At 39.4% G+C, this 72,089-nt stretch overlaps 3 protein-coding genes and 1 pseudogene across 5 annotated transcripts; 1 reads left to right on the plus strand and 3 right to left on the minus strand.

Moving 5' to 3' along the window:
- Positions 1-11,618: 11,618 nt before the first annotated feature.
- Positions 11,619-20,850, minus strand: LOC105047440 (protein SAWADEE HOMEODOMAIN HOMOLOG 1). 2 transcript variants are annotated; one of them, XM_073259043.1, is made up of 9 exons: positions 20,465-20,850; positions 18,921-19,003; positions 18,658-18,703; positions 18,442-18,583; positions 16,423-16,486; positions 13,287-13,338; positions 12,284-12,427; positions 12,083-12,202; positions 11,619-11,945 (listed from the first exon to the last, which is right to left on the minus strand). In XM_073259043.1, exons 1-9 carry the CDS (start codon positions 20,525-20,527, stop codon positions 11,901-11,903), a joined length of 759 nt encoding a protein of 252 aa, XP_073115144.1. In that variant the 5' UTR covers positions 20,528-20,850; the 3' UTR covers positions 11,619-11,900. The 2 variants fall into 2 exon arrangements, with proteins under 2 accessions (XP_073115144.1, XP_010924663.1); XM_010926361.4 differs by having other exon boundaries at positions 16,423-16,492; positions 20,465-20,847.
- A 7,885-nt stretch (positions 20,851-28,735) lies between these two features.
- On the plus strand, positions 28,736-30,345 carry LOC105047451 (uncharacterized; annotated as a pseudogene).
- Positions 30,346-35,786: 5,441 nt separating this feature from the next.
- LOC105047441 (pseudo histidine-containing phosphotransfer protein 2-like) lies at positions 35,787-40,594 on the minus strand. Of its 2 annotated transcripts, XM_010926363.4 has the most exons (6): positions 40,282-40,540; positions 38,740-38,870; positions 38,559-38,627; positions 36,659-36,730; positions 36,159-36,231; positions 35,787-36,063 (listed from the first exon to the last, which is right to left on the minus strand). In XM_010926363.4, exons 1-6 carry the CDS (start codon positions 40,339-40,341, stop codon positions 36,013-36,015), a joined length of 456 nt encoding a protein of 151 aa, XP_010924665.1. In that variant the 5' UTR covers positions 40,342-40,540; the 3' UTR covers positions 35,787-36,012. The 2 variants fall into 2 exon arrangements, with proteins under 2 accessions (XP_010924665.1, XP_073115145.1); XM_073259044.1 differs by lacking the exon at positions 38,559-38,627 and having other exon boundaries at positions 40,282-40,594.
- A 2,069-nt stretch (positions 40,595-42,663) lies between these two features.
- Positions 42,664-49,168, minus strand: LOC105047442 (B3 domain-containing protein Os01g0723500). Its single transcript, XM_010926364.2, has 4 exons — positions 48,792-49,168; positions 46,523-46,967; positions 43,953-44,194; positions 42,664-43,212 (listed from the first exon to the last, which is right to left on the minus strand). Exons 1-4 carry the CDS (start codon positions 48,879-48,881, stop codon positions 42,931-42,933), a joined length of 1,059 nt encoding a protein of 352 aa, XP_010924666.1. The 5' UTR covers positions 48,882-49,168; the 3' UTR covers positions 42,664-42,930.
- Positions 49,169-72,089: the final 22,921 nt, after the last annotated feature.

The raw sequence follows: 72,089 nt of genomic DNA on the forward strand, positions 1-72,089 counted from the left end.
CGTAATCTACCGAACCAAAATATATTCGTATCCGTGGGATGGAGGAAAGGGGCCATAAAATCGATTCTCCAAACATCAAAAACTTTCATGACTAAAATGGAGGATAGGGGTATCATTTTTTTCTAGTAATATTTTCGTCTGCTGACAGCGCAAGCACTCAAGGCAAAATTTATGTGCATCTTTAAACAATGTCGGCCAGTAAAACCCACTTTGTAATACTTTCGCGATCGTTCTCTTTCCACTGAATTGTCCCCTGCATGCATAAGAGTGACAAAATGTAAGTATACTTTGATACTCACTCTTAGAGACACAGTGTCGAATCACTTGGTCAGGACAATGTTTGAACAATTGAAGTTCCTCCCAATAATAATGTTTGACCTGTGAGAAGAATCGATCTTTCTCCTATTTTGTCCAATGAAAAGGAACTTGCTTTGTAGTCAAATATTTAATGATGTGGGCAAACCATAGGATTTGGTCAGAGGAGATTGCAAAAAGTTGTTCGTCAGAAAATTTCTCCTTGACTTCATTTGTACCCATCGTATGATCAACTAAGTTCTATAAATATGATCAGCGACCATATTTTCGGAACCCTTCTTGTCTCGAATTTTTAGATCAAATTTTTGAAGCAGAAGGATCCATTTGATTAATCGTGGTTTAGTATCTTTCTTTGAAAGTAGATATTTCAAAGCTGCGTGATCAGAATACACTAAAATCTTAGACCCTAACAGATATGAACAAAATTTATCAAGGGCGAATAATATCGCTAGTAGCTCTTTTTCTGTCGTGGTGTAGTTCAATTGGACATCGGATAGAGTTTTACTGACGTAATAGATCACATGTGGCTCCTTGTTGATTCTTTGACCTAAGGCGACCCCTGTTGTGAAATTGAAAGCGTCACACATGATTTCAAATGGGAAGGACCAATCAGGAGGTTTTATTATGGATGCTGTTGTCAGGACTATTCGTAATATGTAAAAGGCTTGTAGACATTCTTCATTAAAGAAAATTGTATGTTCTTGGCTAGCAGATTGCACAAGGGTCTTGATATTTTGCTAAAATCTTTGATGAAGTATCTGTAAAATCTAGCGTGACCTAGAAAGGATCGTAGTTATCGAATCGAAATAGAGGGTGGTAGTTTTGAAATGACCTCAATTTTGGTTTTGTCTACCTCAATCCTCCTTTTGGAAACAATATGTTCCAATACGATTTCTTTCCGAACCATGAAATGGCTCTTTTTTCAACTTAAAATCAAATTTATTTTCGTATAGCGCTTAAGGACTTTGGAAAGGTTACGAAGACAATCCTCAAAAGTGGTTCCAAATACAGAGAAATCATCCATGAATATTTTGAGATATTTATCCACCATATCCAAAAAAATGATCAAGATGTACCGTTAAAATGTAGTGGGTGCATTGCAGAGCCCAAACAGCATACGTTGAAAAGCGAAAGTACCATAAGGGCAAGTGAAGGTGGTCTTCTCTTAGTCATCCGAAAATATAGGTATCTGATTGTACCCCGAATAACCATCTAGAAAATAAAAAAAATATTGATCTGCTAGCCATTCTAGAATTTGATCTATAAAGGATAATGAAAAATGATCCTTTCTAGTTACGACGTTTAGTTTTTTATAATCAATGCACACTCGTCCACTAGATAGTGTGTGAGTAGAAAGCAATTTACCTTCTTCATTCTCCACCATAGTAATACCTGATTTTTTAGATATTACTTGGGTAGGGCTGACCCATTTACTGTCGGATATGGGGTAGATGATTCCAGCATCTAACTATTTTACCACCTCTTTCTTCACTACTTCCCATATGTTTGGGTTCAATCTCCTCTGCATGTCTCGATGGGGTTTGGCATCTGCTTCGCAATGAATGTAGTGCATACAGATGGAGGGGTCAATTCTTTTTGGATCAACAATGGACCAATCGATAGTCTCTTTATTTTTCTTCAGAATATCAACCAATTGTGCTTCTTGATCTGGGGTCAAGTCTGATGCAATGATCATCGAAGAGTGTCATTAGGTCCTAAGAATGCATACTTGAGTATGGTAGGAAGTGACTTTAATTCTAGTGCAGGTGGTGATTTTAATGATAGGGCTGTGGGTGTATTGACTAATGCCGGCAATGGCTCGTACTGGATTGTCCAAAGAGGAGTAGTTTCAGCATTTGGTGTATCAACTAAAATGCTTACTTCTTTGCTATCTACCTTCATATCACAGTTATCCACTCCAAAGTGCGTAAAGTGGGTGTTTCAAAAATCATTTACAAAAATCGTTGATGTTGACCTCGAATGTATCTATCTCGAAGCAACTATCCATTGATGGTCTCTGGAATGCACTAAACACATTCAATCTTAGTTTTTTATTCCCAAATGATACGTCCATGACTCTTGTCCTACAATTGATGCACGCATTTGCTGCAGCTAGGAAGAGCCTGCCTAAGATAATAAAAATTTATCTTGGATTATCACTCAGTTTCATGTCAAGGACTAGAAAATCAATTAAAAAATAGAACTCATCTACCTTGATCAAAATATTCTCGATCATCCAATGTGATGTCTTAATTGATCTATTAGCTAACTGTAAAGTGACTGACGTGGGTTTCAGTTCTTCGAACTTAATAGTTCATATACCGAGCTAGGTAAAAGATTCACACTGGCTCCTAGATCCAGGAGAGCTTATTCTATTTGTAAATCTCTTATAATACAAAAAATGGTAGGGGCACTTAGATCTTTAAGCTTTGGAGGGATAACATGCTAAAAGACAGAGCTAGCTTGTTCGGTTAGACATACTTTCTTCGAAAGTTGTGATCGAGATTTACATTTTTGGATATAAAATTCTTTCAAAAATTTTGCATAAGCTGGAACCTATTTGATTGCATCTAGAAGGGGAGATTTATTTGGATTTGCTTAAATAATTCCAATATCTCATCGAGTCTTCCTCCCTTCTTATCCGCAGGAGTGGAGCTTTTAGGATACTCGAAAATGGAGTTTTAGGCAAGTAAGATAATTTCAGTACAATTGGTTCATTCTCTACTTTTGGATCCTCCTTGTTCTTCGATGATTCGAGCTTGGTTCGACATCTAGGGTTGGTCTCATTGGTTTTACTCATGTGTTCAATGACCTTTCTACTTTTGAGAGTCATGATTAATTTGGTGTGTTCAAAAAAGATTTCTGGAGCATTGGAGCTCTCAGTTATGAATTGCCCTCTCGGGTTGCTCTCAAGTTGGCTAGATAATTTTTCTCCTTCCCTCATACTGAATGCGGTTGCTAATTGACCTATTTAGGTCTCTAGCTTAGCAATGGATTGCATGTGAAAATTAAGGGTCTGAGTGTTGACTTCTAATCATTCTAGCGCTTTTAAAACCTTCTCCTCAAAAGTTGAGCTGTGACCAATGGTAGATGGTTGAGGAGCATTTTGGAACTGATGGTATGGTCCATGCCTATATGTCAGGTCCTGATAGTTGGGTCTAGGTATAGTAGAGCCAACCACTGGCTGTGGTCTCCAAAAAAAAATTTGAATGATTTTTTCAGTCGGGGTTATAAGTATTCAAGTATGGATCATCTCCTAGTCTACGAGCTTGTTGGGTTTGAGCTTGCTGGACCTACTTGTGTACAAACTCAGGAAACTGAGCTGTGGTTGGATATTCACTAACAAAATGGGTCAGACTTGCACACAATACACAAACATCTTGGATCAGATTAGATAGAATCGAAGAGTGTTCAGTATTTAGAAGACGGTCTAATTTTTGGGACAACTCATCTATCTTACATGGATATCCATAATGTTTCCAATCTGATAGATTCTATCTCTTTTCTATTGAGATATGGATTGTTCTTTAGAGATGGCAGACATATGATATAGGAAGTTCTCACTAAGTATTTCAAAGAGCTGCCAAGCCTCATCCTCACTCTTTAGCATGAATGTCCCACCACACGATGCATCGATTATTTATCGATGTTTCTTCGATAGACCATCGTAGAAATACGGAACAAGTTATCATTTGGGGACAGCATGGTGGGGGCATTTACGAATAAGATCTCTTAACTTTTTTCATATCTCATGAAAAAGTTCACCATCCAATTAGAAAAAATTAATGATGGCTTTTCTAATTTGATTTATTTTTCTAACTGAAAAGTATTTTTTGAGAAATTCTCTCTGAAGATGGTCTCAAGTGGAAATGGTTATAGAATCTAGAGAGTTTAACCAATGCTTAGCTTTGTCTTTAAGTGAAAAAGAGAATAGTTTCAACCTGAGGGCATCATCGAAGAAGTTTTAATTTTTACTATTGAGCATATCTCAAAAAATTTATCCAAATATTTGTACGGATCCTCGTTCGTCAGTTCATAAAATGATGTTAGTATTTGAATAATGCTGGACTTGATTTCATATTGTGCCACCTCTACAGGAGGAGGCTGGATACATGGCGAGTAGGTGTAAGATAAGGGAGTAAAATACTTCCTCACTTGTCGTGATAGGTCAGTCTCTTATTTTGGATCCATGGTTTTGATTTGATTTATTCGAATCGTTCTTTCTAGCTCTTGGTCTAATGAGTGTAAATCATGTTGTAATGATCGGCATCCTAGCATGCACCCAAAAGATCTCATCGAGTTTTAATTTCAGTAATTTTTTTTTTGAAAGAGAAGAAGAGAAAAGGAGGAGAGAAAAGAGTTCTAAAGAAGAGAACCTAAGGAGTTCTAAGGCTAAGAAGAGAGAAGAATTAATTAGGTTTGATGTTTTTAGTTAACAATCAAGTAGTTCGGTTAATCCTGACTATGGATTATCTTAGATCTAGACAGCTCCTAACTACCAAGGTCACCTTCAAGTACTCTAAGTAGCAGACTAGCCTCTCAACTGGTTAGGTAAGTGTAAAATTGGTGGGAGTCCTCCCGTTGCTTTTCTTAGACATCAACTGCATCGGTCAGGTAAGCGAACGGAACCAATTAATAAACCATCTTCCTTCAGAACGTAATCTCTGAACCACTTTTCTAGATATCAGTTAAACTGACTAACCTGAATCTGATCCAACTTTTAAGATTTTTTGTCCTACTAAGCTCGAGGATTCTTAGGGGTCAACGTCTAATCGATTTTAAATTAGAAGTTTAGATCAATGCAATTGCAAGAGGGTGGTTTGTGGGTCAAGAAAGAGTGATGAAATCTTCACTTTATATTGATTAGGATTTTGCTTTTAAGATTTTTTATAAAAATATATAATGTAAAAAAAAAGTATCCAAACATGTTAAGTAGCTTTTAAGATTTAATTGGTTTATTTATATTAGTCAAGTGTTATATAGTGTCTTTGTATTCTTTTTATATTTGTTATCTTTAAGCAAGAAGGAATAAGAGGTAAGTTTTAAATTAGGTTAATTAGGTATAAGAAGATCTAGTGAATCTAACTAAATAAAAGTAAATAATGCTAAGATTAAAAGATAAGTAAGTAATCTACAAATAAAGCAACAAATCAAATCTATCTTTGGGATAATAAATTATTCTAAGCTATGGAAAGTAGTAAATCGCTAAGCTATAGAAAGCAAAAAATTTTTTTTATGCATGTAAATAAAAAAATCTAGATATAAAATAGTAAATCTACCATATACGAAAAATAATATGAGGCAAAAATTTAAAAAAAATATAAATAGAAGGTAATTAAATAATTTAAATAAATTAATTAATAATAAAAAGTAAATTACTAATCAGCAAAGTAAAATATGAAAAGCAAAGTACAAGAGAAGAAAATAATCAATTAAAAATATAAAGCAGTAAAGCATATAAGACAGTCAAATAATTTAAAGTAAAAAATAAAAATCTAAAAAATAGTAAAATATTTTTTTATTATTTTATAATTTTTTTGATTTTTTTCAAAATAATCATACCAAGATCTCCGACAATGGTGCCAAAATTTGATGCGTGTCATAACACACCAAAATTAATCCTACTCACTACTATATAGAGGGTGAGTCGAGATCGTATTCATAGAGAACTTAGATTAATTGTTTCAAAAATATAAATAAAAAATAATAGATTACAAGAAACTAAAAAAAATAAAAAAAATTGTAATAAAAATATTTTTCATTGATTAAATAAAAAAATATATAATAGAAAAAAATAAAAGTTCGATGCAAGAACAACGAAACCAAGTTGATCTTCTAGTTGCATCCGATAGTGGATATGTCTCCTTGAATCCTTCGTCTTCCTCCGTACAGACAGCGGCAAAATGGTTGAAAGACTTGATCTAAGAACTTTAAGAAAGAAAGGTAGATGAAAGAGGATATGTGAAAGAAAAATGATAGCGACACTAGAATTAAGACCTCTCTTAGTTTTTTGAGATGTGGAAAAGAGATCTGTGGAGGAATATGGTGTCGTGCTAGAGTTAGTACCTCCCTTAAATTTATGGAGAAGAGAAAGAGAGAGAAGTTTGAAGAGAACTTAGGGTTGGCTTGATTGGAGAAGATGGAGGCATTGGGGTTCTATTTATAGAGTGGAGAGGCTAGGGTTTCATGAAAAGAGAGGTGGAATGTGAATAAGGACCCTTGGATCTTCATGAAGAGTAATCTTTTAATCTGAGCCTTTGAGATTTAAGTCGTGTTCATACTTGATTTCATTTATCTTCTAATCTGGACTCTTGATTGGAGAGGTTGCTTCTTAACTCTTGATCTTTAAGTCGCGTTCATACTGGAATGGGAGCTGGTTGTCTGGTTCACTCAAATTTGATCCGATTTGAGTCCAATTTGAATCGTATGAATCCAAACTCTCTATCACTTGCAAAATAGACTAGAGAGCATCAAATTTTAATAAAATAACATCAATTATTATAATATTTAGTACCTCTAGTGATTTAAATTAAGTATTCATCAGCCCCCCTCTTGATCCTCCCTCAACTATAGCTTTACAATATCCACCTCTACCTACTTGATCCACCTAAGATGTCTCCAACCTCAAGATGGTTCCATCGGAGGAGTCTACATTTAGCAAACTCCAACCTCCAAATCATTCAATACCTCGCACTTATGGATCAGATCCTTCATACCTTCCGAACTAGATCCCATGATCTTGGGTAGATGGTCCAGAACTTCTCGAATCTAAAAGGACCCCTGGGCAAGTGCAGGCCATCACGATGATAAGGATCGGGCAATGATCTGACGTAATCCTCGGTGCCGAACCTAGTGCACCAAAAACCACTAGAGCTACTCAGTGGTGGCAAGCACCCGATCAATTCTCTCTCAAATCCTATCTATCACCTGTCAGTTATTGCACCAAGTGAATCTGGGATCAAAGTAGTTAAGATTAATCTGACCCACATTGCCGATAAACTATTTGAATTCTCTAAAGTCAATATTGTCCATATGCTACCTACTACCCCTCTTCTCATGAGAACCCATAATACAGTTGAAATCCTTAGTAATGGGCAAGCCCTGCGACACTATCCTAAAAATCTCGGATTAGAGCACCCTCCGCTCCTTATACTGAGTACTCGTGTACACTCTAGACAGAAAGTACTCCAATATGCTTCGAGATGACTAAGGCTATCTACCGCTTGCGTCTATAGAATGTATCCTTCCTGACCAAGCCATGACGCCACATCATTAGGATTCCCCCGATAAGCCTTTAGACTCCACCACGTAGGTGCTCCATGCCATTGGGATCTGCCATATGGCCTAGGCAAGACTCGCCCTCGAGAGCCAAGTCTTGAGTATGATACAAATGTTAGGGCCATACTACTAGATCAATCTACTAAAGGTCAACTGAAACGAGAGCTTCTTCACACCTTGAGTATTCCAAATCAGTAACCTCACTGAGATGATTCATAGGGAAGGGGATCTACACCAAAGCCCCCCTCAGCCTAAAATCTTACCTTAATCCCAACTACTATTGAGTCCATTGCTGATGGGCTCACACCCTCCCCCTAGATGGCCTATTTTAGATAGGTAACAACATCCTCATGGACTATATCCTGACCTCCCCACTGATGCATCCATGTGCACTTAGTCTACTCTCCTTAGAGGCACAGGGTCACTCTCCAGCCCATGCTCCATCCTCTATTTAGAACTTCCCCCCTCAACTAGGCCACCCGAGTCACCTGCCACTGCCTCTGTCTGAATCGATGCCTTCCCCTCCTCTTTTGAGGTCCTATCTATGGAAATGAAGACCCCAAGGCCTTCAGTGCCAACTGCCAGCTCCATATAAGCCTTTGGATTGGCCAAGGCTTTGCCTTTGGCCCTGTTCTTCCTCAAGGACCCTTTTCTAGGCCCCTCAAACCCAAATCACATCCATTAGGCCTCATAGGTGCCCAACCAGCATCAAAGTCAGAGGACCGGGTGTGCTTGGGCTAGGGCAAGCCCACCCCTGACTAAGCCACCAGCGCACCCTTTGAAAGGCCCGCGCCTGCATGCTAGCTCAGAGCCAACTAGCGCTCGGGCTCAGTCAGCAGCCCGAACTAATTTGTAGGCCAGTCCATGCCTAGGCCCCAACCGGTGCTTCACCCCGCACCAATCTCGACATCCCCAGCATCAAATCCAGCCATTGATTCAGGACTGGGTCTGATGGGAGATCGCCACTATGCGATCTTGGATGGCTTTCTCCAGCCGTCGAATCCGACTATTGAGTCAGTTCAGTCTAAGCCCATATGAGTCATATCCGGTCCAAGCTATCTCGCCCTTGACTCTGACTTAGAGGACTAAGTCAACTCGAACTCCTTCCTCAACCCCCCTAGTGCTTTCGGCCTAGGCTGCCACTGTCAAATGGTCACCAGCCACGGCCCCTCCGAAGCCACCCCCATGTCCTCTCCTTCAGCCCGGATGCCATTGTCTGAGCCCAGGCTGGCCATTGATACACCATCTCCCCTTTCGGCTGCGACACCTCCTCCGGCCAATGGAAACAGCCACACCGGAGGCAAAGGCTGTTGAGGTTTTCGTAGATGAACCTTTGCTAGAAGGGTTGTCCGGACTCTTGATTAGCACCATCGATCTCAACGGTCGAGAGAGATCCATCTTTATGCATGCTCGGGCGTAACTCAGCTGCCTCCACTCCACTGTGCACTCATCCACCAAAGATAGCTCCCCGCCAAGCGGAGCGCTTCCGTAATCATGGCCTCTCCCCAAAACTCCTCCAGGAGTCGTGGTAGTCGAATCCACAATAGGGCCGATCTAATAGCTCCATCCATCGAAAAAAATTTGAGCCTCCATGTCTCTACCGCCAACACCTGTCCAGTGACAATCCACGATCGATGGAGGATCAGATCCCTCTCCTTGGCCTCCTTAAAGTGAAAGAGTAGGAAGAGCTCTTCTCGAGCCTGTACCCGACCACCTTCCCTTTCAGACATGCCCGTAGCTGAAACTCCCTAGCCACCTCTTCCACCGCCACCCTCCAACCAAAGCTCCTCGCCACCACCGTCGAGGCTGTCCAGCACTCCAAATCCTCCCTCAGAATCTCCTCCAAGAGCTCGACCATCTCTAGGAACCACCTGATGAGTCCACCTCCTCTAGTGATAGCACTGTAAGACCCAAATGGTGCACCTTTGCACCAACCTTCTCCAGCTTGCTTCTAGTATATCTCCTGCCTTCAAGATCTTGGGGTGGTCCCCTAGGTTGCTCACCATCTCCTTGAGTTTTGACACATGCTACAAACTTGCAAAGGATATAATGGTCACAGTTCAAAAACCTTCTCTTTTTGACCATGTCCTCTTAAATGAATAAATATTACCTACCATGTTTGGTTGGTTCACTAAAACTAGTGCGTTGCACCATCTAATAACAAACTAGCACATCATCTAAAAAAATGAATTTTTTCCATTCATAATAGTAAAAGTAAATTTTTTTATTTAAAAATTTCAAAGAAGCATAGATAACAGTGCACTTTTTTATTTTTTTGAATGGTGTGTTGGTTTATTATTGGATGTAACACGCCGTAAGCTTGTTCTAACCAATAATTTCTCGACCTGAGAGCCTCTATCTCCAAGATGTAGCATTTTGAGGTTCCTTGATTTTTGGTTGGGATGAAAATGTAAATGTTAATAAAAATTGGGCTGCCCCTTGTTTTTTACTGGGATGTATCCGATTACACTGTTTTTATGTAATTAACTATCAACTAAAGATAGGTTAAATCTGAATTATGTAACAAAATGGAAATCACGAACATCTATTTTTTTTTAAATTGCTTGATGTTGATTAAGCCTGTCACTGGGACTCTGCAGGCCGGGTATTCTACCTGTACTTGGACTTAATACTATAATAAGATATATAGCATCCGGTTCTAAGGTTTTTGGACACGACAGAGTCTTGATTAAATATACTTTTATACGTGCATGCATGTATGTTGGTGTTGTGGATAATATTAATATTAAATGAGACCTTGTTATAAACTTGATCCCTATCATATATCTTTTATAATGCCGTTGAGGGCAATAAATAGGAATCAGATTCCTAATATCAATCAACCTCTTTTTCTCTCAAACTGAGTTGCTAATGTTGAACCGATGTCCAATCAAACTGATCCCAATCCAAATTCCAAATCATTTGATTTGATTGCTAGCCAAACAAATCATGTAATTATAAAGCTATGCACCTCTAAAAGTGCCAATCCAATTAGTTTTATTAAATTTTGATTGAATCCATTGTAAGCTTAGTTATTTGCAAACTTAGGTCCAGATGGTGCATATTCGAGTCAACATGGTTGTCAGTCTGACATTATTGGTTCGGCTTATGTTGAGTGCAATTTACAGTGAGTTGAATTGAGTTTTCATATATGAATAGTTAGATATAGTTTAAGCAAATCAAACAATGCAAGATTGAATGATCATTAGATTCTGACCTATATCAGGTTGTTGACAATATTATTAATCTAATTATCACTCTTATGAAGGTTACTTGTGACAATCGAAAAGAAAATGTCCAAAGTAATTTTTCTGCTACCGTACTATTTCATGCACTACGTTCATTAACTCCAATCCGCCCTTTTCGTTTCCTTTTGGGCTGAACTTGCTACTAAATTTAATGGGTTGTCCTAAGTGAACACCTATTTACCGGTCATATGGATTTATTTATGTTCACTTAATTTTTGTTAAACTAACTTGTGCATGGGAAACATCCCCAATGACGCTAGATTAGAGTTATATCTCAACCGACCAAGCCACTTGCACACTCATAACTTTGGTACTAAGTGGAACCCAGATTAGATCCAAACCTGCCGAGCCGGATACACTTGGCCAAAGCAAGGGTCTTACAATACCCGAACTCAACTTGGAGACTTATGGGCCTTTAAAAATTTTTCATAGTTTTTTACCAAAAAAATATTTTTCATATTTCGTCTTGGACCCAACCTGATCAATATGAACAAAAGCTAGACATAAACCTCAAATGGATGCAGGGTCCAGGATTAATGAAGGACGGATCCATACGCAACATTTGTGTTGATAAAATTATTTATTATACGGGAAAGGACATTTGCAAAAATTTCTTAGTTTAACGATTTCAAGAAATCTTGGACAAATAATACCCAGAGAGGAAAGATTCATGCATCCAACAGGCCCTACACGCAATTAAATATGTTTTAATCTACCAGTAACCTCCACTCATGAACAGGCTAGTCAGGTTCGCCACTTCAGCTGCAACTATCAAGATAGCATGACAAATCAAAGAATGAATTAGGTGATTGTTGAGTTTCATAAGAACTAAGAACATTATCAGCCATGGAGCTGCAACCATCTTGTAAGTTACCCTAAACTCGTAACATTGCCGGCAAATGATCATTGAAAGATAGCTTAATAAAATATGACCATTCTGTCACCGAAATGCAATCCCCTATGGTCTTGGGTGCCATCATGGCCCACCTCTGATACCGGAAAGATCAGTGGCTGGGAAATGATTGCCCTCATCAGTAATATGTAAGTGAAACCTTGAGATCAATTTGCTGGCCTCCGGCAGAGTCTTCTTAAATTAACTTTTTCCTGACATATGCAAAAACAATCAAACAGTGAAAAATACGATCTTATTAGATCCCTGTGTATGGTTTTAACTAATACTTAATGTCATGGTTATGGTAAAAAAGAGTGGCGTTAAAACATCCAGTTCAGATAACAATTACCTCAGTTTGATCATGATCGTATTGGATCAGGAAGAGACACCTGCAGCCCCTTATATCATGCAGTTTCCTCTGGATTTCTATGACATGCGCATCATAGTATGTAGCTTGTTCAGCACTTTCCTGAAGTGAAGTCCTCAGAGGAAATAAATGACTGGTTACAAGGTACAAGAAGGGAAATATATTTGTTCGTAAAAGACCTACCTGAAAACAGAGAACAAGATCCCCCACTGCGACCTTCCGACATTCAGAGGACTCGAGAGGAATCGAGCGCTCCCGTACTGCCCTCTTGACATTCACCCATTCATCCTCCTCGGCACCAAATCCTTGATATCTGACACGAACTTCCTAGAATAACATGAAGATAGATCACACATACCAATGAACGTTTGACAATCTGATTGCAACATTAAGGATGAGTCAGAACAATATTTTACAATTTTTCTATGTAACAATAAACCAATATTTCTCTAGAAGTTCCCCATACATATACCATAAAATAAGAGAGGACTGTCTGGGAATATGACTGCAAGAAAAAAGATACATTGGATAAACAGACGTTTTGGATTAGCACTAGGCTGTCACAATTGGGTTACATGTGACATCTGTTAACAATGTTCTAGAATTTCTTCAGTATTAATTATACATGCATCAAGCCATATACTTCATTTTTAAACACATTGTTTACTATATTGAGGAAGCACATTGTTGCGGCTATATAAAAGCTGGGTAAAAATAGAACTTTTGTTGCATTATGTCAATAATCAAGTAGGCCAACAATAAACCTAGCCCTGATTTTTGTAGAGCATGCCTTAATACTAACAGGAAAGGAAGTACTTGAAATATTTTGTGCAAGATATAAATGATTTCTTTGGAGGAATCAGGCATAGTCAGCATCTATCAGAGCAGATATCATGCTCCAAAGACAGTTGGTTTTTCCCCTTCTATTCCATGCTCATGTTTAGAGCCATTCATATATGAAACTAAAAATATCTTCATGACAGAAAAACTGTGACAGCATATATATGTGACAGCACAAGAATCAGAATGACGTGTTTTAGCAAATGCTGCAAGTGTAATTCACATGCAGAAAATAGACCTGGCAAGCAAACCAAAATGAGATCATTAAGGATATTATCTCATGGTTGACAAATTATTAAGCCTTGGAGTTACGACATAAAGAAAACAAATAAATAAATTGCCTTACAAGTTCACCCGAACTAAGAACTCTGTGCGTGAGGAAAGTAGCAACATCATACCTGCAGTGACAGAAAAAGATTAACCAGGCATGATAAGAGTTTCAAAAAAGTTAAGCCATAAATTAGCAGTTAATTCTATATTTATCTGTTTTGAAAGTCAAGGACTGTTTACTAGAACACCAGCGGTATGGATTGCATACAGATACGTACATTCCAGAGATATTTCATATATGAGTGTGTAATATAAGAGGGCTCTGGGCTACCTTATCAGACCACTTATTGCATTGTTTATTTATCCTCAACATACAGGACTACAGGTCACCAAGAATGTTAGGCTGATTCATGAGAAACATTTTAAGGCATTCCGTGAGATTGACACATCCTTTATATAGATCATCACAACATCTGAGCACTTGCATCTATGATCTCATTGCAAGACCTCCTGCAACTTAATAGACCTACACAAAGTGTCAAATGGTGATATCACATTTTTACCATTGTTCCGGTGTTGGTCAACGAAAGCAGTCTTAAACTAGTTCCTTTATTTGTATTGGCATTAATCATATCGAAGTTGTCCAAGGATCTAATGAACAGTTCCACCATCATGCAGTTTATATGCAGTATTGCACATTTGATTATCATGCTTCATTTACCTTCTCATGATGACTCACTAGGGCTCTCTAGGAGGTTGCTAAGCAAACAAAAGAAATGAAGACAAACTCAATGAAAGAGGGAGAAAAGGAAACAAAGATTTTCTTTAAAAAAATGTTATGAAAGATGAGCATAAAAGAAGATAAGTTACAGGCCAATGTAATCCAGTTGCCTCATTTTTGGTTCACTCTATCTGAAAACCACCAGCAAATATGGAGGAAACAATGATCAGCCTTTCCACTCCCTTTTTTCATAGCAAACTTTGAAAGTTTTCTTGTATATTTGTTTTCTTTCTCTTATTTTCTCAACAACAACCAAATGAAGTATGAGCCTCTACCTTCGGCTATTGCGTGTCTCGTCTCTCAGAAATAGGTCCATTCTTAGTAGTTGGAATCTTTTACCAAGGATAATGCACCCTCTTATCCTAGATTCCCAAACCTGCTTCCGCTTTCTAAGTACTTCCTTATCAAAAGTGTTTCTAAAATATCAACTTCCCCCACACTCATACTCCCAATCCCGCTCTTCAGGCAATTAATGGTCCATTTTTTGTTATCTGCACTTGTCTTTTTGACTTTAAGCATCCCACGTTCCTTATGGCATGATCTAAATTATCATAACTCTTCCTTGGGCCCCTTCATTATAGATCACCGTCGCCTCTCTAGTTCCACAGCTACGAGTCCTTCAGTGGCTTGACACCCCTCCGACTTGCCTCAACCTGACATGCAACTCACACATCATCTGAGCATGGAACTTTTGCCTGTCTTCTCATCTTGTCTTGCCCTCCAAACTGTTGTCCATTGGTTAAGCCAACCCCCATCCACTGTCATTCGCTTGTCCATGCATGTCTATTTTTACTCCCTCTACATAATTGTCTCTCTCAGCTGTCCTTATCAGATGAGAACAATGATATTGCCCATTACGTCACATAATAATGTGCAATACATCAAAGCCCAATTGCTACAGTTCACTATTTATCAGGTCCCCAAAGTTCAATCCTTTTGTAGCCATCCATGCAAGGAGTTAAATATTCGAGGTAACACGAAACCCTAGCTAGAAACTTTGTGCCTTTTCTCACATGCATATCAGGATCTTACTCCCCTTACGGCAAATGTCTCAACAAAATAATGCTCCAGTGACCCTGTAGAAACTGGAATTGCGGGAAGACCTAAAAGGAGAATGAATCAGAAAAACAAGCAATGGCTTACTACAAGTAACAAAGTCAGAAGATCAAAAGATTTGTGTTACATTATCAATATGACAATTATCAGACACTGGCTTCTGGAACAAACTTTTTATCCGTTCAATAATAGTGCACATATAATGTAGGTGGGAACAACCAAGACCCTTGTGTGAAATCATATATAAAGAATCAAGCCATTAGAAGCCAAATGGAGGAGAAGATACATAGAAGAAAAATATCAAATGGGAAGAGAAATAAAGTTCGTGATGCTCATAGTTCTATGTGGCACAGGCATGGCAGGAGGGAAAAGAACCAAGGGCATCACTTCAACAGATCCAGAAAAAAATTGGAATCTATGCTCCTATATGTAGATAGAAGGTACCATTATCATCAATGTCATATACATATTTGAAGCTATCACTAACAGCAGCATCATATCATCACAAGTTCCACTCGCAAATATTCCCATCCTTTGAAAGCCAAAAGTTAGAAAAATTCACAAAAGGTAGGCATCAGTGAAGGGCTGAGCCACATGGGGTGGGTAATGGGGCAAGTGCCACCCTCCTACTGGCATGGTTAAAGTGCACGTTAGCACCGCGAACCCAAGTTCATATAATTTGGAATTTGAATAGCTGGCCCTCCAAGGCCTTCCATGTATGACTATTTCGCCCCCACCTCCTGAAAATCCTGAGAGCTTTCCTTGCTTACCTATTTTTCTTATTATCTTCTAATAAATAGCTTTTGTATTCTTGTTTAAAAGAAAACTTTAGGAAACCTGTTAAATATAACTCCTGTCCATATTTAACAAACCCATATATGTCAACTTCTTTTCAGATTTTCATATATTTCAGTTTTAGGTAGTTGGAAATACAGAATCATAGAACAGGTTAAGGAAAGATGCATTAGCATTTTCATATGAATCTACATATTTTCCCCAATGAATGATCCATTGTGTAAGTGTATCATGATTTTGGTCCCCCTCCCCCCAGCCCAAGAAAAATTTCTGGCTTTGCCCAATATTACAAGTTTAATAGCCAGGACAATTAATGATAAGCATTAGAGCTTACCCATCTTCAAAAGAAACAGATTCCCACAAGCTTTGGATGAGATATTATGTAGTCAAGGGTGAAATTCATAACAAATTTATAGTAGATACTTACCCAAAAAAGGAGGTGGGGCTCTGGGGCTGCCCTTCTCCAAGTTCAAAAGAAAAACATAGTTACCAAAAAAAAAATCCTAAGAATGGACTACAGATTGAGGCAAATCTGCATATATGGAGTTAGAACACATGGAAAGCCTTACAAAGTGCTTACCATGCCCCATCTCTTGATGATCTGGCCTCAAACTCCCAATTCATTTCATCGGGAACCTTCTCTCCTGTATCTGAATGAAAATCCAAAATTAAAAAGACTGTACAGTATCAGTTCTAATTTTCATGAGGCAAAGTATGTGACATTGACTGTGCAGTAATTACAAGATGTATAAAATACCAGAAAACTAGTGTTTTGGAAGTTGAACAATTCAGTCTACAATGTTAAAACATTAGCACTCCCATCCTGGTGCAGTCCTCAGTGGGCACACATTAAGGGCGGAACTGATATCTTTTAGCACAAATGGGACTCGAAAATCATGACGTTGCCACGCCTGGCTTATCTCATAGCAAGATTGCCCCAAACAACCAGCCTCACGGCAATGTTAAAACTATTGCTAATGTTTTATGCGGATGAGGGGGGATCTAGATCCAGCATGCAGACAAATCTACCACAACTGAGCATATCAAGTCTTTGTATGTATCCCAGGGGATTGATTCTGGGCAACTAAAGAAGCAAATGCATCCAAAACCAGCACGACACTTGAGGATGAGCATTGCATTGAAGAAGAGACTACCGTCTAACAACCATAGTTGGAATGTGTTCAATCATTTAAATCGGCATTCCCATGATTTGGTAGAGATTGGGGAAAAAGGGAGCCAATTTATGGGTGGAACACATTAGTTTCTTTAAAAGACAACTGAATGGACATATATTTGCTTTAGGCATGAAATTTAAGGTAAGAATCATTCAGTTATGTATTTTTGTCAGTGCATAGACAGCTTGAGATCCCTAATGGTCTAACCCTACAATGATTTTAGACATTTCAATAGCTATTGATTTACTAGTTGTGCCATTGCATGTGTATATGATAAGATAAATAAGTGGTAATCACAATATCAGAGATGGAATTTGCCCGAGCATTGACAATGCAAAACATTCATCTAACTAAGGCATCATATTCAAATAATAAGCTATAGATAGTTTCCAATTTTTTCATGCAGCTACGTTCTTTTACATCTTTCTTTATTTATCATAGCGTCGCTCTCATACTTGACTGCAAGAATGTGACAGTATGACAGACTGTAGAATATGTTATGGAAATCACAGTTGTTTCAGGCATCAATTCCACTTTTCCAATTTATATAATTACACAACAAAAAAAAAAAAAATGTCGCCTTTGGGAGGGGGAGGGTAAGAGGAGGTAGTGGAGACCAGAGATGGTAGTGGTGGTGGCTGTGGGTAATAGTAATGCCGGCACTAACAGAAAGGAGGGTGGGATCCAGACTGATTAGGTTTGGAGGAAGCAAAGAGGAGGAGAGTGTACCACAGGTGCTCCATAGTGACTTGGGTCTCATGGGCTCAAAACATAGGAGCAGCCTCTTTACATGATAAGGTAAGACTGCATATATCCGACCCTTCCCAGACCCCATGGTACTAGGAGCCTCGTGCACTAAGCCACCCTTTTTAAAGAGTAAAAGAGATTTGCAGCGGGGGGGGGGGGGGGGGGGGGGGTGTGGGGGGTTGTTGGTTGGGGTTGTGGAGGGGGTGGAAAGTATAGAGGAAGAGGTAAAAATGAAAGTGGTTTTCATGGAGGTGGTGACAATAACAAAGAGGAGGCAAGATCCACGTGATGTGGAGAAATAGGATCGGGGATTTGGAGGGAGAGGAGTAGGTCATCTTGAAATCCTAGAAGAAGAAGAAGGAAAGATCTGATTGCTTTCACTTTTTCAAGAAATCATGATAATCTCGTTGGTTTCACTTTTTCAAGAAATCGTGATCATAGGTTATACATGTTTTTTGTTCTCTCCTTGTTCATTTTTTTTTATTCTTAAATTACAGAAAACAGGGGGTAAAGCAAGGCCAAACATGGCTTAAGCATGGCATTAATCAGAAAGGCAGAATGTTATCATCCAATAACACAGATATCACTTGGGTCTTACTTCAGACTTAAATAACAGATATCGGAAACTTAATGGCACAGTGCAGACATAAAATAAGAAAAAGTGATGTATAAAGCACCTTTGGGCAGGTCCGAAGAACTTTCCGGTGCACTGTTTGAAAGGCTTGTGTCTGAGATATTAATGAATTCTTCCGAAGGATTAGGTGAGGAGGTAACTTCAGTTGCCTGATTTCTCTTCTCACTCTGGAACCACTTTTGCACCTGATACTAAGAAGACATTACATGTGGAATAGCACTACATTACAAGCACAGTGATTACAATGTGGGGGAAAAACCTGTTCCATTTGTATAGCTCTACTTCCAGCTCGACCTGAAGCAGCACTGAAACAGAATTCCTCAAATATGAGAAAACATTATGTAGAAGCTGTCATTGTTTGTCACGAAACAAAAAAGAATGATGTCAAGGAGAAACCATCTGCAATTTCTGCCTTGAAGGGTAACAGACTACTAAAAATGATTAATATGCATGTGATTAATAAACAGAACACTTCAGAGAATGTTAAGATATATTTTTTTCTTAAAAAAAAAAAGAACTCACTTCAATTCTTTGGTAACATTCTGAAAAAAAATTTGATCTAATTCATCTTTTTTCTCCGCAAGTAAATTCTCCATCTGGCTGATCTGTTGAAGAAAAGAAAGCAGCTGGTATTATCAGTTGATGAGTCCAAGGTATTAAGTTCCAATGAGTGTTCTGAGAACAAAGGATTTATGATTGAACATAGTAAGAGGTTTATCTTGTCATTTGAATTTTAAGTAAATAAGAAAGTAAATATAATGACTATTCATTTGTAACTTAAGAAGGATTGGTTTCATATTAATTATTGGCTCCAATAAGCTGCAAAAACACTAAATCTTTAAAGAAAAAAAATAGGAGAAAATATCAGTGCAATAATAAAGGTATTTCAGACACGACAAATACTCAGCAAAACAGCATCACAGCAGTCACAACTCCTGGGAAGAGCACTACTTCAATGCTTCTGCGGGCTGTCAATTGCTGAGGATAACAGTTAATAAATGGGCATATGCATTTTCTTCAACCCCAGGCATTAAAAGAACGACAAATTTAGGACTCAACAGTAAGAAGGACTGCAGCAGAGCATGAATGACAGAATCTTCTGTCAGCAAAAGCAGGTTATTGCTGCCCTACTTGATGCATTGCTGCTTACAGCCCATGCATTCTGGTCTGTTTAGCCAATAAAAATATAACGCATTTATATCATTAGGGAAAAGATGAGAGGAAATAAGAAGCAAGCATGGAAAGGGAAAGCGAAGAAGTGGAATATTAATTTTCATGATGTATCCTTTAGCAGGTTTCGATGTACAAATAACATCAAAACAACATAACAAAAAACACAGCTTTGTGGTGGAATTAGCTGCAGGGCTATATTCATAGTTAAACTGATCACTTCACTAATCCCTACCCCGAAAAAAAAATTCAGAAAAAAAGTCTACAAAATACATGATCAAAACCTTTACCGCCTTTGGCACAAGCAAGAAAAGTATAATTTTATGTGGCTATGTGCTACAATTTTGGTACGTTGGATTACCAAACAAACAAAAAGAAGGCCAATAAAAATTTACTCATGCATCAGCAGCGCATACTTCAATCTCTTAAAAAATAAATAAATATTAAAAAAAAACATATTTTGATGGATGAGACATTTCCAGACTGAAAGTTCTGTGTCCATCATTATCCAATTATGAATAACAATATTCTTGCAATACACAGAATAGGGCAAAAATCTCATACAAGAACAATTCTATCATCGACAAACATCTGCCAAGGAAAAAAAAGAACTTCCTCTGTTCCCCTTCTCGATCACCGAACCAAAACCCTCATCAGGCTGACACATTGACCAAGAACCACATTCCACTATCAAATCATCCAATCAATTCAAGATTTCACAAACTAGAAAGAACTCGTTGCGAAGAAACTCCAAACAAAAAGAACGCAGCCACCTCAAACAAAAACCTAAAGCATACGAACGAAAGACAGCATCCAAAGGAGAGAAGCAAGCAGATACCTCGGGAAAAGAGATTGTTCCAAGAAACCCACCAAGATAAAACGGAGACAGAGATTACCTCGGATCTCGTGAAGCGTGTGCGCTGGCTACGCCGCGGCCGGCTCCGAATCGGCTTCCCCATGTGACCGGAGCCGGAAGGAGAGGCGAGGAACGGGAATCGGTTTCGAGAGGCGGGATTTATCGGAGTTCTTGAAAGCAAAACCGTCGAAGGAAGCGAAGAAAAGAAGAAAAATGGAGGAGATAAATAGGAGCAGAAGGGTAGAAGAGGGAGAGGAGGGGAGAAGACGAGACCGAGCAGATGCGGGGATTTAGAAAGAGTTTAGAGGGGAGGAGAGGTCTTATGGCGCCGGTTCTTCCGTTTTTTAATAGGGGTAAGAGCGTTCGAAATCGAGCGAAATCATGAAATTTAGGCCGCGCTGGGGACGGCCATTTTGTAGTCGCCGGTCCCGAAACCGGCTTTACGCTGTCCGGCAAGGGTGTTAATATAAGATCAATATTGCTATGCGGCTGCCAACGAGAATTTGCACAAGTTAGTGCGCGCGAGCTAGCAGTGCGCGGAACTGGTTTGTTAACACCCCCGCGGGCACAGAGTCCCGCGGCGCTCGTGGAAGGTGACGTGGGTTTTTTTAATAAATAAATATTATAAAAAATAATTAATATTTCTATTAATTAAATTATCAATATCTTCATATTACTTTTCTACCGTCGACTTCGAAAACCCCATCTAAAATATATAAATAATAATAATATAAAAAATATATAATTAATTTTAAAATTATTTTTTCATATATAAATATATGTAAATAATTTTTTATTTAATTATTATTTAAAAATATTTATTAAAAAAATATAAATTTTTAGATAAATTTTTTATTCATTAAAAAATGACTCAAGTTGTATGTTTAGAGGCAAAAGGATGGTTCACTGGCAAGAAAGCACGTCTAAGTAGGGAATGTGAAATTAATTTTTTAATAAATATATTTTAAAAATAATAATTAGATAAAAAAATAATTATTTTAATCTCCTACTTTTGTATCTTTTTAAATTGAGCTAAGGTATAAAAAAAATTAAAAAAACTTATTTTTTTAAAAAATAATGTTAATGATAAAGATTTATCTTAAACTATAGGATCTTGTGTCTTGTCTTTTTGGATTTGATTTTTTTGAATAGTACTCATGTTATTAAGATTATGATTAAATTTTACTAATTTTTAAAATAAAAATATATTAATAAATTTATGTAAAAAAATAATGAATAAAATATATTATTTTGATTGTAGCTAAGGATGTTTATGCGGATATGTTTTTGCAAAAAGTTCAACGTGGACATATTTTTTCAAAGTTAATATATCATTTTTTTTGTTCAGGATATTGTTAACAAAATATCTTTAAAAAATATCATTTAGAATTTTAATTCTATAAATCAACACAAAATGTGACAATTTTTATGTGACTTTTTCGACGTAATATTTGATGAAATTTTTATTATATCCATTTATGTAAATAGAATTAGCAGTAAATTAAGCATCAATTGAATAATCATAAATGAATAATTATTAAATGATTCATTTCAAGCAAAATCCGGCAATGCTCATTGGGCAAAGGTCAACATTTAAATATATAAATAAATAAATATTTATCCATGTAAGATGGAATTGAAAAATTGCCAACTCATTAAAAAAAAAAAGTCAATACTATTGTCACATGGCGGGGAAAAATTAATTTATAATTATTACAATAGAGGATGCACACTTGAAACTTCAATGTATGTAAAGAAACAGTATTTTATTTGAAATTTTTTGGAAAAAACTTAATATATATTTTGAGCTAAAATATATGTAAATAAAAAATTGGTGGATCATCACCGGAAAGGAAAAAAAAAAAAACTGTCCATCCGATATGCGGATAAAAAACAAAGGAGTTTACTGTACATCAAAAGCAAGACAAAAGATTTTTGTTTTTTTTCTGAGAAAGGTGCAATACCTACAGTATTTGCAAATGACGACATAAAATTTTTTATTTTAGCATTTATAAACCAAATTAGGGAAGATAAAATAATTTTTTATTCTCTCTTTGATAAATACCAAGCTTGCTGAAATGGAAATACTATTTGCTCGCTAGTGCAAAGATTCCTTTTATTAGAGAAATTTTTTGTTTTATCTTTTTAGGTAAAAAGCTAAAAGTAGGAATTTTTTGGGACCTGGTATGCAAACCGCTAAAGGGGAGGTTTTTGCACAAAGCAGGCTTTTTTTTTTCTTTCTATTTTTAGCATGTAAAAGGGCAAAACTCATTTTTATGCGCCACCGGCTTGGTTTTTTATGTAGCACGGGGCTGCACAAACCATTCTATATTGGAAAAAGTCTTTGTGCACCACAGTAGAGCAGCATCGTTTCATTGACTGGACTGGTTAAAATAATTGCTCATGAGTGTGGTTGCCTCCCGGGCATGGGGTGGAAGAGTGAGATATGAGCAATATAGGAGTAATGTAGTGATCCAATTTCATCTGCTCTATCTATGATTTTTTTCTCTTTTTCCCTTTTTCTCCATAGCTCATACAGCATCAGAAACCAGGGCATCCTGGCTTCTGATTGAATGGCTGGAAGTTTTGCTATTTTGTCTTGGGATTCTTAATATACGTACCTGATGTTTTCTGATGTTCATTACTGTTGTTTTTGTGTTGAAGGTGTTGAGCTTGAAGGAAACACTGGCCTCCTACCAGAGTGTCTATTTTGTTGGCACCATCGTTCCCATTATGTTTATACTAATGGGTTAATTATATTATCAAATCAGCAAGGCCCGTCAGGCCTAATGCTCAGAAGAGCCAATAGCATACTGAAATGGTGTTTGTCCTTGGTACTAGAAGAAGTAGAAGCGAGAGCTAGTATATCTGCCTCTGGCCTTGACAACTCTCACAATTAACATCTATGGGTTTGGTTGAAGTGATCTTTTTCAATTGGTGTTTCTCCGGTGTCCTCTGATCTTGTGTAAGCTTATGTTCTTAGCTGAGAATTCAGGAATCATTATTGAGGTTTCAACATTTGATTGCTGTGACTCTAATGATTTCCGTGCATCTGAAATTCATAGGTGCCATTGTTAGATTTTCAATGCCATTAGAAGAATTTGTTCAACCAAAAGAACACTTTCATCATGAAGGGAGCTGTTTATGTAGTTATTATTTTTTAATATATATTTAATATCGATAATTTTATTTTTTATTTAAAATTTTAAATAAAAAAATATTTTTTTAATTTTTTTTTTAAATTATGAAATCTTTCACAAAAATTACGAGATCCTTTTCTTTTAAAAAAAATTATGACACTCCTTCATAGAATTATGACATCCCTTCATAAAAATTATAATATCTCGTAAAAAATTATGACTTTTTATATAAAAAATCATAATTTTAATACAGGATGTCATAATATTCATACAGGATGTAATAATTTTTTCAAAAGAAGAAAAATATTTTTGTCATTCAAAATTTTAATTGAAAAAGAGGACTGCAAATATTAAATATACTATTAAATACTGTTAAAAAATGATGACCACATGCTCTAACATGATTAGATTGTATACTCCACATCATTTTTATTGCACTACAAATATTGTACAAAAAAATTTTAATATAGATATTGTTTCACAAGATCGACCACTGGATAGCTTCTTACATAGCTCTCAAAGCGTTCTAAATTCTCTCATTTATCCATTGCATAGATCTCCAAATGACGATTGCACGTTCCAATGGATACAACCTCGGTCCATTTAATTACAATTTTTCTTGATTGATGGAGGAAATTGGACTTTCAATATTTTCGTATATGGATTTGAAGGCCCTACTTGGAGAGTCGATTTGCAACTTGATCTATCTCTCTATGGACATGCGAAATTAACCAAAAAAAAAAAAAAGGCAGCATGTAGAATAACCAGAAGCTGTTGGATCCTCGAGTCGATCAGCGACCATTTTAGAGCTACCCTCCAGTCAAAGATCCAGCGCACAAAATTCTTCCGTAATATTGTATGCTCATCTCGGCAAATCTATCTCATCTTTGTTAACTGGAAGTTGAGGGAAAACGAAGGCTACATGCTAGCAAAATAGAACCTTAATCAACTCACATCAAGAAACATGCACTTCTACAACTGTGGTACGGACGATCACAATCAACATTTCGAGTAAGAGCCAGGGGGCACATAGTAGAGAAACAGATGGAGTGACTTGATTTTTTGGATGATTCGTATAAAATTACCCAGGTATTTGGCACCAAGAAATGCTGGGGGTGCTTATTTCATGCACATAAAAAATGTTCTTACCTCAGATAGCTTGAGAGGATTGGTAATTATAACTTGCAAGAACTGCCTGGTGCAATGCATTAGGTTGGTCAAAAAAAGAATTGCCAAGCTAGCATTAGTCAGCTCAAGGATCTTTTTCATGCGTACTTAATGGATTGGCACATGCTATTTATGCATTTTATTCAATATAATGGAGTCAATAAATGGCTGTAATATCAATAATTGATTTATACTGAAATTGTGTGTGACAAATATACTTCCAATTAATAGTATAATTTTTCCTCTTTCGCTGTCTCCCGGTGTGGATGAGCACATCTAGAATATTGCCATATGAAAGAAATGTTCTATGAAAACCAAAGAATATATGAGCGGAAATGAAAAATCGCAGGAGTTGAAGATGTGTAGATCTCACCACCAGGAGTGTGTATCCCATACAGAAAGATGTGGCATTTACTTTAAAAGAGGAAAAAAACTACATTACATCCATAGGGAGAATTATAGAATTAAGAATAGAAGAAGGTTAAATGTCAGCTAATAGACTGGAATAGGTCAATTATCCTTCTTGGTGAGATGGAGGAATGGTATTTTTCAAGAAAGAAAATTCCAATTTGATAAGTGGGTTGATTTTAAGGATCCAATTGACCCTTCTTTCCCTAGCAACCTAACCTCATCTCTCAGTCCCATCTCTCTCCTCCTCTCCCTCTCCTTCATTCCCCCATCCCTCTATATCTCTTTTAACTAACAATGGTGCTCCACATTGGTATCTTTGGGACAATTTACTAATGAATTTAACACCCTTGAATGATAAAACTAGGGGCACCAATAAGGACACTTGCTCTTTTTGGTCAGTGTAAGTAGGGTGTAGACTAGCACTCTGACTAGTAAAGCTATTGCATGGGACAGACAAACTTGGTCACGAACACTCAAGATGGTGACATTGGATCAGAATTATTAGTGCATAGACTAGCAATGTCTATATATATATAATTTTTTCTGATGTAATTGAGTTAGAGATTGTTTAACTCAAGAAATATTATATTAATATACTTGGTAGTACATATAAGACCTATTGCATATGATTCTATTATGAAAGTTGGATGCTGACTTTCCATTCCAGCATCAGAGTTTTTAGACTCTGTTTACACTGAATTACAGACTCTGAAGTTACGAATCTTTGCAGGTCTTGCTCTACATCCGCTCTGAATCTGATGATTCAGGTGTTTCAGGCCTCGGACACCAGAATCATGGAGGTTCTTCACTTGGATTGATACAGCAACAGATTTCACCAGTGTCTTATAAGGCACCATTTCAATCAACATCAGTAGCTTCCATTGAGATCAGTACATCTGCATTTGCACTCTGGTGCCCAAGCCAGTGAAAACAAATTTCCAACTCTTCCAGTGCTAACTTCCCATTGTCCTTTATGTCTGCTAGTTCCTCAACAAATAGATGTTCATGTACAGCCTTTTGAGCTCTCTTTTTAAATTTGTTCGAAACAGAGAACTGTTGGAGCCTTGCATGAACAGATTTCACCTAGAGGAAACTTTGGTGCCATTTTGTCATTCTGCAGCCACTGCACTTCAACAGCAAGTTGGCTTGGCCACATATACAATTATTGTCTATCACTACCTCATACTCGGCCTTTCTTGTCTCATTCTTTTTTGTCTTTGATGGACTAGCTATAAGCGTGGATAGCGCAGAACCTGGTGTGGTGGCATCACCTTGTTGCAGTTGCTCTACTTCAAGCAGTTCTCCAATTTCAGTTCTCGCCTTGCGATGTTACCTATTGGTTCAACTGAGAAAGGGAGCGACAGACTGCAGCAACACTTGTCTGTATGCTACCATTTATATCTGCTGTCCATGCATGAAAGTGTTGAGCTATCATTTGTATAATTGATTTCGGAGTGAGAGCTTGAAATTAAAGAGTCTTCCGTTCCTTTCACACCACAGACACCATAGTCAGGTGGCTAGCAAGGCATCCAAACCTTCCTGCAACTCTGGGTTTTGAATTCTGCTTCTCCACTCATACCAGAGTATTCTAATGGAAAATGGGAGGTCTAGAAGGTGCAAGTCAGTGAATATCAGAGATCATACCTGCTGGGAGAAGGAGCACTATAAAAAAAGATGGTTGTTAGTCTCAATCTCGATGTCACAAAGAGTATAATAGGTCTGGCCCTTCCATCACTTCCTAGCTAGCAGGAACTTTGTTTGGATTTTGCCATGGAAGCTTAACCATACAAATATCTTGAATTTTTCTGAGACCCTTAGCTTCCAAATGATGGTGGTTATGGGTGGTTTTATGCCCATAAGTAAAATGATAAGTAATCAACTTAATGTTGATATTTGAAACTAGTAACTTTGGAGTAAATGGTAAGTAAAATGGTTCCTAAAATCAATATATTTGAAACAGCAAGCTAGCCAAATTGGCATCTTTAACGTGAAAAACTGGGGTGGAAGACTCATAATTTTGGCACTTTTGACTAGTAGAATATAGCTAATCAACTTAATCTTAATGATTAGTGAGCATGACACTAGGCTGTAAACATTATATACATACATATATATGCATTAGTACACATATACGCATGATAAAATGCACAAGTAGATGACGTACTTTTGAAAGTGATAGTTTCCGCTTGAGAAATGTAGTTGCCCGCCTATTAGACTTCCAGTAGAAAAGGTGATGCCTCCATAATCATTAAAGGGGCAAAAATCTTTTTTTTTTTCCTCTAATTTTTTATCAAACAATTAATGTAAATTGGTTTCTCTGTGGCTACATATCAGCTGGGCCTATTGATGACAGTAACCTAAGAAATTCATGATGCAATATGTACAAGAGAAACCTTGATTGCCTTCACATGAGGTGTATTCTCTAACAATTGCCTTCACATAGACTTTTGTCGAAGCACATTGTGTTCTGGTGATACCGTCATCAAATCTAGACCGAGGCATAAAGCAGCTACAAGTCAAAAGAGGCTCTGGAACTGTTAATAGATTCGGAATTTTGGAACAAACTTATTTGTGGGTCAATTACCATAGAGCCACATTGTAAGCGTGCTGCTGCGAATAAGCACCAAAGCTCGTGCCAAACAAGGTGGGAGGGTACTCGTTCGCTAATGCAGTAGATAACACCATGCGGCAGTGTTTATCTGACCTAGCCAACGTAAACCAAAATACTTTATTAATATATTTCTCGGGGGAATCCTACTTTTCAATTTTCTCAAGATCAATTTTGATGGTGCTATGAATGGTAAAGGGCTACGTATGGGAGCTGGCTTTGTTACTTGGGATTGGATCTATTGCTTTATTGTTGTGGGAGAATTCTCACTCTTTGACTCCGATGGTGCCTTAGGTTAAATTGAGGGTAGCTTAAGAGGGTTTAATATATGCTATGGATATCTTGTAGGTTGTCAGAATTTTCTTAGAAGGGACTTCCAAGATAGCGATCGTTTGGCAGTCTAGCGACTCCGAGTCTCTTAAAAGTCTCTTTCTCCCACTGGCTAATGCTCGAAGATTTATTGTGCGGTGTTCTTGTTGCTTGATCAGGTACATTTATCAGGAGGAGAGCGGTGCGGCTGGTTGAATCGTATCTTTTATGATTGGGTATACTAAGAATGTGGTTTGGGAGCCTGATGCTGAGATTCCACATAGTTTCTACGCTTGATTTTGTCTGATGCTTACGATTGTATTTATATTAGGATTTTTTAGCGTAGTTTGTTTCCAAAAAAAAAAAATTAAAAAAACCTGAAAATTGCCTTGCTTAGCAAAAACAAAATTATTGATTTTGTCCTGGACGCCATGAACCTTGCCTGCTCATTATCATGGGGGTTCAACTTTATGTGACACCTGATTTATTCCCGGGGAAGGAGTATTTTTAAGGCAAATGTGACTGCATCAATTGATAAGATGTTAGAGATTAGGATTTTTACCAGCGTCTGTAATTTCTTGAATTAGATGAACAAATTGAAAACCGCTGTTTTGGATTAAGAACACTATATTTAGTAGATATCCATAATCAAAATAAAGTTGTCAAGTTTGGGCAATCCAGGCACTTTCATGCATGGAATCAGTTGAACTGGGTTTAGTAGTCTCAAAGTTTGAACCGATCTCAGCAGCTTGACCCACTGCATGAAGTCCCCATGACCACATCCCCAGGAGAACTCTTCCCTTTCTCCCTCATTGCCACATTCCCGAGAGATCCACTGGAGTACCCGTTAGAATCCCCTGCTCCGCCGCCGTCCTGGGTCGCCGGACCACCCACCGACGGATCGGAACCCCCGGAGGACAACGAGCTCGCCAGATTCTTGAGCCAGCCCCTCCATGTCGCCAAACTAAATTTGCCGGACCCGATCTTCCCCTGAAATCCAGCGCCATGGAATCCTCCAGAGATCGATTTCCAGGCGATGGTCTCGCCGGAGAACGACGGATTGGCCGTGGCGCTTGTGAAGTCCGCTGGGTCGGCGTTCGGGTGCTTCCAGCTCGTGAACCATGGCATCCCGCGGGATTTGATCGCCGTCTGCTATGCCGCGGCTACCACGGCGTTCAGAATTCCGCCGGAGAAGAAGGCAGCGGCTGCGAGGTCGCCAGAGAGGCGGTGGCGATTCGAAGTAGAGGAGGAGGAGGGAGTTGAGGAGTTGTTTTGGTATCGGAGTGAAATGGGAGAAGTATCGGCGGGAATTTGGCCCCAAGGTCACGAGGATTTTGGGTACATCATTCTATTTTCCCTCCTCCTGCTTTTCTTTTCCTAAATCGTCAAGAGTGCAGCATCGTGACCCATATCAAACGGTTGGAGGTGATGATATATTATATATAAATCCAAGCACCTCCTAGTGTAGTTACCTTTCTTATTTCTTAATTTCCCTTTCTCAGTGATAAAATCGTACGGGTGTGGATGGAGATGGAGAGGATTGCAAGCAAAATGGGAGAAATTTTGTTAGAGAATGGTGCGCGTGGTACTCAATCGTCTTCCAAGAGAAGAAACGAAGAGGCAGCGGAAGGTCAACTCTTTGTCTCCATAAGCATGGTCAGAATAATGCCATCGGTGGAGTAAACAACGAAGTTCTGCGAATGGGGATAAGGAGTTCAGGTTGCTCGTACACTTTGAGTCTGCATCTCCATTGCCGGGCTTCTGAGTTCCATGTTCGGTCCAAGAGAGGTCGGTTCCAGTTTTGTCCCGACAATAAGGCCAAGTTGTTTTCATATTCTTTAATATATGTGTTCCCGTGCTGAGGGAAAAAAAAAAAAAATAGTCCGAACGTTGTTCACACGCATACGGTGCACCATATATTCCCAACATTCCTATCATCAGACGGATTCTGATTTCCCCACTTGTTTGCTTCAGGCATGCAGTGGGGGGCTCTACAAACATGGCATTAGAAAGCCTGTTTTCCACGATGAAGACCACAAAGATTCTATAACTATAGCTTGCCTGTACTCTCATCCAGTCTTCATCAGTACTCGCTGTCATCCAACTGTGGGTGGGGGAAAGGCCATCTCGCTTGATCAACGAGTAGTGATAGGGCCATGCTTGGTTCTCCTGTGTCACATTATAACTTGTATCTACGGCTGCATCTGGTATGTGATTGCAATAATGATGATTTCCTTCAAGTTAATATGGTTTGTTAAAAGGATTTCTGCGATACAGAGTGTGTGATTAATTACAGGGACTTGATGCATAGGGTCTGCTTTTACTAGGCTGGAGATCATTTATGGAGGAGATCCGTTAGTTCCCATTTGTTTTAGTCGCACATGAGCTTGATTTCCATTTATCATGATGCATGTATTTGGATATTGAATGGTATTGCATGCCACTGTTATATAAGTGCAAAGAAGATAGATTTGCAGTAAGTTGCAAAAGATTGGAAAAATACTGGAAATTGATACTTTGGCAGTAGATAACTTTGGAGAAAATTTGCTGGATATTTTTTCTTTATATAAAATTTGTTTATTTGGATTCAACTGCCTGGAGTCCAATTAGATGACGGATCCGTATCTTGACCAATTTCACACCAGATGTTGAATTAGAACAATGCCAAACTTGGATTTTGTAATTTACTTTTTCAAGTCAAGAGGAATTAGAACAATGACAAACTTGGATTTTTTTTTAATTTATTTTTTCAAGTCACAAGGGATACATCTTAGGTTTGGGATTTTTTTTTTAATCTTTTTATCTTAATTTTGTCGAATGCAATATATTAGTTTGTTGATTTGGCTGCCCTCTTATTAGCATTTAAAATTTTTATAATTATTGTGTTAAGATGGCCTTCATTAGTATTATAGTAGAAATTTATGAATATTAATAGTTCAATAGCATTTTCATTTAACAAAGGATTGCCGCATAGAGCTGCATAGCACCCAGCAGTGTTGGCAGTAAACTAGGGAAATGTTATATTAGTATAATGCTATTCTTTAATATTAACATTATATTCAAAATAATAGTATTATCATATCAAATATATATAGTATAAAATTATATAATTACGATATATGATGTATAATATAAAATATTATTTTTGTAATGCTAGTATTATATTTAAAATATTAATATATAAAATATACTATAACAAATCAAGGATAACTTTGTTATTTTAGGTAGTGTTGGGTATAAAATATCCCCCAGCCGAAGTTCGTGATGGGAGTGACCCTCCGGGGATCCAACTGACTTTCGACCTCCGGCAACATCTCTTCAAACCTCCCGGGCGACCGAGCCTCCGCCACACTCCCAAGTTTTGCCGACGGGCAGGACCCCGCCAGCGTCGACCGGATTCTTCGCGACGTCCGGACTCCTACGAGAGCCGGACCTCGCCCCCGATTCCAATTGCAGGCAGACTTTGTCCGGACTCCTACGGGAGCCGGACCTCGCCCACGACTTCACCCGCAGACTCCGTCCGGGCTCCTACGGGAGCCAGACTCCGCCCACAACTCCAGCTGCAGGTAAACTTCGTTCGGACTCCTACGGGAGTCGGACTTCGTTCCTGACTCTAATTGCAGGTAAACTTTGTCCGGACTCCTACGGAAGCCGGACCTCGCCACGACTCCATCTGCAGGCTCCGTCCGGGCTCCTACGGGAGCCAGGCTCCGCCCACAACTCCAGCTGCAGGTAAACTTCGTTCGAACTCCTATGGGGGTCGGACTTCGTCCCTGACTCTAATTGCAGGTAAACTTTGTCCAGACTCCTACGGGAGCCGGACCTCGCCCCCGATTCCAATTGCAGGCAGACTTTGTCCGGACTCCTACGGGAGCCGGACCTCGCCCACGATTCCAATTGCAGGCAGACTTTGTCCGGACTCCTACGGGAGCCGGACCTCGCCCACGACTTCACCTGCAGACTCCGCCCGGGCTCCTACGGGAGCCAGACTCCGCCCACAACTCCAGCTGCAGGTAAACTTCGTTCGGACTCCTACGGGAGCTGGACTTCGTCTCTGACTCTAATTGCAGGTAAACTTTGTTCGGACTCCTACGGGAGCCGGACCTCGCCCACGACTTCACCTGCAGGCTCCGCCCGGGCTCCTACGGGAGTCAGGCTCCGCCCACAACTCCAGCTGCAGGTAAACTTCGTCCGGACTCCTACGGGAGCCGGATCTCGCCCTCGATTCCAATTGCAGGCAGACTTTGTCCGGACTCCTACGGGAGCCGGACCTCGTCCACGACTTCACCTGCAGACTCCGCCCGGGCTCCTACGGGAGCCAGACTCCGCCCACAACTCCAGCTGCAGGTAAACTTCGTCCGGACTCCTACGGGAGCCGGACTTCGTCCCTGACTCTAATTGCAGGTAAACTTTGTCCGGACTCCTACGGGAGCCGGACCTCGCCCCCGATTCTAATTGTAGGCAGACTTTGTTCGGACTCCTACGGGAGCCGGACCTCGCCCACGACTTCACCTGCAGACTCCGCCCGGGCTCCTACGGGAGCCAGACTCCGCCCACAACTCCGGCTGCAGGTAAAATTCGTTCGGACTCCTACGGGAGCCGGACTTCGTCCCTGACTCTAATTGCAGGTAAACTTCGTCCGGACTCCTACGGGAGCCGGACTTCACTTCCAACTTCAATTGCAGGTAGACTTCGTCCGAACTCCTACGGGAGCCAGACTTCGTCTCCAGCCCCAGCTGCGGGAAGACTCCATCCGGACTCCTGTGGGAGCTAGACTTTGTCCCCGACTTCAACTGAAAGAAGACTCCGTCCGGGCTCCTACGAGAGCCGGACTCCAAGCTCCTCTCAGACGGGTAGCTAACCACCTTTCTCCGCCAGACACCCCAGCCGAACTCCGGTCGATGGACCTGGACCCCCTGGCAGGCCGCAGCAACAGCCACGACTCTGCTCCACCTCCTGCGACGGATTCCACGCGGCTCCATCACTCCCTGGCAGGCCATAATAATGGCCACGATCCTGCTCCACTTCCTGCGACGGATACCGTGCGATTCTTCCATTCTCTGGCAAGTCGCGACAACGGACGCCGCTCCGCTCCCCGTGGCAGACTCCACGTGGCATGCCCCGGTGATAGCCATGGGTCCACTCCACTACTCTCCGCAACAAACTCCTCCTGACTCTGGACGGCCCACTGCCAGACGGTTACAGACATCGCTATCAGTTTGTTGCCCCCTCCATCTATAAAAGGGGGACCCTAGATACGTTATTCTCTAAGCTCTTATTTTTACCTAGAAACTCTGCTAAAATCTCCGTTCAAGCACTCCATTCTTGTTGAGGCAGAGAACTGACTTGAGCGTCGGAGGGTCTTGCCGGAGCAACCCCACCTCCGGTTTAGACTTCTTTTGCAGGTCCCGACGGCGACCGCGACTCCCTCGACTCCAGCTTCTCCGACGCAAGCAGATTTTTGCACCAACAAGATTGGCGCTAGAGGAAGGGGCTGTGTCTTCGCAGTACCCTTATTCTTAAAGGAGCACTCAACGGGATTGCCCCCGGGCATCTTTTTCGGTGCCCTCTCCTCCTTCCTCCACTTGGTCTTTGCCCGATGCCTCCCCGTAAGGCGTCCACACGACGATCCACGGCCAGATCTCAGGCTCCGGCCTCACCTCCAGTTTTTCAGCCTCCTCCTCCTCCGGCAACGGCGGTCGGCGCGGAGCAATTTGATCTACTGGCACAGCAGATCAGAGGCCTCACTGAAGCTGTGCAGGCCATGCAGTAGCAGCAGCAGCCGCAGGCATCAGTGCGCCTGAAAAGAGTGTCATCGGAACACCAGAATCCGGCGGTGGGGCGGGCCACTTGGGCCAGCCGCCCCATCTTTCCTGGGAAGACGAACCCGAGGGTGGAGAGCCCTCAATCGGATCACGACTCCACCCTTGGAAGATCTCTGCCCCTATTCTGCCAGAGGACTCTCGAGACCCGAAGTCGAGAGGATTTCCTGGATCGAAGACTCCAGGAGATGAACCGACGGATCGAAGAACTCCGCCACGCTCCCCCGCTTATGGTGAGGATATTTGCACTGACCCTCCCTTTTCTCAAATGATCATGCAGGAATCGATCCCGCCAAACTTCAAACTCCTCCAGTTCGAAAGCTACGACGGGACTTCGGACCCAGTTGATCATCTGGAGGCCTTCCGGACGATGATGCTGCTTCATGGCGCACCCGACGCCATTCTATGCCGAGCCTTTCCATCCACTTTGAAGGGAGCGGCGAGAAACTGGTACTCGGCGCTGAAGCCGGGTACCATCTTTTCCTTCGATCAGATGAGCCACCAATTTGTGGCCCATTTTGTCAGCAGCCGGCGCCCTCGGAAGGGTTCGGAGTCCCTCATTAATATCAAGCAGAGGGAGGGGGAGTCCATTCGGGCCTACATCAACCGTTTCAATGTCGCAGCACTGGAGGTCCGAAATTTGGACCAATCGATAGCAATGGCCGCTCTGAAGGGCGGCCTTCAGAAGAATGACCTTTTGTTCTCCCTGGAGAAGAAGTACCCCAGGGATTTTGCTGATTTGTTGGCTCGGGCTGAAGGGTACGCCCGAGCGGAGGAAGCCTTCAAAATGAAGGATGAGGAGACTGCGAGAGAGCGGCAGGTGGGAGACTCGAGTAAGCCCGCAGTCGAAAAAGGGCCGAGAGAAGTTCGGCCACGTTCTCGATCCCCTCCTGGGCACAAGCGTGTCCATACTCCTCCCCAGGTACGTAGGCAGAGAAGTTTGGATCACGGGGTTCGGCGGGGTTCTCCACCAGGAAGATTCCGCAACTACGCCCCCCTTAATGCCTCGAAGACCCAGGTACTGATGGAGGTCAAGGAGCAGCTCCCTAGGCCAGAGAGGATGCGCACACACCATGGGAAGCGCAACCCCAACAAGTTCTGTCTCTACCATCGCGACCACGACCACGACACGGAGGAATGCATCCAGCTCCGAGACGAGATCGAGGAGCTCATCCGGCGAGGTCGACTCAATAGGTTCATTCGACGTCGGCCTGAGGGTAGAGAAGATCGGCCAAGGGCCCTGCCGCAACCTAAACCGCCAAGGAGGGAGGAGCAGCCCGGAGATCGACCTCCAATCGGGACTATCGACTCCATAAGAGCTAATAATCTTCTTAGATAGCATCCACGACAATATCATCTTTGGCTAACCATAAGCTAGCGAGGATGAGATCATGCAGCTTGCAAGAGCGGCTGATACATACAAGAGTAATCAATAAAAATACTTCGATAGGACATCACATCAGATACAAATAATTATAGACCTAAGATGCTATCGCGATGGCTAGAGCAAGCACACTCAACGTACTGCCACTAGATGAAGGCCACAAATGCACTTGATGTGCAATTGGAATGAGTGGTGCAGCGGGCTATCATGGTTGGGAGGACAACCATCATGGCGGCTCATCACCTCAACACCATTAATAATGGAGACTTCATTGCTTTCATTGTAGAAGGTAAGATGGTGGAGCATGGAAACCATGCGCATCGGATGAACAAGAAGGGAGCTTTCCTCAACCTAGTAACTTTTTTAAACATGATCTTGTTGTACTGGAAAGCTATATGATGTAATTACTAGATAGCACCTCCCAGTTGCTGAGTACATATATCTTCCATCCGTGTCCGTTGCCTCGGTTGATGAGTTTTTATAGTGTTCTAGGATGTGATTCATCAAATAATGCAAAAACAGAGGCAAAGTGATCTTCTACACTCATGGATGTCATGGAATTATAGAAAACATATGTTGGATCAACTGGCGAATCAATCACAACAATTCATCTAATACAAGTTTTCTAACTCTTGGCATTTCTTGTTCAATGCATAAGAGCACAGATTTATATTACATTGGAAATAAGACATCTTATACGTGCTTGAGACCTCATTGAACCCTTGCACACCATACCGATAAGTGATCTCACATGCTGGGACGAGTAGCTATTTCCATAGGGCCAACTTGTCTTAACAACTGAAATGGCAAAAGAGAAGCAACAAGGTCAAGATGTTTACATACATCTTAAAATAAGGAAGGTCAAGGAAAGAAGCTGAGTGTTGGGAGGGAACCTGGAAATATGACCCCAACTTCTGCCTCAAAACAGCATGCTCCCTCTTCAGCTTGTGGAATAATTTCAGGCATCTGCATGCATGAGCATAGACATCTAAGTGGACAAATGAATATGTAACACAGACGTGTAATGCAAAAACTTGCATTAAGTTTCGAAGTTTTAAGAGAGCATAGAAGCTAATGGAGTCATTAACACTAGATATCATAAATTAGGCTATATATTTATATTTGGAGATTGAGTAATGGACCCACATGGAGCCGTTAGTGCATTGCCCACCTTAAACATATTAGAGTTTTTTTTTTTTTTGCCTTTGTTAGAAGTGCTTCTGTAACAAGTTGCATGGAAATTATGTCATGCCCAGAGTTCTTCAAAAAAAAAAATATTATGGCCAGAGTGACCAAGTGATAACTAGCAGCAAGAACCGGTTATTTGACCGTCCAAATTAAACAAAAGAAATTAAGCTGTCATGAAAAAGATGGATGAGAGATAGAAAGAGACCCTTCAAGATTTTTTTCATCACAATATTCTCTGCATAGTGTGCAGGCGTTCTTCACCCTAGAAGCACCAATGCTGCAACAAACTAATCCACGTCATTAAGTAGCTCATGAAAGCAAAAGGTGCTCAATAATCATGAATTCATATAGAATGTAAAGACGGGCAGGGGGTAGCACCACAATAGAATTCTAGGATGCCATCCCAAATGTTTTATTTTTTTTGTCAAATTATTCGTTTCCATCATTTTAACATTAGTTTTTAAATGATCAAGGTTAACTTATCTATACATATATATGGCATGCATGAAAATTTGACAGAATATAAAATTTTCACTGGTGCTGAGGCAAACAGGCAACTGATTACTTTTAAGAAGTATTGCATGTAGAAAATCCTTGAAGAGGTCATACTGAAAATAATTGAAAAAAGCTTGTTTTTTCCTGTTTGAAGAAGGGTTCCATCACCCAAAAGTACATATGCATCTTTATAAGTTCATATTTTCCTTTTAGGAGATTATACATAATGATGGAGTATGGTCCTTTCGGAAGGTGAGGGTGTTGGGATGTTCAATTAAAAATCCACATAATTGATCATAAATTATACCATTAAAAATACCGAGAAACTAAAGATTATATATTAAATAAAGATTATATATTAATAAAATACATAATAACACATTTAACTAAAAAATCCACTTCATTAATCATGATATACCTATGTTCAATATTTATAGATTGAAAATCAACTTTTGATATTTTGATTATAGCAAAGTATTATCTCTTTTCATTTTAATTTTTTATTTTTGTATTTACTTGATGTATAGGTCGGAGACTACCAAAATATGCATGGTTTTTTGAAATTTTTGATTGTGTAGATTATGATCAACAGTGCATGTCTTTGATTCGGATATTCCGTTATTGATTTTGAAATTGAGAAAAATAAATGCCCCTAGCTACCATCCGAGAGGTGCATAGGCCATTTCTTTTGTTTATTCTCTTTTCACTCTTTCAAGGGCATAAACAACTTTTGGAGGATAAATATATTAAAGATCTATTTTAAAAGGAATAAAGAGAACTTGATTTTGATTGATGGTGGCCATTAAAATGCAATAGAGCCATCAAGTGGTTTAAAATATGTGGTGTCCGTGTTCCTTATCTTCTTCTTCTTCTTTTTAATGAGTAATCCGTCCGTATTCCTTATCAAAGCTTAACTTCTTCTTTGACCCATGAAGCATACGGGACAGACATGCTTGAAAGAACTAGTCTACGTTACTGCTAGGGTAGCACATCAACCGAGCGATATGCAAGCGTCCGTGATCCCCTCATAAGATGGCCAAAATGGACCCCTGAAAAGGTTGCTCAGGTTTGGAATACTAATTTTTAGGCCAGTGTCCGGCAAATCCTGATACAAATTGATCTCTGATATGATGAAATATGTCACTGGTAACAATTCCTAGCAACTTTACCAAGCCCATTTGAATCTGTAAATATGGTTCGGGAATAAGAAAAAGGAGAAGAGAAGTAATTGCTTTTCTTAAAATATTTATTCCTTCTCTGTTTTACTGTTTCTTTTTCTTTCTAGCCAGATGACTCCAGGATTAAAGGTGTTTTTGTCACAAGAAAGGAACCTAATCTAGGAACAAAGTTATTCCAGCCCCTTGAAGTAGTTATTCTGTGAATAAGCAGGTCTGACCTGAATAATTATTCATGTCCTATTCCTGCTATTTTAACCTGTTGGGCGGAAGTTAAAGCTTATCCCCGTTCTATTCCCGAACTTAACAACGTGAGATTAGGCGTATGTAGGTGGACGTATGCATGTATGTATGCATGCATGCATGCATTAATGTATCATTATGTAGGTATACATGCATGCATCTATATTTTATAGCACAGTCATTCATTGCTACCTGGAACTACTATCCTTCAACTGATGCACATATGCGTCCAACTTGACAAAATCTTGGGGACATTTATCCCTGCATCACCACATGGAAATAATTTTTGCCGTGGAGTAATAAACGTATTTGGTATATATATCTATTGTTAATTGGGATTCACAATTCTTTCTGCATGGTATTTATTACTCACAGAGTCTGCTCAATGTTGCTGATCAGTCTGGCTGAATCCCTGAAGAACAAGGTTACGACTTCTTCCACAAAATTAGGGCTCACCTCATCCTGTAACTCCTCCAGCTGATAAAATTGTTCATCCAAGTATCCCTGCAACAAACTTTACATTATACTTTCCATCTGAGCAAATGCTCTGATGGTTTTGCTTACATGCTCTTTCACACCAATATTCATATAGTTATACTACAGATAACTAAGGAATTTTTGCTTTCTTAGAATTAGATAAATAGATATATACAAATCAGAGGATGATGTGTGACGATAACGACTAAATGTTTGTTTGATTAAAGAATGGGTTAGTGTTCATCAATTTAATAGGTACGGCATAAGTTTTGAAAACACCATCATGTACAATTATGTGCCGATGATGCCTTTTTCTAGGGATTTTAAATGTATTGTAATTGTATGTATCAAGGTTTGCTGTCTCGATATCGGATCCCGTACCGATAAAATCCTACTACAGTATCAGTACGCAGTTCGGTACGAGATGGTAGTGTCGATAGCTCCGAAATGACGTACCGATATGAGACTGGTATGATACGGTACACCCGATATGAGGTGGTACAGTATTCCATTACTATGTATTGAAGTCACTGAATAATGATGGAGATAACTTAGTAATAGCAAAAATATCAGTTCAAGACCAACGTCAATGTCCGGGTATCCTGCTCTCAACAATGATATATGGAGGTGGCAGAGATGCAAAGATGCCTTGGCTTAATTTTATGCATTACATGCATGCCTGCACTCTTTCACAACACAAATCAAAAGCATGTTAATCCATGTTGATGTTCAGTTCTAGAAACAAATGTAATATGACATGATGTACTTCAAGGCACATTAGAAAAATAGTTTGACATACTAATATATCAAAACTGTAGAAATCTCAAGTTAGCTGTGAGACATAATATGTAACCGTTACATGATATTTAGTTTCCTTCTTCAATCAAAAAAAAAAAAAAAAGGAGATATTTAGTTTCCTTCTCTTGAATAAATTAGAAAGCCCAAAGCTGAGATTCTCTGTTTTTCATTATAAAAGAAGATCAACAAACAAGAACTAGAGCAAGATACTTGATCCAAGACAACATCTTCATTCTTTTTAAAATAAATAGAAGCATGAAGAAGAATGAAGATATTCAATCTGTACAAGTTAACTTGAACTATTCTGATATAGCCAATCTTTAGAACAATAAATCTTCATCCATTATGAGAAACGCAGAACAACATCTGAATTATCTCAGCTTCAGTTACAGGTAGTTACTAAGTATAAGATACAATATATGTATGTATCCTTATCCAGCTAAACTACCATAAAATCAGTAAGAAATTTCTATGGCTGACAATTTATTTTTTGAGGAGACTAAGGCTGACAATATACTCTGAGATAAAGGGAGAAGATAGAGGCAATGGTTCTAAAAAGACAAACTTTTATACATGGCAACATCCGTTCTTGTTTGATTTTACCTACATTATGGAGATTTAGACCTAAATGAAGATCAACCTGATCAAAGAGACTCTTCCTCATATCAGCAGCCCGGTGTCGCAAGTTGGAGTATTCCATCTACTTCTTCAACTGAGAAAGAGATAATAGAATAGGGTTGCAAGATATACTGATGATATTTCCAGCCCTTCAGATGACGGTCCTTTTTATAGCAGAGGAAAAGGTAGGTTAGCATGCTCTGGACAAGAATAATACTCTCATATTTTGTGTATACCATTGAAATAGAAAAAGATGGGAATGCCGATCATCCAGCAATCATGTTGCAAAGGTATGAAAATATCTATCCATTTTGGATGGTGACTGATACCGTCACGGATTCTCTCAATACCTTCTTTGTCGGTTGATGAGGATTCTCTCTCATCACCCAGACAAAATTGTAATTTGGTCTGAGCGTCTGTACTCAAAAAGAATCCTTAATATTAAGGGACACAAATGGACATAATATGATGTCTAGTTGTCGTGAGCCTAGATCCAAATTGAAATTTAAAAGTATAAAAATTTATATGTGGACATAACTCATTTGATCCTGTGTTGTTCAAAACAGGGTGGTGTTTGGTTGTTTAGTTGGATTTCATTTTTAGGATATAAACAACAAATGTGGAGTAGCAAAAAAAGGAGGATACATTTATCAGTTCAATCTATAGCCACAACTGTCATGTCACAGTTAGAAAACTGACTTAATTCCATGGTATATTATGTTGACCTTGGATGGTAGCTGAAAGTCTAGATGCACTCGAATGAGACATCCAAATCACTGAAACAACCCAAATCTCATACAGTAACTTCAAGTTTTGAATATTAGCCATACAAATATGTTAACTCTTCGAGTTTGGGAGTTTGTAAATTATGGTACAATCTTTACTCTTCAGTTGAGACAAGTGGGAAAATGAGCTCCCCAGAACTAGGAAGCAATGAAGCAAAATGTGCTTAACAGGTGAATTAAAGGCGAAGCTCACTAGTAGTTGAAGGGGAAAAAAAAAAAAAGTTGTTTATTTAATCTTGACATGTACTGCAACATCTGTTTTGTGTCCAGATGTGCCATAAGTGTAGTATTCTTAAGATTCAGTATACATCTCCCACAAACATAAAAACCAGTTAATCTGCTCACAGAAGGAAGGAAAGCTGTCTTTCACTAAAGATGCTCTGAGAAAACAACTAATTGCAGGTCACAATCAGATAGTGAACCCACCCCAAAAGGAATCCTCATCTTTGATGCTCCAAAAGAACACTTGCTGCATCTAAATCCTCCCTTCTAGGCTTTAAGGAAATATATTTACCTAAACAGCAAAGGATTGAAAAGATAAGATATTATGGTAAAAGGCTATCTCCATGCCACTTTCAGTTGGTTGAGAACTATTTCCATATCTTGCATCACTAAGAGTTTAATTAGGATCTAAACCATCCCTACCTCAAGAAATATGCTGCAGAATGCAACATCTCAGATATCATACCATGTCCATTATTCTATTGTCTATTTCCCATTCTCAATCATTTGTAGGATATTTAACTGATCAATCACAAACATGATAATTGATATCTTTCTTTTGAGCATGAAATATCAGAATCTGCAAGACACCAGCTATCTTTCTTGTCACTACTCCAAACTCGTGCCACATCGAGTACTTTGAGGGGAAAAAAAGATAAAATGCGAAGAATCAATATAAGCATCCAGACAACAGCCACATGTAACATCATTTATAAAATGCATAAATCTCGGATATTGTCGGTAAGCTTCAGTAATCTCAGATATTCTTAGCAGATCCTATTCTCTGCAAGTGCAAGTGCAAGGGGGAAAAAAAAGGACGGTAGAATTAAAATAGCCATAAGAGATTCTCCCTTTGTTCCCCGACCATTCTGAAAGGAAGGAGAAAATGATTTCCAGTAGCTATATACCAATGGTTCTCAGTTTTGGTCTCTTTTGATTGCTTGGACCCAGCCACATCTTTGCTGAAAAGTTGCAAAAGTTGCTGGATGCACCTAATGATTGGTTCAACGACGGCAATTCTTGCTTCCCATCAATGTCCCAAGTTGACAGGAGAATCCCAAGCTGGATAGATAGGCCTCAATGGCAATTGTGGATAAGAAAAAAGAGTGAAAAGGAAAAATTTTCAGCTAGACCTTTCCACAAAAAGGATTGACTTGAATCATATCCATTGGATCAATAAAATCTAAGTGATAGGCGATATCAGCAGTTTACGCAAGTCCTACTTGTTGCCTAAGCATCAAAGATGTATAAGCTCCAATTTGAGAATGGCTTTATAAAATGCATAATTCATATACATCTGAATTATAAACCATGTTGTTTTAACATTTATTTTTATGTAGTAAGACATTAATAACAATCCATAAAACAATCTCACCTTTTAAGCAATATAAGTGGTATGTCGGAACTTAATACCCATTTGCAACTTTCCACATAACTTTAAAAGCATGTCCAGTTAAGATACTGGAACAAGGGAAATATAAATCAGCAGAATCATTAACAAGTCAATCAAAGACAACGACACTATATATATGCAAGCATGTCAAACCAAAGAAGCAACTTGCGAGGAAAAATATCAAGAGAATACAGATCAAATGACAAGTATATTTATCCTTCCCTACATTGGCTCTATTATATTTCTTGCATGGCACATAAGCTCCATGAGGCTAACACATCTGCTGCATCCTTGGCATCCTTATGACAGGTATGGTCTCCTCAACCACCCTGAAAATGTGGACACGCAATTCAACTGGACCGACGAGCTCGAAAGCACAATAATCTCCTTCCTCTAGGTTGTTGCCACGTGAGAAAGCAGACCACCCTCCAGATAAACGGTCCCTTGTGCATGGAATGTAGACGACCACCCAAGCCTTCCCATTTGGGTCTCGGAGGACCAAGTTAGTTCTTTTATGGGGAAGATGTGCACGTGAAAACCAAGCAGGGATCCTCTGCATTTAGTTATAACAAAGCAATGATCAAAATCAAAGTTCTTGGAATTCTCAACTGCCTCATTGTACAGGGAAGCAGCCAATTAGGCCAAAATTTTTAACGTGACATGATCTGAGGAATGAAGCATTATGGTAATGCTTCAGCTCACAAATAGCTTATTCAAACCATAGCAACTTTCTGTAAATGTGTTCCGGGAAACTAAATAAAGTGAAAACGTCAGTGCAAACAAAGAACACTCCACCATGCTAGCTGGTTGAAAGGAAGAAGAGTATGGCATCGAAAATGAAAGGAAGACAAGGCAGCTAACAAAATTTATCTAGAGGTACATGACTGTTCAACTGGAATTATTAGAGAAGCAAATGTTCCATATTCTGAGAGCATAATAAGAACATATTAGATATATTATAATGCAAGGTTAAGTGCTGGACAAGCACTTGCCCTTGAAAGATAAAAATAGATTTTAGCATAGGACAATAACCGGCATTTATCGCCAAGAATGTGATCATTGATTTTAAATATATATGTAGAATAAAACATGAAGATAATTCTGGAGAAAATTTGATTTAGAATAAGTGATGCCTATACATACATTCACACACACACAAATAAGCACAGAATTGATGGTTGCATATTATCAGCGTTTTGTATGATTAACAATATGCACTGATGCTGTGTGAAATTCACTGTATATACAATAATATTAACTTACAAGTCTTATCTCGCTAGATAGTAAACTCACCAGCATATATGTCCTGTAGACACTCATTGCTGTCATACGCATAATCATATAAGGGAATATAGAGGTGAAAGAGTTGGCAGCTTCCCTTGCTTTTGCTCTTTCTTCTGCTGTCACAGGTCGTCTTCTCGAGACATAGCCTCGATACTGTCTGGTGGGAGAACCTATCATACAAATTGGGAGTTCATCGTCTTCTGTTTTAATTTTGACATCCTCACAAGGATTAGGAGGTGGCGAACATCTTCCTGCATCATATTAATATAATTTTAAGAGTGAGTTTGGACCTAACTACCAAGAAAATTAGCACTATTAAAATAATATTATGTGCATTGAGTCCCAATTAAAACAATAAGCAAAATGATAATGTGAAGAATTTATTGTTGCTAATGTAAACTGACCACCACCCTTGCTTATAGTCAATGACAACAAGAGTAATCATTGTTTGAATACATCGAATACAAAGGCATGGGCAACTTAATTCATACTTTTAGGAAGAGTTAGGTGGGACAAAGTTATTTTAACTTCAGCATCTTCATTTTGTTCAAATGGAGGAATCATGCATCCTAGGAAATATTAATTACTAGATGAACGTGTGAAGAACAAATGTGCCCTCTCTCAATTCTCAATTAATTTTCAGATTTAAACTGCTTATTGGAGCTGCTGATAGTGCTGGAACCTTTTGTCATGATATACATGAGCAAATTTGCAGCTTTTATGATTTATTTATTTTTTTTCAATATTCTGTGGGCATCTAAAAGCTACTGTCCTATTTGTATGTTTTATCTATTTAGATGCTTTAATAAAGACGGACATATTTCTAAAACTTGCAATTTTCATCTTGAAAGGAAACTAACAGTTTGGTATTGTTGCTTGGCCTCACATTAGGACCTAACATCTCCTCTGCCTCAACTTGTCTAGATGCGAAAACCTAAAGGAAGAAGCCTCAGAGGCAAAAGGATGAGTTCTCATAGTTTGTTATGGTCACTTTTCCATAAAGTAAAGCATTCTAACCTGGTTTCCACAAAGAATTTCCAGATAATTCACATGAGGTATAAATGGTAAGGGCCTAAGCAAGTCCAAAAATTTGCTTCTAAATGCCGTAGAATTATCAAATTCATATTTAGAATTAATAAAGAATACAAATGGTACTGAAAATGACTACCTCTATTTTGTAAATTAGAATATTGGAAACTGAGAATGACTATAATCATAAAATGATTGTAGTATTGTTGAGGAGGTTAATGTGGATTAAGAACATCAGCAGGATAGCAAACAAGGCCATAGACTAGTTGCTGCGGTCCTTCCTGAAAAGGATGCTAAATGTTTGATTCTTGAGAGGTGTTTGCGAAGTATTTGGCATAGGTAACTCTTTTGTCCTTTTATTGAAATGATTGGTGGTGCTACTGCCCTTTTCTCAGAAAGAAATGCAAAAAGGTTAGATGGATAGAATTAAAAGTAGCACCGCTAGAGGCTATAACAAAGGCAACCACCTTCGATGCTTTAACATCTGTCATCTGAGGCATATGATGAAGACTAAAAACAAGAAGGCAATAGATCTGGTGACAAGAAATGATTTAGTTTGCTGGATTTACTTCGCAAGCATGTTTTCTTTCCAAAAGTTTGGGGTTAAGGTTTACTTTATTTGATCATATCTCAATCACTGGGAAAATTCTGCTTGATGAGACATTTCAGAAATTAAGATTTGTGTTCAAACATAAATCTTGAGGTTCAAGTTTAGATTTTGACCCCCTGGTCCATATCAACATGGGATTAAGGTTTACATTATTTGATCATATCTCAATCACTGGGAAAATTCTGCTTGATGAGACATTTCAGAAATTAATATTTGTGTTCAAAAATAAATCTTGAGGTTCAAGTTTAGGTTTTGAACCCATGGCCCATATCACCATGAAAGCTAAATAATTTATGGAACCATTTTCTCAATCACAACCTCATGCTCACTATCATTCATTTCGCCAATTTGGACAATTAAGACCATAAAATTAGTTAATTATCGATCTTCTTTCAGTCTAGCTACCGCATCCATTGCAACTCCTAGTTTCTGTTACAATCTAATAGGGTATAGATAGAAGCTGGAAGGAATATTGCCATGACCGTCTTCATACTTGTGAAAAGGAAAAAAAAGCTTCATCCTATTGTTTGTCCCTTAATCAAGTCAATCAAATCAAAATAAATGTTCACAACTTGCCACAAAAACCTCACTGTATCAAAATAAATATCAAAACAGAAATGGCCAAACCATACAGAATTTTCACTATGATGCACATTAAAATATTTCAACTATATTTCACCCAAAAAATTCAAAACTTTATGTGTGCAATTATTAATATATTGACATATAATACTCTTAATACTCATGTTCATCCTAAACAACAAATTCATCAATCTCACAGAGAATGTATGACATTTTCAATGCATCCGTAATTGCATCCATGTATACTAGAAATTCTATGCATGCCAATGGAAGTAATACTTTTTTCTAGCCACATGCAGATGTAGCTGTGGTTTCTTGTATACATATAAACCATATCAGACACAATGCTTGCACTTACCTTGGATTGAATTCGAATAGTGAACTTGCAATTGATTGGGTGCATGTCTGTCATTTCGAAGGTCTGTCAGCTCACTTTCACTTGCTTCATTCTTAATGTAGCAGCCAATGTCTAAAGAGATCTTTGGTGGTCTACCCCTTGTTTTTCTCTCATTACTGGACTTGGAACTTCTATGAGGTCTTACCGTAAGCACATCTTCCCTCTCACATGCGGTTGTATCAAAAATGAGAACAGTGAAGTGCATGCATCCATCATATTGAAAGACCAGGAATTCATGCTCCTTTAATGAGTGGTCTTTGACAAACTTGGGCCATCCAGCAGTCAGGAATGTTCCTTTAATGTTTTTGCCTAGTTGGACATACCATTTGCTTCCACTGGGACCCTGAAGGATCACTTTTCTAGATGTCTCCATTGAGATATGTTTCATGAAGTTTGGTGGGATCTTCTACAGGGGTGAAGAAAAAACTAATATAGCATTGGATAAATGCAGCATAATGTCGAACATAACAAAAGAGTATTATGAATCTTGTTTCACTTTAATATAGTCAGATTTTAAATCAAGTTAGATTTAGTTATGAATTACAAAACATATCAAAAGAATATTATGCATCTCGATTCACTTTAGTATAGCTGAATTTCTGATATTGTCTACTTTGACAGATTCATGCATGACAGTAGTTCAGATTAGTTTGCTTATATATGGAAAGAAAATTAACTGGATACCCCTCAACTGTTGGAAATGTGATATGATTTTGATAATATAAAAATAGAGTATAGGTTAAACAGAATATTGTAAAAAAAATGTCCCTTTAATGCCAATGTCATAGGGACGTAAAAAGAGCAAGGCCATGATGACAAACCATCATAACACTCTTTTAGAAGGAAACTCAAGCGCTGGCAAGTGATATATATAACTGGATGTGCAATGCTTCTTTCCTAGTGGGAGATGTGGAAACATATATTTGCAGTAATATTTCACTCATGCTCCATGAGTGGCAGTGCTAAGTACTTGTACTCCATGAAATTACTGCCAACATGGCATGTGTTGCTAATGATCGTTTTCACCAAAATTTAGGTGAGTGCAGTTTACATCTTCTGTGAAGAAGAAACTAAGTTTCTGCCAGGGCCGACCTGCAATATGCAGTGGACTTCTCAATGTATCACTGAACACATGATGTGGAGCATGAATCTGAAAACAGGCAGGACACCAGCAGGAACTCAGTTTCCTCATCACTACAGACCAAAACCATGCCCAAATTGAGAAACAAATTAATAATTGGCAGCTTATAAATTAGGGTACCCATCTCAACTATCGGAGCCATCTCAAAATGAGTTCAATTCGAAGGGTAGCTCACACTAGGTAGCATCCAACAATAGTGAAATTTTAGATGCAACTCATCAGGTAGTGGCATCATGATTGGTACGCAACCTTGGTAGCTACATCATGATATTACCCTGCATGAATTGCACCTTTCTGATATAAGATGACTTAGATGGTTGATGCATATCCCCTAAATTATAAGCTGCTGATTGTTAGTTTGTTTCCCAATTTTAATGAGCACATGTTAATGCTCGACAACAACCCCTGCAAAGTTGGCAGCAATTTCATGAGGGTAGCAAAATCTAGTGATGTTACCCATGCAGCATGTATACTGTTCTCTTGTTATCAATATGATTGCTTGTTAAAAAACACTAGTACCAGGCACACAAAATGCACATTATAAGAAGCATGGTTGGTGGCAATCCATCATTTGGAAAAAGATATTCCTATCATTTTGGTAACTTGTTGAATCACTCTTATTTCCATCTGGTGCACTTCTCTTGTTTTTCTCCTTCATCCAGAGCAAACCTGAACACATAGAGGGCTATATATTTATCGATCTATCAATTGCGAAAACATGCAGAGTCCATCATCCCTGCCCGGGAGTTTGCTTTACAATACCAGAAATTAAATTGTTTATGTCAGCAATAATACATTTTCAGATGCTACCATCAAATTATTTCAATTGAGTTTTTACTTTTTTTTTTTTTTTACAAAAAGAGCCAAGAACAATAAGCACTTCTTGTGTTATAAATTAGTATATGGTTATGGGGATATTCCTCCTCTAATAACATACGCACATTTCCTCTTTCATGACCATAGCCAGGATGGATCGATCCAAATGGAAAAAAAGGCGTGCTCGAACACAAAAGGTAAAGTGCCAGGAAAAACTCAAAAGTTGCCAGAAGAGAAAAGAGAAAAAAAAGGGGGGGATTGTGGTGAACTTGCCAGCCGCTGTGCGAAGTCTCCTAGCAGGACTTTAAAGAAGTGAGGCTTCCTCACCAAACTCCTACACCGTTGTTGCCTCTTTCCTGCCATCAATTCTCAGACCATTATCGTTAAAAAAAACCCCAAATTTCCTTATTAGCAATCAATAGAAGATGGATCGTAGAGAAGGAAAGAAGAGCAATGAGGAAGAGAGAGGGAGAGATGCTATCTTTCTCGTGGATCGAATTGGGATTTTTAGGGAGAAGGAGGAAGTGGAAGCGGAGAGACCAAAGTGATAAAAGAGACGCAAGAGCTCGGCTTTTCAGGCTTCGATGTCTGCTTCTCTCTGCCCCATGCGGTCGTTTCCGCATCGAAAGGCCCGGTTCCATGTCGGGAAGCTGGCGGGAAGTAAACTACGACCGTTGTAACGCACCGTCACTGCTGCGACCCTTGGAACGACAAGACGCTATCCGGACGTGTGTAGTGGACTTCCTATGCGGCCAAAGGATCAGCCATCCATTTTCCCTCTCAAACACATCCTTCCATCGAGAGCGGGTGATCAAATGAGGGTACTTGGGCTATAATTCGGCTCCATGGAGGAAAAAACCAAAAAGTAGAACGCAACAAATTACCTTTCTCACCGGAAAACAAGGAAACCAGCTGGAAGATGCTTCATTAGAAAAATTATATATATGATGGCGCACATAATCAATCACAACCGTTTATTTTTATAAAAATATATTGAACAGGCGTGTGATGAATGAAATCTATAGAAATGAGCTATTGTGATTAGCTACGTGTACAGCTATATAATATACATTGTTGCTGTAAGGCTCCAGAGAGATGCTAAAGTGGTCGGAATAGGATGTTGCTCGGATATCGTGACACCAGAGAGTACTTACAAAAGAAGTCTACGCTCACTGAAAGTTTTCTAATGAGAGACCCTTCTCTCCGCTCTTCCGATATCTTTTTTCTATTTTATTTCAAAAACTCTAGCTAACTTAAGCATCGAAGAGTCCCCTACTGGAACACCCCCAGCAAGTATAGACTTTCTTTGCAGGTACTCTCTAGTTTCGTGATACCAAGATGGCGTCGAGTTCTAGCCACTTTAGCATCTCTTCGAAGTCTTGCGGTAATAGATTTATGCTAGAGGAAGAGCTTAGTCCCCTTTGAGAGAACAAAAGATATGGTGTAGATGAGAGCACAAAGTTCCACCCCCTTCCACTGGCAATCTATTCATTATAGCCAGCATAGTGCTGCTTGTGGATCTATTATAGTACAGCCTCTGGCCACAATAGATCTACTGCCACTCGACATCTTGTCTCATTAGATTCAGGCACTGACTGGTATTGTGCAACAACTGCAACAAGTGATGGAGTGACAACAACAATGTGTGGAGCCGAACCCTTAGACGGCTCCCTCCCATCTTAGTTGGTGATCTTGCTCTTGGAGTTTGAGATCCGCTTTCTGGCAACGTTCTCATCACACCCTTGCTATCGCAGCTTGTTCCTTCTCTCGTCGGAGGCTGAGGAAGGAGGCATACTTAGACAGTTCTTCCTTCGTTGATGATTTGCTCCCGATTGGCCTCCCCAAGCCTGGAGGATCTTGGTGAGAGGAGGAACTCGAAAGGAGAGTTTAAGATATTGAGTGTTACCTCGATGAAGTTTAGAATTGGCCTCGTCGGAGCAACGACGGCTTTGACTTCAATTCTCTACAAAGATTTTTCAGACCATCTTGGAGAAATCGATTCCAAGTCAGTGCAAGGTACCCTAATTGGAACCGTCTGATGGTTCTATAGACCCTCTAGATCACTTATAAGGTTATAAAACTCTCATGATGCTGCAGGACATCTCAGACGCCTTCCTTTGCGTCGTATTCCTGGCTACCCTCAGAAAGTCAGTGTGGGCATGGTATTCCAGACTCTAATTAGGGTCTATTCATTTGTTCGAGTAGCTCGGTAGGTTGTTCGTTACTCACTTCAGCAGTTGCCAATCCTAATCAAGAAACTCCAACAGTCTCTTCTCCATTCAGCAAGAGGAGGATGAGTCATTACGCAACTACATCACACACTTCAATACCACCACACTCGAGGTATGGAGCCTCGACGAGTCAATGGTGATGTTGGCACTCAAGCGAGAGCTGTAGAATTACTGTCCTATTTTCTCCCTTGATAAGAAGTTTTCGATGAACTATGCTGACCTACTGGCCCAAGCTCAAAAGTATGCTGAGCTAAAAAAAGCCTAGGAGTTGCATAATCATGCAGAAGCAAAAAAGATTTCCGACAAGAAGGGAGATTGGGAAGACCCCTGATCAACTCAGATCGAGAGAAAATCTTTTCGACCATAAAAAAACTACAGACCGAGAAGTCTGCCTTGACGGTTCGACCACTACACTCCTCTCTCCATCCCTTGATCTTAGATTCTGATGGAGATCGAGGGTCAAGGATATCTGTGGTGACTTGGCTCGATGAAGTCCTCTTCGAACAAAGAAGTAAGAGGAAGTATTATCGCTTCCACTGCGATCACGGCCATGATGCTGAAGAATGTTGCCAGTTCAAAGATGAGATTAAGGCCTTGATTTAGAGTGGCTACCTCGACAAGTATCTTCGGGAATGATGAGATCAAGCACCCGATGAGGGAAACAATGACAACTGGCCAATGGCTAGCATTATCAATATCATCTCCACCCTGACTGATGGCCTTTGGGGCAAGAGACCAAATAAGGAGAAAGAGGAGAAAATGTTCGAAGGGCATCGTGTTTCCTTCTTGATTTTTAAGGGAAGTCAACAGCGCCATCTTCGTGCTGCCAGCGATAGCTAGTCAAAATGTAAATACAATTTTAGCTCATAATAAAATCTTAACTAACACTTTGTTTCATAATGCTTTCTGAAGGATAAAATTGTTAGCCGACTCAATGGAGGCAAGGACGAAGCCATGGCTATGTTGAACGAGACTCGACCCCCAATGACGATGCCATCTAGGCCACCTTGGAAAGTTCATAAAGTGCACAACAATCCAAATGGGATAATCAAGTCCCCTACTAGACCCCATGCATGGACACAGCCTTGAGCCTCTAGAGGCTCGGGGGCACGAGATGGCTCGACATCCAAGAAAGGGTGAAAGCCTCTCCGAGGCTTTCCATGACATAGAGACATTGTTAGCACAAACTCTAATGTGGCCACTATAGCCAATTGGTTCTAAAAAATCTAACATGGTCCACTGTAACCACATGACTCAGTATAGCCAATCAGGACAAGCCTCTAGATAATTCAACGTAGCCTACTATAGCCAATTAGGATAAGTCCCCAGAAAATCCAATATGGCCCACTGTAGCCAATCAGGACAAGCCTCCAAAAAATCTAACGTGGCCCACTGTAGCCAACCAGGATAAGCCCCTAGAAAATATAATATGGCCCATTACAACCATAGTTGGCCCACTATAGCCATATGGCCCATTAAAACTGATAGAGTTTGTCTCCTAGAGATCTCACATTGCCAGCAGAAGTTGGCAGCAACAAGATGGGAAGGGTTAACTCATCTAAAGACCCACCTAAAGAAAGAAGAAGAAGCACTGAATGGCACATCAAAGAACATTTCATTAAAAGAGTCCATAAGAACTTATTACACATTTTCCATCGAGAAAGACTCGCTACAATAAAGAAAAAAGAAATGCAAAGCTTGGAGCATAAGCCGAGTCTCAGCTGACATGATCCCTGATGGAGAGCATAGAACTCCTCATTTTGCGACACTCACCGGACCCCTCTAAAGGATATCAGTGATGGCATAGATGAATTCCTTCTGAAAATCCATCCACCTCCAGGATATTTTTTTGAGAAGGATCGAAAGGCTACACTAGGAAAGAGAAGAAACAAGCCCCCTAGAAAGGCCCAAAATCTTTTTGTGGAGGATAATGTATTAGATGCCCATAGATGATCGCCGTTACAGCCCTGCGATCGAAGCAATGAGATTTTTCAACATCTCTTATGCCAAAGCGAGACACTTGATGAAGCATCTTCCGAAAGTGCTTTGTGACTGATTGAATGTGCAAAGGAGATCTCCCAAGCTGAAGAAGAGCACCAATGACCCTTCGATGTTTGACAAGGCGAAGCCACCATGACATCATGGAAGGCAACTGGGATGGTGTCGATTGTAAGTGGTAGAACTTCTACTTACAGAAGGGACAAACCCAATGATCGCATGATAAATATTGCCATCTAGAAGGTCTTAGAGACTGTGCCCCAGGGAGCAGGTGCCGACATTAATGTGAGGCCCCACCAGATCTCCGAATTGTACAGTCCTCTATCGCACAACCTGCAAGGTGGGTCATCTTCTCAAACTCGTGGAAGGCAATATTGCACTAGTCAACATCCAATGCCTAGTGCACAAACAAGCCCGTAATTTTCAAAAGGTTCATTCATCACATACTGGCAAAGTAAGCACATCGGGGAGATCTTGACTTGAGCATGAAAACCAACTCAATTGACCCATTGAGGCCATTCAAGTCGTTGGCCGAGGCAAAAACCATCACAAAGAAGCAAAGAGCTTCACATGAGAGGTAAATATAATAAAAATATATTTTTATTAATTAAAAATTTATTTATAGATGCCCATTGAAGAGGTGTTGAAAAAAGTAAAAAAGAAGAAGAGAGAAAAAAGAGAGATGAAGACTTATTGTTTGTTCGAAGAGAACGCCCCAACTTCTTTGTCACTATTTCTAGGGTGGAGGCATCTTAGGTATAGCTTTGGGACCATCTTCTTCACATGTGCCTTACAATCCTGAAGTACTAGATGGATCGAATCGAAGATGCCTCAACGAGCTCTCCTCAAAGTCCATCGAGACCTTGTACTCATCGATCCCCGAATTGAAGCCGGTGGGAACCTCCATAGTAGCTCCGATGAGAAAAGGGTCTGTCTTGAGCCTCACTGGCCCTCTCGAGAGAGATGGAGTCCAATCAGATAGAAAGAGAGCCAGCTGTAATGAGTCGATGGTGGAATGCTCTGATTGGGTACTCCTCGTCCTCTTGGATGACTCCCTATTTGAAAAGTCCATCTTCTTCTTCACGATGGACTAATGAACTATAACGATGGCTTCATGACTACAAGACAAGAAAAGGAGAATCTAACTCTAAAGACTACTATGACAAAAGAGCAATTAACAGTTGTATGACAAAAAATCTTAGCAGATGGGTGATCTATTTATACAGGCCATTGACGATGTGGAGTCATCAAATCGTCAGATCTTGCCAGCTGGCCAGCCCTAATGCAACGAACCATGCAGCCCTTCGTTGCACCCTTATCCGATTAAGCCACGTGAGACAACTCGCGAAGTATGCCTTAGAATCCACCACGACTTGCCATCTGGTAGGCTTCTGGCGAGTCTAGGGACAATCCCCAAGATTCTTCTGTCGAAAGCATCATCCTATGACTCCTTGAGCTCCCTCCCTAACAAAGATAGCATGAGCTATGGAATGATGGATTATTAACCCTCAAGAACTTTTCCAAGAGTAGTAATGCAAGCACATCCCGGAGGAAACTAGGTCAGTAGTTCAACTACTAAAGCAACTACTTCTTTCGCTCGAAGTCTAAAAGTCACTTCGAACTCGAAAGTGGGAGACATATGTTATAGGGAGAGACTTATCAATCAGACCCAATCCTCCATTAAGGTACACCCAAGATGATATGGTGAGGTCCCTCCAACTATAAATCCAAGACCACCAGATTAGCCAGTTGTATAGGTGAGGCATGTGTCTAATATCCATGATTAACAACATTAATTCAAAGGAGATGGGAGAGATTCCTCCCTCAATGAAGTGTCAGAATGTAGTCTAACGGCCTTCAGAGCTAGGTTTAACAAACTTATAAATTCTGATAAGACTATGGGCTCAACCTCTAAATAAAAAAAATACGAAAGAAAAGCTCAGGTAAGTAATAAAAGAAACTCAAGCAACTCATACGACTGAAGGAAAAAATGATCAGGGAGGAGGAGGGAGAACTCTCTCCTCTCTTCCAACTTTCTCTCTCTCTTTTGTTTTCAAAGCTTCAGTTAACTTAAAATTGGAGGGTCCCTCATCGTTATACCTTCGATAAGTGTAGACTTTCCTTACAGAAACTCTTCGATGTCACGGTATTTGAGCAACCTCTTGTTCTAGCCACTTCAACATCCTTTCGGAATCTTGTGGCAACTTATAGAATATAATTTTTCATTGTATTAATCAGAACCAACAAGATATTTTATCTTTTTGATACATACAAGAAATTGCATCTCCGTGAAAGATATTTTTGCTCTCTTCAGAGAAATACGCTCCAGCATCTCCACTCTTTTGGGGAGAATTGGTGCCAAGCATCATTATCTTATTTTTTATAGAGTATATTATTCTTCTCAAGTTGATTGACCTTCTTGCGCCATGTGGGCCGGAGCTTTTCTGATAGCACTACGGGGACCCTCCAGAACAAAGTTGGAGGGATTCTAAAATGCTGCCACATAGGATTATCTTTTCAACCACGATAATTATTGCATCTGACGGAAAAAGTATGAGATTTTTTTGGTACCGACAAAATATTCTAATCAGAAGGACCAGACATGCCTCGTTGCTTTATTGATAAGAACGTGCAAACACTCTTCTAGGTGGGTGATCCTGTATGTGAGCAGGCATGACAACTTTGTAGAAACAAAACAAATAGAAATGAAGCAGTCCAAGTATAACATTATATTGTCATGTCCAGAAGGTAGCATGGCACTTATTCAGCGAATTACTTGCAGCTTACCCAGCTAGGTAAAAAAAATAGTTTCTTCGCAAGTCAACATGTAGGGCTTGTTTTGACGTGGGATCTGTGTTATCTAGCAACAACAACCCCAACTACTCAAAAAGTTCAAAGAACTTTGATATTATTGAAGAACAATTTAGGAGATCTTGATTGGTTGATGTTCCTTTAAATTTCAACTTCTAATTCAGTTAGAAAAGTGATTTTCTTGTACTTGTATGAGGGATAAAGGAAATTATCACCTTCTAAATGGGTAAAATATTTTTTTTTCTGTTTTTACTTTTTACGTAAGAAGATCTTGCTATCGGATAATGTAACCCAGGATCTAAATAAACTCTTGATAATTGCAATGCCCTTGAGCTTGGATGATATGCCAATTCGCAAATTTGCCAAAATGTACGCTGGACTTGGAAAGTTATGACTAGACTATCAGCATGTTGTGAAAAGATATTGCTTCTTGGAAAATCTATAATCCTGCAATGCAAGACTAAAGAGCATGTCTCAGCATTTGGATTTATGGTGAGGGCATACTTATCTTGTATGCTTTTGTGTTCATTTGGGAAGGGACATTCCTTGCGACTTGTGAGAGGGCTTCTAATAAGGGATGCACATGGACTAGAATGAGTTCAAGATGTTCAAAACTTTAACAAATTCAGCCCAAATTAGTAAATTTCACAGACAGATGTGTGTATAGTTACTGCGAGGCTCAAAATCTCAGATGGAGAGATCGAATGAAGTCATGCTACAGTAGCTGTAGCGATCTAATTGGAGTCTCCTTCGAAGAAACTTACAAAACAAATCAAAAATTGATGGGATCCTCCGATCTTTGACCCTCCGATGCTTAAGTCAGTTTAAGCCTCGAAAATAAAAGTAAAAAAGTAGAATAGAGAGCTGGAGAATTTGTGTGAAACTAGAGGTTTTGTGACTTTGTGGGGGATAGAGTCCCAGCGGCAGAGTTTCCTTTAGTTTGAGTTCTAGTTTTGAGCTTGAAATTTGGAAGTTGAACTTATCTGGAGGATCTCTTGGTCCTCTAATTATAGAGAGGCAGATAAGACTGTTAGAGAGTTTTTAGACCATTAGAGAAGTTTATTAGGCCGTTGGAGACCAGATGTAGGTGAGCTAGAGCATAATTGTATGTATTAGCTGCAAATAAGGTCATACTTAACTGTATGTACCAGTTGGAGATGAGTTGTAGCATGGCTGTATGTGAGATTATGACTAGCTTTCACAGGATGATTGTGGCTGTCAATGTAATAGTTCACCTCGATAAAAGATCGAGGTGAGATCAGGCATCATATGAGATTCCAGATGTCCCAGATATATGAATACTTTGCTTCAGATCGGTATTTATATGAACTAAAATGAGTCAAGTTAGTATTTATATGGGCTGATCATAATACTTCATCAGAAGTCAATTCAGGTAGCTCAGGTCGGTGTTTAGATGAGCCGAATTAAATCAAGTCAGCATTCAGCCTCCAGTTCAGGTTGGCTTCATGATGTTCTCAGCCTCTGATTCAGGTCGATTTTGGGATGAGCTCGACTTCAGATTCAAGTCGGTTTTATGATAAGCTCAGCCTCTGGTTCAAATCGACTTTATGATGAGCTCAACCTTCAATTGAGGTCGATTTTATGATGAGATGAGATAACCCTCATAATATATATATATATATATATATGTAGTCAAATTAGAATTAGATCGATCGGATTTAGATTCAAATTTGGCCAGCTCAAAACTCTATAATAGTGGTCCTACATTAATGATGCAAACCATTGGATGTGATCCATTACTTCAAAATTACTTGCATACTAAAAATCATATAATCTGGAGACCCCTAACCTATGTATCAAATAGTCAAAAATTGAACAACCTAAATAAAATTGAATTAAATATATTTTTCGATCACTTGATGTATAAACCATGGGTCTTCAAATTGTATGATTTTTTATATGCAAATAATTTTAAAATAGTAGATCATATCCAATGGTTTAGATCATCAATATAGGATCTCATTGTCTAGTTTTAATCTGATCAGATTTGAGTCCAAATATGATCTATCATATATATATATATATATATATATATATATATAATCCACTATAAAGCATTATTTAAGGATTTATAATTAATTACAAGTCTTATGACACCTCTTTCCAATTCAGCTCATTTCCTACATAGAAAGCAATTTGCTTGGACTGATGAGTTTTCTAGCTAGTAAGGATTCTATTTTCTTTTTGCAGCATTCTAACATCTTAATATTCATTTCAATAGGCCTAGCTTTGATAGGGATTTGACTTCCATTCAAATTTTTTTCATAAAGTAATGAGATAGAATGATTTTTTCTTTTCCAAAATGCATTTGGTAGATCTGAATAAACAGTTAAATTATATTGGACTAATTCTTTTTTATTATATCTCTATTGTTTAAGTATACCTCTATTTCCAATATCGAAGGCATCTATTTCAATAATTTTAAAAAACCTAGAATTTGCTTAATATTGATATGGTAATGATTTAATTTGGACTTTTATTGTCCTAAAAGACTTGTTGGGTTCTGGTGACGTAGCGGAACGTAAATTTTAAAAATTTTATATGAATTCAAGTATTAAAAATAAGTTTAATAATTAAATTAGACTATCAAATATAAAAGTCTTAGCACATCTTGATGATTGCAATCAAACAACATAAGCATGTATATAAGCAAGAAATCAAAAGTATATATCAAAAAGAAGATGACGATCTGATAATTTTGAGATCTCCACAAGACTCCAAAGTAGAAGTCCTCCAATGGTGATCCATACGGGACTGATTAGATCCTTCCTAATTTGAAGTAGTGCTGCAGCCTTCTTCGCAAGCTTGCTGCCGATCATCCTTCCAAGAAAGGGTTGCACCATAGTTTGTATGCCTTCGAGACCTCCACTAGATCACTCTAGGAATCTTTCCTCAAATGATCTCACCATACAAATATTAGATTATATGTTCAACATATAACAATCTGATTTTTGGACAAGCATCACATGCTTTCCATTTTTTCATCCCTTCATTTCTATTTTTCTTTCTCCCTTTTTCTTGCATTTTTTTCAAATTTTTTTTATTTTTTTCCTCTCATTCTCACACCTATCTTCAGCCAAAAAATGAGACGTCTAAGCTAATGTAGTGCCCCCTTTTAAATAGGAAAAAGAGGTGCTAACCAACTCCAAGGGATGCCAACTTTTGGTGTCCCAAATTCCTCACACGGTGATCAATAAATCACCATATAAAAACAACGTGTGGAGAATCTAAGGAGCAGAAGGATTTTTCCTTCTCAAGTCCTATAAATTATGGCGTGTAAGAATTAAGAGTTTTGGGAGAAGAAATAATGTTTGGCGCAAAACATCTCATGCAACGTCCCTAGTCTTCCATAGAGAATAAATGCTTCTATATGGAAAGAATTGGGTGTGGAAGAGCCTTCAAGCAGAAGGACTCTTCCACTTCTGCACCAACAAATTTCTAAGAGCCATCAGATAGTGCGTGGAGTAAAGAGAATGAGTAAAATAAAAGAAGGAATTAAAAGTCCAATATGAAATGGACTCTTCCATTTCATCGCACAAAACATGAGGCGTCTCAAATTAAATTTTGGCGTGGAGTTTCTCCTCAGAGAAGGACTCCTTCTCCTCTTCCACGCCCACATATCCCAAGATGCCATTTGATGGCGCACAAAATAATGGACGTGTGGAACATGGTAAAAAAATTAAGAGGAGTATGAAAGAAGGACTCCTCTCCTTCAACACCTAAAATAAATTGGGAGACACATAATTTTGTGCATGTGATATTGGCATGGAGGAGGTTGATTTCAAATAGAACTCTTCCATAAAAATCAGATAAGCCACCTATTTAATTATAGGTTCAAATCCAATCACATTAGGTCAAGACAACAAGTCAAGGGTTAGCACAAACACCTTTGTACTAAACCCAATTGGAAATTGGGTTAATTCATGTGCTAGCAATTCAATTAACCTATTGGATTTATAATAAATCTAAATTGATTAATCAAGATCAAATCTCTATTGTGTGTGATTCATTGGGTTCCAAATCTGGCAGTAGTAGATCCAGACTCTCGACGTAATCCTAATCGATTGGATTAGGTCAGCTCAAGAGTCCCAATCAACTAGGACTCTTCCTAATTGATTCTCAAATTAAACTCTTTTAATTCTGACGAGTCCACAAGTCAAGATTGACGTCTAGCAACGTGTCATGACTATTCGAAAGATTTGAAATTTGATAAAATATCAAAATTATCCTTCCATAATGAGTTACCGTATAATTCAATCCTTCGATCATACAACATCCTAGACAGGCCATAGGCATGAAAATATATGAAGCCCAAATATCTATCTATATGTATCTCGATTTGATGATGATGACTCGATTGATGAATCAGTAAAATCTTTTTTACTATTCATCCCTGCTTTGGCCAGAGACTCTCAGAGTCATCATCCCATAAGATCACATAGGATCCCATGAGATCACATAGGATATTTTTCCTCCTACAAGGAGTGATCAATTTTTTATTGACTACTCACAACCTCCATACACACTTCACCACATCCAGAATATCTCAGACACATCTCAAAGCAGCATGCTAGGGAATAAACCAATGTAAGGATCTATGTACATAAGGTACCATGATGATCTCAGGTCAAAGATCACATACATTACTCCTACTGAAGAATCATCGTCGACATACTGTAAGTTCCATAGATGTTCTTTCTGTGGGTCAGTTTAGTGAACTCATTCTCCAATGAGCACCTACATCCTTGTATTAGTGTCACCATGCAAGTGATTGTGAGATCAATGACCCTCTCCATCGAGCATACATAGGATGTACCAGTCTTACTGATATCATCGATCTCCGACTCGATGATCCAATAACTAAAAATATTTTAGATTGGAATTATCAAGATTTTAATTTCACTGACATGATCTCATTATGGCCCTAAAATTATTATCCTAATCTATGAGATTTATCATGATCATAAAAATATGATGAAGCAAATGATAAAATATAATACCTATAAATAAAATAACTAATATCATGCAAATTAGTAGGAAGATAACACCAAAAAATTCTTTCGTATTACCCATGCGATTGGCTTGTAGGGCACTATTCTTTCAATCTCCCACTTGCACTAAAGCCAATCACCCCAATACCTGATTTCGTGCAATCAAGGTGGCAATCATACTGCTGCTGTGTAAAGGCTTAGTGAACTTGTCTATTATGATGTTCTTAATATTAACTCATTTTATGATCATATCATGAATGAGGTGAAAGTGCCATAGGATGTGCGTGAGTACCTGGTGAGACCACACCAACTCAGTGATGAACCCTTTCATCTGGCGACTTTTCTTAGCAATCTTTACTAACAATAATTAACTGAGTCAAAAACAGTTTGCTGTTTGAAACTCTTCCAATTCACTGCTCCTCTAGTACTTTTCAAGTACTTTGAGAACATTTTTCATAGTTTTCAAAAGATCCTGTCATGGATCTACCTGAAATCAATGATTATGCACAAGGCATAAATCACATCAGGTATGGTATATTGAATATATGGGCAAGTAAACTCTTTTACACCGACTCATGTTGAATCGTTTCAACATAAAATTTATGTACCTAGACTGAAACAAGTCCAGCATCCACTTACATTTATCACTATAGATGCCAAGTATATTGATGCTTAACTCAAGTCTTTTCCATGAAAATTTTTGTGATAAGCATGTTATTGACCAAGTGCAATATCGGACTACCTTCCCAATATACTGTATATCACCCATATATATAATCAAGAAGTTAGTAGGACTCTCACTTATCTTCTTGCACACACATGATTCATCTATATTTTGATAAAGTAAATATTTTGACTATCTCATCAAAAATAAAAGTACCTACTCCTCAATACCAGCTTTAGTCTATAAATGTATTTGCCCTTCTATTGAGACAAACTCTCTCGATGATGTATGGCAATAGCAAAAATTCAGATTGACATTCCTATCAGCAATCTATTGGATCATACCCATAGGTGTTTCAACCATAGTTCATACTTGGTTGATGTAGGGAGTTCATTTCGGATGTTATGGTTTCTGTCAGAGTCTCTACTCATGACTATCTCTGAATAGGACAAGAAAATATCATTCACAATGATGTATGGTGTACAGTCATTCATTATGATAAATTCATATTTTGAGTGATACACTACACACTCAGATTGACCTTCGTGAGAAGGTGTGTGTCATGGTTATGCTTCATCAACGAGCACATCTGATGAGGATCAACTTGTAGACACTCCATAAATTATGATGAGATAGTTCATAAATCTTGAACTTCTCAAGTTCAATTATCTTCCCACTATCTCCTTCTTAGAAATTTTTTTCCTAAAAAGTGGCATACCTATTAACAAAACACCTTTTATCCAATAGGATGGTAGAAATAGTATCATATACTACTTTTTTAGAAAAATCTATAAACTTATATAAATCTGATCTAGCATAAAATTTATGTACATCAACTCTTTTCACATAAGTTGGCAACCTGCCTCTTTGTCTTTTACATATCTCATATTGAGTGCTAGTAATAGATTCTGACGGTATCTAATTCAGAACATATACAGCAATTTTTAGGGCATATCCTCAAAATGAGACAACAAGCTTTGTGAAGAATATTAAGGAATATATCATATCTCATATGAAGTATCCATCTCTGGATCGAGATATTATTAGTCTTCAAACATCCATATATACAAAGCCTAATAATTTGCTCACACCTGAGATATGTGACCATCACATATTTATTTTTTATTCTCATCAATAAGAAGAATAACATCATTGAGTGACAAAATATGAGACTATTATCATAATCTATAGCTATAACATTTACCAGAAGGAGAGTAACTTTTATTCTTAACATTAATTTCAAATCTATGTTACAATAACATAGGGATTGAAATAATATTTCTGATAAGTTTAGGCATATAACAACAGTCTATTAATTTCTAAATAAGTAGGTTCTTACAGCCTTAGCATGAATGGACTATCCATCAGTGCCAAAAGTAAGTAGTCACCTTATTTCAGCTTTATAGGTCCAGCAATATTTTGCATAACTGAGACCTATATGAGATATCACATACCCAAAGTACTGAAGCTAAAACACTTAATGATAAACTAGTTTGTACCATATATAAATCATTAGCAGATGCAACTTTTGCATCCTGCTATTGCTTCACATTTGCAAGACAACTCTTGTAATTTATTTCTAATGCTCATCATTGCTGTAATAATAATAGATACCCATAGTGAAGATATTCTTCACCTTCTTTTCCTCAATCATTCCATGAAGTTCGATTAATTTTAACAAGTATCCCATGCAGTGATAGTGAAGATGCAGATGAATATATAAGAACATATAAGGACTACTCATGATGATATGCACAATTTAGACAAAATTTTTTATCTAATTGTGTCTTTCACTATTTTAGCAAATTTTATAGCCCTCAAATATGAAAATGAAAAAATTTGTCATCAAGTTCTTTAGTGGGGTTGAGATCCTAATTCCTCATAAAAAGCTTTGTGAATAGCACAATAAGCTCCTATGAGTTCAAGTGTAGGTAACTCTTTATCAATTGCATCTCATGCAACTCCCAATATAACTTTTGCCTCTAAAATACTTATAGCCTTATGGATAGCACAATAAACTATAGTATTTTAATTAAGTCATACCCTTCAATCCTATATGGTCATATCTGAATAATATCATCTTTGTGGATAGCACAACAAGGCAGCACTACCAAAATATGCCATAAGTGTTAGAATTTGATGTCTCGAGATTCAACCTATATTGAGCCCACAGCGAGGTTCGCGGTAAAAAATGGAGTCCAACGAGATCAAGATCACCCGAAACGAAGCTCGGATGGAGGAGATACGAGCTTTTGAAGTCGGCACGAGATTCGAGGTGACGGAGGACCACCGGCGGGCGGCAGCGGCGCGGCCGCAAGCGGCGGTGCGCGGGACGCGCGACCCATGCAGGCGGGCGGCCCAGGCACGTGCAGGCCTGCGCGCGGGAGCGGGCCGACCCAGGCCAGCGGCCTGCTGGCCCTTTGCCCCGGTCCACGGTGGACCGGACGGTCCACGGCTGGGCCTGTGGACCGCATGGGCATTTCCCACGCGTTTCTCACGGTCCACGGTACTATTCCATGGACCAGAGCGCGATCGGATGGCCCAAAGAGATTGCGGTCTTGATCCGACGGTCCAGGGGATTTTTTGGCTTTATTTAGGACTCCTAATCCCTCTCTAATCAAGTTTAAACCTAGTTTTAACCCTTTAAAAGCCTGTGCGTGGAACAGTAAAGGGTGTGGTTCGGATTTACGCCGTACGAAACCCAGAGAGAGGCAGAAGCGCTGAGAGAGAAGGAGCAGGAGGCTCTTGGACAGTGGTCGCCAGGCACTTCAGGGGTTCAGGGGGTCTTCCAAGAGAGAGAGCACTTTTGTGAGAGGAACTTCTAGTGAGAGAGAATTGGGTGTACAAGGGTTGAGGGTGAGGTCTCCTCTTGTAAAATTTTTTTTCATAGTGAAGTTTGCATGCCCCGTGGAGGCGAGCCCTTTTGTGGCTGATCCACGTATTTTGATTATTTTTCTTTTGTTTTATTTCTTCTTTCTTCCTGCTGCATCGCGTAGTACTGAAAAGATCTTGGGAGGTGGTGTCCTGGCCAGACATCCACCCAACAAGTGGTATCAGAGCAAGGTGGTACAAGGATCCAGATTGCAGTAGTGGTGAGCAAGACTGAAGATGGAGAAGACAGGAGCAATCAAGATGGAGATCAATAAGTTCAATGGTAAGAGCAATCTCTCCTTGTGGCAGGCAAGGGTGAAGGACGTGCTCATCCAACAGGGGTTGATCGATGCTCTCTTGTGCGATGAGAAGCCGACCACCATGGAGGTGCGGGATTAGAAACGGCTACAGATGCAGGCGATGAGTACCATCCGCATGTACCTGACGGATGAGGTGGTGATCCATGTGCTGAGCGAGACTTCCCCGATGGTGCTGTGGTCGAAGCTCGAGGAGTTGTACATGACGAAGTCTCTCACCAACACTCTTTTCCTTTGGAGGCAGTTTTACCAACTGCGGATGACTGAGGGACAGAGCGTGCAGGAGCATCTCAGCCACTTCCAGAAGATCCTCACCGACCTTCTCAGCGTTGGCGAGAACGTTGAGGAGAAGACTAGGGCGCTGGTTTTGCTGGCGTCGCTTCCCCCTTCGTACGAGTCCTTGGTGACTGCTCTTCTAGTGGGGAAGAGCACTATCAAGATGGACGAGGTCACCGCGGCAATACTCCAGAATGAGGTTCTCAGGAGGGAGAACCCAGCTTCGAGCTCAGGTGGCGGTAGCTCAGCTTTGGTGGCTTCTGGAAGAGCAGGAGGTGGTAGACGGAGCGATAGAAGATCGCAACGAGGACGGTCTAAGTCCAGGAGGGACTTGAGCAAAATCAGGTGTTACCGGTGTGAGGAGTTGGGGCATCTAGCCAGAGATTGCCCTCAACTGAAAAATCGGACGGTGGCTGCTGTAGCGACGACCGGCAGCGATTTAGATGGAGATGTCCTGGAGATATCTGACGAGGTATCTACTTCTTCCCAGTAGTGGATATTAGATTCTGCATGCCCCTATCATGTGTGTTGCAGAGAGAAGCAGCTTGACTCCCTGGAGAACAGTGAAGGTACTGTATATTTGCCGGATGGATCGAGCTGTGCAATCAGAGGCATTGGGACGGTCAGCTGGAGGACACATGACAGTGCAGTGAGGAGATTGGGGGAGGTCCGATATATATTCGATTTCAGGCAGAATCTTATCTCACTTAGCAGACTGGATTCGAGAGGCTATAGGACGGTAGCTGGTGGAGGAATCCTGAGGGTGCTACGCGGCGATAGGATTATGCTGGAGGGGAAGAAGGAGAGTAGAGGACATTATTACCTGACAGGGAGCCCAGTGTGAGGTGGAGCTTCGGGAGCCAGATGGAGCCCAGAGCGAGGTGGAGCTCCAGGAGGCGGATCGAAAACGAGACAGGAGACTCGGGAGGAGAGAGGCGACATCGCAAGGTGAGATTCCTATTGCCGCAGGACGATGCCCCGAGCAGGTCTCAGGTCAGGAGGAGCACAGCATACGACGGAGATGGGATCGAGCAGCCTGGCTTGACTCCCATGTTTGTCCATCCATGATCAGCAGGCGATTGCCCCAAGGCATAGGGGCAAGGAGATCCAGAAGCTCTCGGAGTTTGGAGAAGGCCGAATATCGAGTCGAGGTAGAGATTGTTAGGATTTGACATCTCAAGATTCAGCCTACATTGAGCCCACAACGAGGTTCACGGTGAAAAATGGAGTCCAACGAGACCAAGATCATCCGAAACGAAGCTTGGATGGAGGAGATACGAGCTTTTGAAGTCGGCACGAGATTCGAGGCGGCGGAGAACCACCGGCGACCGGCGATGGGCGGTAGTCGCGCGGCCGCAGGCGGCGGCGCACGGGACGCGCGACCCAGGCCCGCACGGGATGCGCGACCCACGAGGGCGGGCGGCCCAGGCGGGCGTGCGGCCCAGGCACGCGCAGGCCCGCACGTGGGAGCAGGCCGGCCCAGGCCAGCGGCCTGCTGGCCCTTTGCCCCGGTCCACCATGGACCGGGTGGTCCATGGCTGGGCCTGTGGACTGCGTGGGCATTTCCCACGTGTTTCTCATGGTCCACGGCACTATTCTGTGGATCGGAGCGCGATCGAACGGCCCAGAGAGATTGCGGTCTGGATCCGACGGTCCAGGAGGTTTTTTGACTTTATTTAGGACTCCTAATCCCTCTCTAATCAAGTTTAAACCTAGTTTTAACCCTTTAAAAGTCTGTGCGTGGAACAGTAAAGGGTGTGGTTCGGATTTACGCCGTACGGAACCCAGAGAGAGGCGGAAGCGCTGAGAGAGAAGGAGCAGGAGGCTCCTGGACAGCGGTCTCCAGGCACTTCAGGGATTCAGGGGGTCTTCCAAGAGAGAGAGAGCTTTTGTGAGGGAAACTTCTAGTGAGAGAGAATTGGGTGTACAAGGGTTGAGGGTGAGGTCTCCTCTTGTAAAATTTCTTTTTCATAGTGAAGTTTGCATACCCCATGGAGGCAAGCCCTTTTGTGGCTGATCCACGTATTTTGATTGTTTTTCTTTTGTTTTGTTTCTTTTTTCTTCCTGCTGCATTGCGTAGTACTGAAAAGATCTTGGGAGGTGGTGTACTGGCCAGACATCTACCTAACAATAAGCATCACTAAATCAACATCATATCAATCCCTATAGCAAGCCTTGTAGATAGCACAACAAACTCATTACAATTTTTGATATACTCTATTGACTTAGTATGAGCTAAGCTACATTATGCACTAAGACAATATTAAATCAGTCCCCACAGCAAGCCTTGTAGATAGCACAACAAGCCTATTATAGTTCTTGACATAATACTGACTTAGCATGAAGGAAGGCATGGGTAGTATTCTTAACACTTCGCCATTATGACTTAATATAATTTAACGACAAACTTAAGTCTCATACACATCCAAAATATATATACATGCATCATATGCAATTTTAATTCTAACTATCAGTATGTAAGAGCATAAAAAGAAAATCTAATAGTTATGGATTTTTAAAAAAATCATCTGAGCCACAAGATGGTTTAAGGGTCAAACCTTAGGTGCATCCTAAATTGAACCATCTCATGGTCAATCTTAATGCGCCTTCGATCTACAAATATCTGGTAGTCCAGTCTACATCTTCATGAAGATTATTATGAATACTCGATCATTATAATTTTTTTCTATAATTTTACATCAAAATGTAAAAGTCCCAATCAATAATTGGGAACATACAAAAGAAAGATACAGCTGATTATACAATACATCGGGGCACCAAGCTCCTATTACAATTTTTGCAGATGTATTTATATAATCAGCTAACAGAGAAAGCATTCATACATACATCTATCACATGGATATACACTAGTCCATAACAACTTAACATACATTTTATAACAATTATAAAACATAATAACAAACTACTCATGTTATTTTAATTGCGATATCATTCATACACATGTTAATGGAGATGTTTAAATATATAGTCATAGGATCCATCTAGGGTTATTGATTTGGATTTAACTCTTAACCCAATTATAATTTTAAGTTAATTATTTGTCATCCTTTTGAGTTGAGTTAACCAATTCTTAGGTTAATCCTAATCCAATAGGTTAACATAGATTCGGTCAACCATGATTCAAATCCTAATCAAATTAGGTAAATAACAATTTGATCAACCTAAATTAAATATGACTTCTAATCAAATTAGAATTATGAATTTGATTTAATTTATAATCATTAATTCTAATCACATTAGATCAATGAATTATAGTTAAACAAATCCATCGATAAAAATCCTAATCCATGTCTGATGCATCCTATCCATGATCAAATTTTTTCGGCTCCACACATACCTAGGATAATAATCAAGATGGAAAACCCATAATTGCGAGTACCTAATAACATGGTGGACGGCTCTTGGAACTTAGGTGAATGCATCAAATGAAAAAATTCTAAGCCTTGGCAATGTATATCCATATGTATTATTCCAAGGCTCGTGCATCATATGCATTGGATTTATAATTCCATCGAAAATTAGATCATAGGATCTAATCTTAAACTTGTCTCACAAGTCTAAAGAGCATGAAATTTACATATCTAAGATTTGATCATAAATTGATAAACATTTATCAATAACAAAAATGCATCAAGAATATCAACTAAACATCAATCAGAAAATCTGATTTTGATATAATATGAACTGAATCTAATCCATATCATAATAATAACATGATATTTGATTGAATCAATCAAGGGTGGCTCTGATACTACTGTTGAATTTCGATGACGCAGGAGAATATAAATTTAAAAATTTTTATATGAATTTAAGTATTAAAAATAAGTTTAACAATTAAACTGGACTACTAGAACACAAAAGCTCTAGGAATATCTTGATGATTGCAATCAAACAACATAAGCTTGTATATAAGCAAGAAATCAGAAGTCATATACCAAAAAGAAGATGACGATCTGGTAATTTTGAGATCTTCACAAGACTCTAAAATAGAAGCCCTCCAACGGTAATCCACATGGGACTAATCAGGATCCTTCTTAATTTGAAGTAGTGCTGCAGCCTTCTTCGCAAGTTTGCTGTCGATCGTCCTTCGATCGTCCTTTGCAAAAATGGACTGCACCACAGCTTGTATACCTTTGAGACCTTCACTAAGACCACTCTAGAAATCTTTTCCCAAATGATCTCACCACATAAATATCAGATTATATGTTCAACACATGAACAATCTGATTTTTGGACAAGCAGCACATGCTTTCCATTTTTCTCATCCCTTCCTTTTTATTTTTCTTTCTCTCTTTTCCTTATATTTTTTTTCAAACCTTTTCTTATCTTTTTCCTCTCATTCTCATGCCTATCCTCAACCAAAAAATGGGACGTCCAAGCTGATGTAGCGCCCCCCTTTAAATAGGAAAGAAGGGGCACTAACTAACTCCAAAGGATGCCAACTTTTGGCATCCCAAATTCCTCATGCGGTGATCAATAAATCACCACATAAAAACAGCATGTGGAGAATTTAAGAAGCAGAAGGACTCTTCCTTCTCAGGTCCCATAAATTATGGCATGTAAGAATTAAGAGTTTTGGGAGAAGAAATAATGTTTGGTGCAAAACATCTCATGCAACGTCCCTAGTCTTCTACAAAGAATAAATGCTTCTATATGAAAGAATTGGGTGTGGAAGAGCCTTTAAGCAGAAGGACTCTTCCACTTCTGTGCTAACAAATCTCCAAGAGCCATCAGATGGCGCGTGAAGTAAAGAGAATGCATGAAATAAAGGAAGAATTAAGAGTCCAATATGAAATGGACTCTTCCATTTCATCGCACAAAACATGAGGCGTCCCAAATTAAATTTGGCGTGGAGTTCCTCCTCAAAGTAGGACTCCTTCTCTTCCACACCCACATATCCCAAAGCGCCATCTGATGGCGCACAAAATAATGGGATGTGTGGAACATGGTAAGAAAATTAAAAGGAGTATGAAAGAAAGACTCTTCTCCTTCAACGCCTAAAATAAATTGGACGACACATAATTTTGTGCATGTGATATTGGCATGGAGGAGGTTGATTTCACATGAAACTCTTTCATAAAAATCAGATAAGCCACCTATTTAATTATAGGTTCAAACCCAATCACATTAGGTCAAGGTAATAAGTCAAGGATTAGCACAAACACCTTTACACTAAACCCAATTGGAAACTTGGATTAATTCATGTACTAGTAATTCAATTAACTCATTGGATTTATAATAAATTCAAATAGATTGGACCAAGATCAAATTTTTATTGTGTGTGACCCATTGGGTTCCAAATCTAGCCAGCAGTGGACCCAAACTCTCGACGTAACCCTAATCCGATTGGATTAGGTCAGCTCAAGAGTTTCAATCACCTAGGACTCTTTCTAATTGATTCTCGAATTAAACTTTTTTAATTCTGATGAGTCCACAAGTCAAGATTGACGTCTAGCAATATATCATGACTATCTGAAAGATTTAGAACTTGATGAAAATACTAAAATTATCCTTCCATAGCGAGTTATCATGTAATTCAATCCTTCGATCACACATCATCCCAGACAGGTCATGGGCATGAAAATATGTCAAGCTCAAATATCTATCCATATATATCTCGATTTGATGATGATGACTCGGTTAATGAATCAGTAGAAATCTTTTCTACTGTTCATCTCTGCTCTGGTCAGAGACTCTCAGAGTCATCATCCTATGAGATCACATAGGATGTTCTCTCTTCCTACAAGGAGTGATCGATTCTTTATTGACCACTTACAACTTCCATGCACACTTCACCATATCCAGAATATCCCAGACATATCTCAAAGTGGCATGCTCGGGAATAAATCAAAGTAAGGATCCATGTACACAAGGTACTATAGTGATCTCAGGTCAAAGGATCACATGCATTACTCCCACTAGAGAATCATCTGTTGACATGCTGTAAGGCTCCATCAGATATTCTTCTTATGGGTCAGTTCAGTGAATTTATTCTCCAATGAGCATCTACATTCTTGTATTAGTATCACTACACAAGTGATTGTGAGATCAATCACCCTCTCCATTGAGCATACATAGGATGTACTAGTCTTACCGACATCATCGATCTCCGACTCGATGATCCAACGATTGAAAATATTTTAGATTGAAACTATCAAGATTTTAGGTCTTACTGGCTTGATCTCATCATAACCCTAAAATTATTGCCTTAATCTATGGGGTTTATCATAATCATAAAAATATGATGCAGCAAATGATAAAATACAATACCTCATAAATAAAATAACTAATGTCATACAAATGAGTAGAAAGATAATACAGAAAAGTCTCTTCGCATCATCCATATGATTGGCTTGTAGGGCACTATTCTTTCAAGACTATTGTTACAATCCTTGACAAAATTGAAGGAAGAAGAAGAAGGAGAATAAGCCAGCTCTTCATCAGATCCAGCCATTCTTCTGAAAGAAGAAGAACAATAATCAAACATGTAGGCTCGACAAAGGCCACTTAGTAGCCAACTTTGTATTCAATTTTTGATTTGACACTTGCAAGTTGTTCTGGATTTCTGTTGGAGAAATTGTGCTAGATCTATCATCGAATGGACAGGTAGAGAATATCAGGATAGCCATTTTGCATTTTTTGGTTTTCTAGCTTTCTCTGAATTGAAACATTGCCCCTGTTTGCCTTTGAATTTTTTTGCGAAGATATTTGGTAAAGGAGGGTACACGTGTGTGTGTGTGTGTAATCCAACATTTTTTTAAAAGAGATAAATTTCTCTCACTCAAGGGAAGAAAAGTATCTTACTTGGTCGGATTAAGATCCAAAAACCATTAATTTTCACTGTAAGCGGGTTTTCGGGTTAGACCCGCCACGGTCGCGTCCAGCCAAGGGATATAAAATAGAATAAGAAATGTCAATCAGGAAACCAGGATCGGTGAAAGAATGGATCCTTTGAGATGAAAACTTATGGTATCCACCTTAACGCCCGCGGTAGAAGAGGGGGAGAGCGAGGAACGACGAGATCGTCGAGGGGGTTCTAGAGCGTGAGAGGATTCACATGGCGCAGATCAGAGAGCTCGAGCTCCAGATCGAAGATGCCGACTGTTGCGGCCAATCCCCCGTCTGCGCCGTCGGTTATTTTGCCGGCGGTTGCGACAACTGAGTCGGTTGCTGTTGGAGGTTTTTGACTGCGTCTGTCAGAACGGTCATTTGCCACACGATCGTCACGATTTGCGCTCCATAGTTACCACGGATGCGGAGAGCTGGGCTCCGCATGGACGGTGAAGGAGGGCCTCTTTCCGACAGGAAGAGAGCCTCGCCGACCTGGTTGCTCTCGATCGTGGAGCTCTGATTTTGTCATTTCGAGAGGT

The sequence above is a fragment of the Elaeis guineensis genome, chromosome 6 (genome assembly GCF_000442705.2).
Source record: "Elaeis guineensis isolate ETL-2024a chromosome 6, EG11, whole genome shotgun sequence".
NCBI lineage: Eukaryota > Viridiplantae > Streptophyta > Magnoliopsida > Arecales > Arecaceae > Elaeis > Elaeis guineensis.

Coding starts and splice junctions, on each gene's coding strand:
- LOC105047440 (XM_010926361.4), bottom strand. CDS start 20,527: ATGGGGAAGCCGATTCGGAGCCGGCCGCGGCGTAGCCAGCGCACACGC. Junction 18,704..18,920: donor AATGTTACCAAAGAATTGAA/GTGAGTTCTTTT, acceptor ATTCTGTTTCAG/TGCTGCTTCAGGTCGAGCTG. Junction 12,203..12,283: donor ATCTTGTTCTCTGTTTTCAG/GTAGGTCTTTTA, acceptor ACTTCACTTCAG/GAAAGTGCTGAACAAGCTAC.
- LOC105047442 (XM_010926364.2), bottom strand. CDS start 48,881: ATGGCAGGAAAGAGGCAACAACGGTGTAGGAGTTTGGTGAGGAAGCCT. Junction 46,968..48,791: donor GAGACTTCGCACAGCGGCTG/GCAAGTTCACCA, acceptor TCACCCCTGTAG/AAGATCCCACCAAACTTCAT. Junction 44,195..46,522: donor CTATTCGAATTCAATCCAAG/GTAAGTGCAAGC, acceptor AATATGATGCAG/GAAGATGTTCGCCACCTCCT.
- LOC105047441 (XM_010926363.4), bottom strand. CDS start 40,341: ATGGAATACTCCAACTTGCGACACCGGGCTGCTGATATGAGGAAGAGT. Junction 36,731..38,558: donor TTGAAGGATAGTAGTTCCAG/GTAGCAATGAAT, acceptor AGTTTGTTGCAG/CATTGGTGCTTCTAGGGTGA. Junction 36,232..36,658: donor GATGAAAAAAATCTTGAAGG/GTCTCTTTCTAT, acceptor TCATGCATGCAG/ATGCCTGAAATTATTCCACA.